This window comes from Leptidea sinapis, chromosome 40 (assembly GCF_905404315.1).
Source record: "Leptidea sinapis chromosome 40, ilLepSina1.1, whole genome shotgun sequence".
Classification (NCBI taxonomy): Eukaryota; Metazoa; Arthropoda; class Insecta; order Lepidoptera; family Pieridae; genus Leptidea; species Leptidea sinapis.
In genome coordinates this window covers 1,316,892-1,388,980 of record NC_066304.1, presented here as the reverse complement: position 1 = coordinate 1,388,980, position 72,089 = coordinate 1,316,892, and the positions used below count along the sequence as shown (strand labels likewise).

The 72,089-nt window shown below is 39.1% G+C and overlaps 1 protein-coding gene and 2 long non-coding RNA genes across 4 annotated transcripts; 2 read left to right on the top strand and 1 right to left on the bottom strand.

Annotated features, from left to right (window-relative positions):
* Positions 1 to 22,685: 22,685 nt before the first annotated feature.
* On the top strand, positions 22,686 to 38,636 carry LOC126976372 (uncharacterized). Of its 2 annotated transcripts, XR_007731899.1 has the most exons (4): positions 22,686 to 22,714; positions 23,615 to 24,600; positions 27,035 to 27,135; positions 35,055 to 35,616. It is a non-coding gene; the product is annotated as an uncharacterized LOC126976372 (long non-coding RNA). The 2 variants fall into 2 exon arrangements; XR_007731898.1 differs by lacking the exon at positions 22,686 to 22,714 and having other exon boundaries at positions 23,092 to 24,600; positions 35,055 to 38,636.
* A 10,533-nt stretch (positions 38,637 to 49,169) lies between these two features.
* LOC126976370 (gloverin-like) lies at positions 49,170 to 53,293 on the bottom strand. The gene is made up of 5 exons (XM_050824673.1): positions 53,166 to 53,293; positions 52,639 to 52,731; positions 51,819 to 51,960; positions 51,320 to 51,505; positions 49,170 to 49,901 (listed from the first exon to the last, which is right to left on the bottom strand). Exons 2-5 carry the CDS (start codon positions 52,713 to 52,715, stop codon positions 49,773 to 49,775), a joined length of 534 nt encoding a protein of 177 aa, XP_050680630.1. The 5' UTR covers positions 52,716 to 52,731; positions 53,166 to 53,293; the 3' UTR covers positions 49,170 to 49,772.
* An 8,694-nt stretch (positions 53,294 to 61,987) lies between these two features.
* LOC126976371 (uncharacterized) lies at positions 61,988 to 64,988 on the top strand. Its single transcript, XR_007731897.1, has 3 exons — positions 61,988 to 62,035; positions 62,955 to 63,047; positions 64,849 to 64,988. It is a non-coding gene; the product is annotated as an uncharacterized LOC126976371 (long non-coding RNA).
* Positions 64,989 to 72,089: the final 7,101 nt, after the last annotated feature.

The window sequence follows — 72,089 nt, the reverse complement described above, 5'->3', positions numbered from 1 at the left end:
TCCTCTCTCCAACTCTTTTCTCGCTCTTCACGAGCGACATTCCCAAGTTTCCGAGTGTCCAGCTCGCTCAGTACGCTGACGATACGGCACTCTACTTTGGCTCCGCTCTATTGAACCGCTCAACCTTGAGCAGGAACATTAAAGTGCTTCAAGCCGCCGTCGATGAACTAGGCAACTGGTTCAGAAAATGGCGGATTGAAGTGAACCCCACCAAGAGTGCAGCGGTACTCTTCGGTAACGAGAATAGCATCCGCGCTAAAAAACGACCGACCGACGTCATTAAATTGTATGAAACACCCATACCGTGGGTGAAGGATTACAAATACTTAGGAGTCACTCTCAACAGCAATATGAACTTCAAGAAACATATTGATACGGTATGCAATAGAGCCCGATTTATCCTCAGTCGCCTTATCCACTTGTGTGTGGGCAAAGCAAACTTCCGCTCAAACACAAAGTGACGCTGTACAAAACTATCGTACGGCCCATACTGTCATACGCAAGCGTCGTTTTCGCGCACACCCGACCGAGCTACTTACGTCGTTTGCAAGTAGTTCAAAATAAATTCACGCGCATGGCAACCGGAGCCCCGTGGTTCATCCGAAACGTTGACCTTCACCGCGACCTAGAGCTTCCGACGATAGCTCAACACTTTAAAGAGATCTCGCGACGCTTCTTTGACAAGGCGCCTAACCATCCCAACATCCTGGTTAGGAAGGCATGCGGGTACACCCCCCTTCCCCATAGTCTAAACCCAATAAGACGTCCCAGACACGTAACGGTAGGCCCGGATGACGACATCACCATCGCGAACGCGACACCCACCCAAACACCGACACAGACACGCACACACCGCCTTCGCAGAAGTAGGCGAGGTCAACCACCGCAAACTACTGGCACTCGTCACTCTGACGATGGCCAGCAGCCCGCACCCTAGATACACCACACATTGTTTTGATACCCGACGAGACGTTAGTCCTCGCCCTGTAATCGTTTCACTACACTCACTCACACACGGACTGACTGACGGACTGACATACACCACTTACACAATCACAAACACACTCCACAAACAGACACAAACACAAACATACATGCACACTAACATTTACACTACTTAAACACATACAAACATACATACATACAATCATAAACACATACACACACACTTACATACATTACACTAAACATCACCACACTCGCCGGCGAGTGTGTTCTTCTCATCTTTTCATCTTCATTTTCATTCTCTCTCCTTCCCACAAGCACACAGCCGGTCTGAGGTTCGAGTTTCCTTAGGAGACGCCCCGCGACTGTTGTTGCGTAGTATTTGCGGCCTCCACGGCCCAGGTCCTACTTCGCTGTGAAAGCCAGGGCTGCTAAGCACACAGAGGAGGTATGGGGCGTCCGCTTACGCGGACACTCGAGGCCGACATATTACGCCCCGTTCCGGGGCGTATATACGTAACAGTATTTCCTCCTCTCAAAAAAAAAAAAACTCAGCGGGATTTTTTTTTTTTTCATCAAAAATATGTTTTACAATTAAAGTAACATTGTACAATTAAACTTATTATTTAATAGCCTCAGGGCGGTCGCTCCATTCCCAATCTGTGGTATTATTAAGAAAGTCATTTATGTTATAGTAACCTTTACCACACAAACGTTTTTTAACAATTCTTTTGAATAACATAACACCTTTGTTTTGAACATTTTCTGGGATCTTGTTGTAAAAGCATATACATCGCCCCACAAAAGACTTACTAACTCGACTAAGCCGAGTAGTAGGCATCATCAGTTTATGTCTGTTCCTGGTGTTAACATTATGGTTATGACAGTTTCTGGCAAATTCACTTGTGTGCCTTTGAACATACATTACATTATCAAGAATATATTGAGAAGCAACAGTCAAGATGTTAATTTCTTTGAATTTTGCTCTCAATGATTCTCTAGGACCAAGGTTATAAATAGCGCGAATAGCCCTCTTCTGCAGCACAAATATTGTATTAATATCAGCAGCGTTGCCCCATATCAATATACCATAGGACATAATACTGTGGAAATAACTAAAGTATACTAGTCGCGCCGTATCTATGTCAGTTAATTGTCTAATTTTTTTAACCGCGTATGCTGCAGAACTAAGTCTGCTCGCCAATCCTTCAATATCCCCCATATTGAAGGATTGGCGATTGAATTTTGGAATCTAGAGTTATGCCAAGAAATATAGCAGATTCCACCGATTCTATCACCTCTCCGTTTAACAAAACATTTGCATTTACATTTTTGACATTTGGTACGGTAAATTTAATGAATTTAGTTTTCTTGCTATTTAACAATAGGTTATTAGCGCTAAACCAGTACACGATGTCAGATAAAATATCGTTCACTTCGTCGTACATAGCTTGGTTTCTTTTCACTTTGAAAATCAATGAAGTGTCGTCCGCAAACAATACTACCTTATGTTTTTTCTCTATAAGATTAGGAAGATCATTTATATAGATAAGGAAGAGGAACGGTCCAAGAATAGACCCTTGTGGTACCCCCATACTGAGAGGAGTCCCAGGAGATCTCCTGCCATTCACGTCGACCCTCTGAATTCTATTGTTTAGATATGAAGTCAGAAGATCGAGCGAAGTTCCTTTTATGCCATAATGGTATAGCTTCCTGACCAGCGTTGAATGTTGAACACAATCAAAAGCCTTAGATAAATCACAGAAGATGCCAAGTGCATTCTGCGATTCCTCCCAGGCATCAAAAATATTCTTGATCAGCTCATCACCTGCATCCGTTGTTGAACGTCCCCTAGTAAAGCCAAATTGTTTCAAATGAAGTAACTTATGAGAGTTAAAGTAAGTAAGCATTTGGCTTAAAATTATTTTTTCAAAAATTTTACTAAAGGGCGGCAAAACCGACACAGGACGATAGTTGTTCGGGTCAGAAGAGCATCCCGACTTAAATATTGGTGTAATTTTACTATGTTTCAGAAGGTCAGGAAACACGCCACAATTAATACAATTATTAAATACTATTGCAAGATATGGTGCTATGACATCAATTATTGAACTTATTATTTTAACAGAAATGCCCCATATATCAGCAGTTTTTTTCATGTCTAGAGATTTAAAAGTTTTAATTATTTCTCCAGGGCTAACAAAACTAAAATTGAAACTTTGTTGACATCCTATAACATTTTCCAGAAGAAGTGACTCAGCAACACTGGTGGAGGAGACAAGAGTGTTTGTGATAGAAACTGGAATCTCAGAAAAAAAATTGTATTGTTTATTGAGAAATTATATTCAATGTTGCGGTCTTTAAATCTTCCAGATTCCCAGTTAATAACATTCCAAGTCATCTTTATTTTATTTGGTGCATTTTTAATTATTTGTCTGATATGCATAGACTTTGCAATAGAACAAACACTTTTAAATAATTTAGAGTATTTTTTAACATACTCGAGAAAAGATGCATCATGATTATACAATGATCTCTCACTATACAGTTCATATAGCCTTTGTCTGCTCCTATGAATGCCAGCTGTTGCCCAATCATTAAATGACAGGAGACCACCTGATTTGACTGTCTTAGAAGTAAATATAGAAGCAAACTCTGTTTTAATTATTTTAAATAACATATCATACATTTCATTTGGATTAATATTATATTTGAATAAATCCAAATTTGAGAGTTTAAGAACGCGTTTTCGAATCCGACAAAAATAAGATATTTTTCGGTAGAGTTAGTGATGAAATTAAACTAAGTCTAACAAAACTAAAAATTGCCATTAATAGATTACTTCTTTATCTCCAATTAGCGGGAAATGATTGCTTTGAAAATTTGATATTTTATGTCGTAAAAACGATTATCCGTTACCTCTTCACACAAAATTGACGAAATGGGGCTTCATTCAGGATCAGTTTTCTGCTACCACTTACACAATTTTGGCTCTTAAAAATTATGTAAGGAAAGCAGATATAATATTTACAAAAACACGGGAAATGAATTAATGAATATCTAATAAATAATCTCAGAAAAAAATAAAAATGAATCGTCTCAAATTCATATATATTTCTGATAAGCATGAGCTTTAAAGTGTGGTATTAAGGGTTATTTTATTTTGTCACTCCGTACGCATTGCACAGAAAGATCTATCGAAATAACCTCAGTCCGCGCTCGACCGCCGTCGTGGGTAGACCCCGTGTCGGTTGTAAGCAGCAGCTCGTACTCGGAAAGATCGCTGTACGAACATGAATATTTTTTATAAGCTATACAATACTGTCTTTGATACTTTACATATTTTGTACGCAGTCAGATTTTCAATAAACTATGTTTCTGTATTTTTTTGAAGAATTAGTGATTTATAAGTTCATCTCTAATAATGGTCTATATTAAATCGAAATCCAAGATGGCGCCGATGAAATTTACCAACATCTCTTCATGGATGTCATTTTCATGGTTTTCGGGGTCAACAATAACGAATATCGGGTCAAAATCGAAATCCAAGACGGCGCCGATGAAATTTACCAACTTCTCTTCATGGGTGTCATTTTCATGGTTTTCGGGGTCAACAAAAACGAATATCGGGTCAAAATCGAAATCCAAGATGGCGCCGATGAAATTTACCAACTTCTCTTCATGGATGTCATTTCATGGTTTTCGGGGTCAACAATAACGAATATCGGGTCAAAATCGAAATCCAAGACGGCGCCGATGAAATTTACCAACTTCTCTTCATGGGTGTCATTTTCATGGTTTTCGGGGTCAACAAAAACGAATATCGGGTCAAAATCGAAATCCAAGATGGCGCCGATGAAATTTACCAACTTCTCTTCATGGATGTCATTTCATGGTTTTCGGGGTCAACAATAACGAATATCGGGTCAAAATCGAAATCCAAGATGGCGCCGATGAAATGTACCAACTTCTCTTCATGGGTGTCATTTTCATGGCTTTCGGGGTCAACAATAACGAATATCGGGTCAAAATCGAAATCCAAGATGGCGCCGATGAAATTTACCAACTTCTCTTCATGGGTTTCATTTTCATGGTTTTCGGGGTCAACAATAACGAATATCGGGTCAAAATCGAAATCCAAGATGGCGCCGATGAAAGTTACCAACTTCTCTTCATGGGTGTCATTTTCATGGTTTTCGGGGTCAACAATAACGAATATCGGGACAAAATCGAAATCCAAGATGGCGCCGATGAAATTTACCAACTTCTCTTCATGGGTGTCATTTTCATGGCTTTCGGGGTCAACAATAACGAATATCGGGTCAAAATCTAAATCCAAGATGGCGCCGATGAAATTTACCAACTTCTCTTCATGGATGTCATTTTCATGGTTTTCGGAGTCAACAATAACGAATATCGGGTCAAAATCGAAATCCAAGATGGCGCCGATGAAATTTACCAACTTCTCTTCATGGGTGTCATTTTCATGGTCTTCGGGGTCATTAATAACGAATATCGGGTCAAAATCGAAATCCAAATTGGCGCCTGTGAAATTTACCAACATCTCTTCATGGGTGTCATTTTCATGTTTTTTTAATAATATTAATTAATAATTAAATACTTTATTTGGTTCAAAATACAGAAATCTTATTACTAATAACAATATTATGGACATTACAGAACCAAAATGGTGTCTAGTCAGCATTATGTTGGGAATTTTACTTCTCAACGCTGGTATTCTCTAGACACCGAGACACAGACTTTGAGAATTAAATATTTATATATTTATAATCCCCCAAGTCTACTGCTGCCATAAACATTGACAATAAATTTATATAAGTATATATATATATATATTAATTTTATTTTTTGTATATATATACAAAAAATAAAATTAAATCTGTTAGTAACTAATACACTTCTCAATTTAAGGAAAATATTAATAACATAACATTAAATCATAATATCATAACATTGGTAAGTAATCGGAAAATTTTTTCTTATAAGTAAAATAACAATAGGTTTGAATAAATACTAGATAAGTCATAACTTTGACCTTTTAAACAAAATAAAATATATCCATAAGACATCAATAAATCAGCTATAAAACCCAATGATGTTCTATACACATATAAATAAATAAATTTAAATGTTTTATAAAAAAATGGCTGTGTCGTAAATCCTATTACTCCACTGATGAATATCTAAATGATCGGACAGCCTGAGACTAGATTGTGATTATTTTATAGCGATAGAAATGACTGTACAATATTCTATATTTTTATTGAAAAGAGCGCAAAAAAAGAATGCTGGGAGAGTTTCTTGCGCCGCTTCTTCTCTCTCAGAGCGCCATTTGTTTCCGAAGCGGTAGTAGTATCTAGTAGTTATTAGAAATTACACCAAAAAGAATTCTAAAGGAATCAATTTTGAGAAAATAATTAATGCCTTTTACATAAAATCCTATGAAACTTACCCACTCCTTTACATGGGTGTCATTTTCATGGATTTTGGGGTCAACAATAACGAATAGCGGGCCTAAATCGAAATCCATGATGGCGCCTATGAAATCTACAAAAATTCATTCATAACCTTAAATTATCTTATAAAAGGCCTGTCTAACAATAAATAAATAACATGCTAAATTAATTTTTCATTCCCTAAATATAGAAATATTTACGTTTCGACTTTTCACTCACAATATGTACAAAACACATTCCGTTACAAAATCTAATTAAAAAATCTAAAATTTTGATGTTGAAAGACCTATCTAATTGTTCTCTGCACCCTCGATAACTTCGGATACGATACCCATATTGTTGAAATCATAATTTTTCGCGGCGGCCATCTTGGATTTAAAAAAACTGCGTTTACTGCACACGACCTTATGCGACAGGATTGCCATCTAAAATTCTAATATTTAACTACAAAACGAATACATCAACCAATTATCAAAAATACATAGGTATTAAAAAAATAAAATTCAAACTTGCTAAAGTATCAAATTCGTTTGATTCCCGCAATTAACTTTAAGTACGTGTATGTGTTTGAGCGGTGTCAGTGTAGTAGTGCGATTCGATACCTCTGTTTTGAGAACGCGTCCTTAACTGACACATTGCCTCTATATTTCTCCATTCGCCTATTATTCACAGGAACAAACGTAAACTTTTTAATTTTAGTACATTTATTGACCTCAATATTAAAAGAGGCTAACTGACCAAAGTGGTCTGAACTCAGTTTGTTAATTATTGCCTGAGAAATGGGTTTATAATTGGTAAATATGTTATCAATACAGCTTTTGGAGGTGCCAGTTACTCTAGTAGGCTCTAAGAAAATATTGGTTAAATCATATGATTTGAATAAAGATCTGAATCTAATACTGGTTGAGGATTTTTCTAATAAATTAATATTAAAATCACCACATATCATCTAATTTTTCCACACTCAGATAATTTTAATAAAACCTCCTCCAATACACTTTCAAATAATTCATATACTGCATCTGGGGGTCTGTATATACTAACAACAATGGCGCGCTCAAGCTCTGCACAGGCTTTTTCAATTGTACGTTCAACAGAGAGGCCCACAATATCTTCTCGTTCTTTGAATTTAAATAATTTACTTACAAGAATAAGAGAGCCGCCACGTGTAGCTTTTTCTCTGCTAAACACACTTGCCACCTGATGACCACTGAAGTTACAGATGAGCTCATATTTTCTGAGCCAGTGCTCTGTTAAACTTAAAATATGTATATCTTTATGAGTTATAAATAACTCCAGTTCAAGTTTTTACCTAATAATCCTTGCATGTTTTGGTGCATCGGGTTTGCAATTTTACAATCATTACTTATTCTAGTACTTGTTATATTACATTGTGTTTTTACACTGCTAGAGGAGTCCCCTATTGTCTTATTGTTTAATGTTTTGGAAAATATTCCAAATCTTTGCTTAAATTAGTACACTGCTCAATAGAAGCAGTACACAGTTATAGTTAGTTATATATGAGTTATCGTTGAAACTATCTAGATTTGAACTATTATCAACAAGGTTTGATGATTTGCAATCTGAGATTGAGGTACTAAATTCTCAAAATATAGAATTGGAACTTGATGAGCGGGAACATATAGAGCATGAGTTTATACAGACTATAGCATTGTCTAAAGGCATTATTCATAGTTATGAAGGTCAAAACAGCATGGTTGAAGAAGCGCCGCTTATCCATGCTCAATGCGTACTGCTCTCAAGAAACAAGATTTAAACTGCCACAGATACAAGTTTCTGCCTTTGACGGATCTTATTTCCGTTGGCTTGAGTTTCGCGATACCTACATAAGTTTAGGTCACAAAAATGAACGTATTCCCGATATACATAAGTTTCATTATTTACTATCATATCTGCAGGGTGATGCAGCTTGTGTCATATCAAATCTAGAAGTTTCCTCGGCTAACTATGCAGACGCCTGGAACTTAATCTGTGAAAGGTTTGATAATAAAAGGATACTAATCAATCATCATCTCGATTCGCTATTTAATATTCAAAATATCAGTAAAGAATCAAAAAAAACATTGCGTTTAGTAGATCATGTCACAAAAAGTCAACGTGCTTTAACGAGCCTCGGTCAACCCACAGAGTATTGGGACATATTAATAATATTTTTAATGTCTTCAAAATTGGACAGCCGCACTTCTATCAAATGGGAGGAACACCGTAACACCTTAGGTGACACTCCTACCTTGGTGCAGTTCTTCAAATTTCTCACTGATCGAGCTGACGTTCTAGAATCATTAAATAGACCTAAAACACAAAACACATCATTTCAAAGTTTACCATTTGTGCCGCGTCCCTCGCATTTTTTAAGACAACCTTCGCCATTACAAAATAATTCAATTCATAAGAATGAAAGAATACAAAAAACGTTTGTATGTCGTAGTCAAACACAACAAAGGCCACATAGCACTAATACTTTAACAAGACAGAAACCACAGAGCACTATTACTCTAACGGGACAGAATCAAAGAAATTTTATTTGTATTGTTTGTAATGGAAACCATAGAATATACGACTGCACTACATTTAAACAAAAGAATATTAAAGAGAAGTTGTCCATTGTTTCTAAATATAAATTGTGCAAAAATTGCCTAAGACAAGGCCATCCCGATGAAGAGTGTCGCCTGGCTCCCTGTCGGCAATGCAGTGATCACCATAATACTTTGTTGCATGATCCCAATCCAACCGTCAGCTCCCATCCTGCTGAAATAAAAAATGAAGCCGTAGTAGCTGTCTCTCGAGAAATTTCAAATACCGTATTACTCTCTACTGCTATGATAGAAGTATGTAACCCTAAAACTAAGGAGGTGGCTATTGTTCGTGCCCTTCTGGATAGTGGCAGTCAGTGCACATTCATCAAGGAATCCCTAAAAAAAAGGTTAAATATTAGTTGCAATAATGTGGATTCACTAAGTATTATAGGAATTGGAAATAATTGCGTAAACCAAGTATCTAATTGCTGTACTGTTGAATTCAGTTCATTACATGATACTTACAATGTCACACTTACTTGTTATGTCTTACATGATCTTGCCGGAAATCTTCCAAAATCGATGTCCATGGTTTAATCCTACCTAAAAATCTAAAATTAGCAGACCCTAATTTCAACCACCCTGCTCCAGTAGAGATACTGATTGGTGCAGATCTCTTTTGGGATATTATTAAAAATGAACAGCATGACTTAGGTCCCAATCATTCAAAATTACAAAATACTAAGCTTCGTTGGATGAAAGTACATACTTTTTCAAAACATCCGCTCCAATGTAATCTAACAATGCTTAATGACAAACCCCAAATTAACGAACTAATCAAAAAATTCTGGGAGCTAGAAGAACTCCCAACAAAGGCTCTTCTTACTTCTAGCGAAATTGAATGCGAATCCCATTCCCTTAAAACAACAAGACGCTTGTCTTCCGGCAGGTTTTGTATACGGCTTCCCCTAAAGGAAACCCCTGACTGTCTAGACAACTCATACTATATAGCAAAAAAAAGATTTTTAGTTCTCAAAAGGCGTTTTAGAAAAAATCCGGACCTAAAGTTACAATATTCCGAATTTATCCATGAATATCAAAATTTGGGGCATCTTACAGTGTCACCAGTTGCAATACCAAATATATCATACTTTCTCCCTCATCACGCAGTTTTTAAGGAAAGTGAATCAACTAAAATTAGAGTTGTCTTTGACGGATCAGCTCCCACCACTTCAGGCTACTCCCTAAACGACATATTAATGGTAGGTCCTAAAATGCAAAGTTCTCTTTCCTCCATTCTAATTAGGGCACGACTGTATAAATTCATTCTCGTTGGCGATATTAACAAATTTTATCGACAAGTTGATCTTGATCAGCGTGATCGTGACCTCCAACTTATTTTATGGAGAGAAAACGAGCTACAGCCGATCAAAACTCTTCAACTTGGTACTGTCACTTACGGCACAGCAAGCGCCAGCTACCTAAGTACAAGATGTTTGTTTCAAGTGGGAGAAGAATGTAAAGATAAACTAATTAAAGACATTTTACAAAATAATATATATATTGTGATGATCTGATATCCGGTGCTAATGATGAAACTCAACTAAAGTACATACAAAAATCTGTATCTCAAGCACTGGGATCAGCTTGTTTTCATCTACGTAAATACAAAACAAATTATGCACCCTTGTTCAATGAACAAGACTTTAACTCTACCGAACAATTAACCATTAGCGAATCATCAAGCACACTCGGTATAGATTGGGATCCGATCTCTGACACCTTTAACTTTCCTGTTACCATGAACGATAATAATACGCCGGTAACGAAAAGGAGCATAATGTCTAGTTGTTTCAAAATATTCGACCCACTTGGCCTTCTCAGTCCTAGTATTATTCAACCAAAAATATTGATCCAAAAACTTTGGCTCAAGAACTACATACAACTGGGATCAACCAGTCTCAGAAGAAATTAAAAAAGAATGGCATGAAATTAAAAATAACTTTCCCTCCATTAAGGTTCACCAGGTTCCTCGAAGAGTTATCTGTGATTCTCATTTGGCAGTAGAGCTCCATTCCTTTAGTGACGCATCCGTAAATGCTTATGGTGCTTGCATCTATATGCGATCATTCAATGAGAATCATGAAGTGACTGTCAGACTGCTTTGCTCTAAATCTAAGGTTGCTCCTCTAAAACAAACAACCATACCCCGTCTTGAACTCTGTGCAGCTCTCCTGGCAGCGAAATTATCAAACTCTGTACTTAACTCATTGAGATCCAGTCCTTCCCGAGTGTACCATTGGTGTGACTCCAGTATTGTCCTGTGCTGGCTAAATAAGGATCCTAAAGCACTAAAAACCTTTGTTGCAAATAGAGTAGTCGAGTTGTTAGAACTTACTGATACAAACTCTTGGCGTTACGTACAGACTGACCTTAACCCCGCTGATTTAATATCTAGAGGCATCAATGGGCGTCTTCTGTGCAGCAATGTTTTGTGGTGGTCGGGTCCGTCGTTCCTGAAGGAAGATGAAACAAAATGGCCTAAGTTAAATAAAAATAAATTAACAAGAAATGACTTACCTGAATTGAAGGTTTTTACCGTAGCGTTAGAAGAACCAAAATATGACTTTAAAACATTTTCAAAATTTACCAAACTTCAAAGAACCTTTGCTTACGTTCTCAGATTCTTGCATAACACTAAATCCAATAACAGAGAGTCGCGGCGCCCGGCAAGCCCAAAGGCTTGTTGACTGCAAAGGAACTTACTCAATCATTTTATTTTATTTGTAAAATAGCACAAAAACAATCATTTCAATTAGAATATGAAATTTTTTTAAACAACAAAGAATTACATCACAAATCGAAAATATTAAGTTTATCTCCATTTTTTGATCACGAATCTAACCTTATACGTGTAGGTGGGAGACTAGACTCTTCTTCGTATCCCTATGACAAGCGACATCCCATCTTATTAGATTCCTCTCATCGGGTTGTCCGACTATACTTGGAAAGGGAGCACTTATTAAATCTACATGCTGGGCCCCAGCTACTACTAGCATCAGTCAGAAACATTATTTGGGCTCTAAATGGTAGAAAGGTAGCTAGGCGAGAATCACAACATGCAATCGCTTTCATGCTAAGGCTCTTTATCCGAAAATGGGTCAACTACCAAGGTCACGTGTCTCTGTAGATTTCCCGTTTAGATCTGTTGGAATTGATTACGCCGGTCCATTTTTAATTTTAAACAGAAAGGGACGCGGTGCAAAAACCTCTAAATGTTATTTATGCTTATTTATATGTTTACGGTATAAATGCGTTCATTTAGAAGCTGTTACCGATTTAACAATGGATGCCTTCATAATGACGATGCGCCGATTTATTGCACGGCGTGGTCGTCCAGCGGAGGTATGGTCCGACAATGGCCGAAACTTTATAGCAGCATCAAAGGAAATATCTTACTTTCTAAAACATAATAATGAGCCTCTATCTGAGTTTGGATCTCAAGAAGGTATTGATTTTAAATTCATTCCCGCATATGCTCCTCACTTCGGCGGATTGTGGGAAGGTGGCATTAAAAGCGCAAAATATCATGTTAAACGAGTTATGGGAAATTCCCATCTCAATCTAGAAGAATTAAGCACCCTCTTCGCACAAGTAGAGGCTGTCTTAAATAGCCGTCCTTTATTTCCAATGTCCTCCTCTCCTGATGATTTCCAAGCCTTAACACCCGGGCATTTCTTAATTGGACGACCACTAAATTCACTGCCGTCGAAGATCCTCACTGAACACACTGAATCCAGTCTCAATAGATACGCCAGGCTGGAGCAAATGCATCAACACTTTTGGAAACGGTGGCAAGCAGAGTACCTCGCCGAACAACAAAATCGTACGAAATGGCGTACTGACAACACAACGCTCAATATTGCAGATCTGGTGCTTCTTCCAGAAGACAACGTGTCTCCGCTAAACTGGAGACTTGGTCGTGTGATGACGCTGTTTCCTGGGAAGGATGGAATACACCGTGTAGCAGAAATTAAGACTCAACGAGGCACTGTTCGTCGTCCACTTGTCCGATTGTGTCCGTTGCCATCACCGTCTCAACTACATCTTGAAAGCCCTAGTCTTTCATAATCCTCCCGCCCTTGAAAGACTAGGGCTTTCAAGGGCGGGAGGATTATGTTCGCGCCTATATATTAATGATAGCAAAGTTGTAAATCTCATTTTTATTTTGCTTATGAGGGTAATTCCATATATTTTTTTCCTTTTTACAAAATACACGTGTCAAAAAATCAAGCTGCATTTTTATTGAAATAAAGCAAAAGTCAACCAAATATAATATAAAATATAAACATAAACATAAACCTACAACTTGTGCACCAAACAGCAGGCGTTGCTGCACTTGCTACACAGGCTTAATTTGATTGTTGCACTTAATGCAGAGACCCATTTTAATATTACCCCGTGCAGTAGGAAAAAATTTCTACGCTGGCAATATTTTACGCTTGTCAGAACCGAAAACAGAATGTCAGATGAATTTGACAAATTGTCAAAGTTGAAAGTTGAATTGTCAATTGAATTTGACAGTATATTTACTCGCCGGTTGAGGGTGATCGCTGAAAAATATTGACATTGAAGTCCGTTTTGAGGGTACATAAATCAAACTTATTTTACTTGATTTCTATTACAAATAATTGGAACTTATCTGAGAAAATGCCTAAGCAGCTTCTTCGTAGATGTTGCTTTCCACCTATTACACTTTCCACATGAAACTAGCAGTAATTTTATATAACAAGATAAAAATCTAGGAGAACTGTATTAATAGTAGCAGGGTTGCCAGATGAAAAAAAGATTGACCGAACAACCCCCGTGTATAGCCGCCTCGTAGCGACACTGGGTCCGCCCAAATTGGACAGAAGTCGCCCAAGGGCGGATGCAGCGTCAACCAGCCTTGGTGAAAGCTGGCGGAAGTGCTCGTCGAAGAGCCATCTACCGTCAAGGATCAGGCCAAGATATTTTATGTGGGCCTGAACCGGTAGGAGGACCGAGTTCACCTCTATTGAGGCCCCGGGTGGCGGACCACGACGAGGCCCGTGGAATAAAATGGCCTTAGTTTTATCCAAAGCCACCCGTAAGTCCAACGCCTCGATGCACCCGACCACCTGAGAGACGCCTCTGATAGCCAGGCACGCCGCCTCCTGAAAGTTTTTCCCACGAGCCGTGACCTAGGCGTCATCTGCATAGCAGATAACCCTCAGCCCCGGGGGAAAATCCCCTCGAAGGACTCAGTCGTACCCCATGTTCCACAGGAGTGGTCCTAGAACAGACCCCTGTGGCACACCGCACGACATGGGCCGACGTCTGAGCAATCCATCTCGGTCCTTGTACATGACGGTACGCTCCTCTAAATAGTATGCCACCAGCCGCCTCAGGTACTGCGGCACTCCGGGATAAAGGAGTGCTTCCCTAATGCAACAGCACGCCTCCGCAGCTCATTGCCTCTTCGGTCACAGCCCTCAGGCGCATTACAGCGTCGATCGTCGAACGCCCGGCTCGGAAGCCAAATTGGGCGTCCGACAAATCGCGTCCAACCTCGCCCAGATGTCGGACGATGCGGGTAAATATCACCCTCTCAAACAATTTACCCGCCTCGTCTAGCAATACTATGGGCCTGTAGGCTGCGACCGAGTCTGCAAGCCGCCCCGGCTTCGACAAGAGAACCAGCTTCCCACTCTTCCAGCAGTCAGGAAACCGTCTGAACACCAGGCTCGCGTCGAACAGTTCCCTGAGGCGGTCCGTCATGTGGTTGAGGGCTAAGGCCAGCACTCGGGCAGGAATACCGTCCGGCCCAGGGGCGGTGTTCTTCGAACGAATTCGTAGAATAGCCGCCCCTATCTCCGCCTCTGTAGCGGGCGGCACGACTTCTCTTTCGGCCTCCCCGTCATCTCTGGCGAAAGGGGCCATCATTAACATACTTTCAGAAGCATGGTCAGCTATGCCACTTGTGGAAGCAGCTAGTGATAAAATAGGGCGGACTTTCATTTTTGACAAAAAATACAGAATAGAGCTCGAGGAAAGAACGACAGTGTCCTTACACATTATGAGCTCGACCTCTACACAGATGGTTCGAAGACGTATTCAGGCACAGGTACGGGAGAACTAAATATCAGCATATCCGAGCCCTTGGGTAAGCTTAACACTGCATACCAGGCTGAATGCATGGGAATTGGCTAGCTGCCAACGGTATCTTGGCCAGAGAGGTTCAAGATCAGTCCATTAGAATACTCTCTTATAGCAAATCGGTATTACAATCCCTTCAAGGTAAGATAATCAATTCCAGCCTATTACTTGAATGCCACTCAGCATTAAATAAGGTGGCTGGTAAAAACAACAACCTAACACTTCAGTGGATCAAAGGTCACAGTGGGGTCAGGGGCAACGAGGCGGCAGACCAACTAGCTAGAAGGGGTTCTGAGACCCAACCGGTTGGACCAGAGCCTTTCCTGCCTCTGCCACATAGTTAGTTGTAGAACCACTTAAATCAAAAGCACTATATCAACAATACTGGGATAGCCTTGAGGAGTGCAGGCAAGCCAAAGCAGCTTTACCTTGCGCCGAATTGCGTTTTATCAGGGAAATCTTACAACTTAATCGGTGTCGACTAAGATTTATATTATGTGCGGCCACAGATCACGGCAATTTTAACAGGCATCTCTTTAATTTAGGTGTCACGTAAGTTAGGTGGCAGAGGAAACAGCCGCTCACGTTCTGCTGGAATGCAGTGAGGTGGCAAACTACAGGGCGAAGCACCTGGGGTCACCAGGCGCTCTTCGGGAAGTCTTCCGCGACGTTAAGAGGTTGGGTGACTTCTTGGAGGAGCTTGGCTGGTTGGAGTAGCCTCTACCACCCTCGCACGCAAAATAGGCGCATATGGACGTCGAGTTGCGCAAGAGTATGAAGAAGAAGAAGAAGGGACCATCAACGTGTTCCACCCGTTGTGGGAAAAGGCCCTCAACCACTTCCTGCAGGAAGCTGGGCTGGAGAGTCTCCGTAAGGCCCCCCCCCTTGTTGCGCCGCACGGTATGGGCGACCCCAGGGGTCACGATCGAGACCCTCCAGCATCTCCTTTCTTTTGTCTTCTTTGGCGCGGCATATGGGCAGCTTCAGAGATTTCCGTGCAGCTCGGTACTCCTCGTGAAGCTGGTCCTCCTCCTCCTCATCGCGGTGATGCTGCCGGCTGCGGGTGTAGGACCTCCGGGCACGAATGCAGGCCGCACGGAGATCCGACAGCTCTTGGGACCACCAGTAGACCTCCCTCCTTGGAGGCCGGCGACCTTGAATGCGGGGCATGGTGAAAGCAGCCTGCCCCTATGTCTACCTCCTCGTGAGGAAGCCGAGGAGACAGCCAAGAATAAAGTATGGCTGCCTCCTCCAGTAGGTCCCTATTTAACTTAGTAATAGCCCACCGCGGAAAGCGGGAAGAATGCCGCGCCATATGACCCCTTCTGGCGTCCTGAGTTCGGGAGAGCTCAAATCGGATATAAAGATGGTCCGAGAGCATCTCAACCTCTTCCAGGACCCGCCAGTTCCTTACTCGTTCGGCAACAGCAGGGGTAGCGAACGAAAGATCCACTATTGACGTAGGATCCCCAGGGATCTCTATTCAGATTCTCCAACCACTCTCCCCACAACTCGGACTTTGCCTCAGCTATGGCGATCTGCAATGAACTGCATCTCCCCCTGTACGCGGCGTAGAGGCGGCTTTCCTCGACATCAACCCGTTTTCGCCGCCTTCTGCAGTGGGCCGCCGGCTCCTCCGGCGCCAGCTGCCAAGCCTGGACGATGGACGCCTCGACGATGACGTCACCGTCCATGGTCTTGTGGGGGTCGGTTATGTGAAGCTCCAGATTTAGCGGCGACCTCAACCGGATGTACCGATGGTCCGACAGCGTCTCCGCCTTCCCGAGCACCCTCCACTTTCGGACACGGCGCGCAAGACACGGTATTGCAAACGTGAGGTCCACAATGGATCCCTGATTGTGCCGCACGCACGTGTCTACCGACCCCCGGTTTAGAAGAACTAAACCCGACATGGCAGCCCACTCCTCCTATAATCTCACCCCGCGCATCGGTAATCGGGGAACCCCAAGCCGTTGACTTGGCGTTACGGACGGAGCGGACGGGCGGGCTGGCCGGGGGTGGGCTATTGTGCGTTTCTTGGCGGGCTTTTTCTTCTTTTTGTTTTTTTTGCTGAATTCATCGTCGTTGGAGTGCCAGGTGTTGGCGCTGCCAGCCCTGAATTCGCCTTATTCCCTTTCTTATTCCGGCCGCCTCGCCCGGCCTCACCCCGACTTGCTGTCGGCGGGGGCGGAGTAGCAGCGGCGCAGACAGGGGCAGGAGCGGGAGACGCAGCCGCAGCCCTCGCCCTGTCGGCGGCCAAAGGTGGCCGGAGGCGTGGCTCGGGAGGGAGACGCATCTCGAGCGCCTCGAGCCTTGAGCTGATTATGCCCCACTTCCACCATGATCGCGCGCGTCAGCGAGGCGACGTCGAGGTTGGCTCCACTCGATTCCACAGGCTTGGCGAGCCTCGCCCGCAGGTCTGCGATCTCCTTACGGAGTTCAGCGACCTCACTTTGAAGGCGGGCATTGGCCCTTTGGAGCCGAGTCGTCTCCTCCGTAGCGGACCGCTCTGCCAGCTCCGCTACCACCTCCCGTAAGTTGGCAGAGGCCTCCTGCATCGTCCCATTAGGGTAATTTTTTAGAGAGGTTTTCTTCCTCGCGGCCCTCACCTATGACGCCCACGGGTCAGGGAGCGAGTCGGCCGACGGTGGCCTAAGCCATGCTGCCAGTCTCGCGACCGACAGCCCATCGCCCCCATCCTACATATCTAAATCAGAGGGACACGCAGAGAGACACAACCCCTGTGCCGCTTTTAGTCTGGCCCCTCTCTCCAAGCCTGTCCGTTATGGGGAGCCCACGGCATAGCCTTGGAGATCCTTGGGACACGCAAGCCCCCCCCACCACGACAAGGTGGCAGCACGATCGGGGGGGAATCTAACCTAACCTTTTTTTTTAACGCTAGTAAATCCTCATGGATACCCAAACAAGCGCGGGGGGGGGCGCTGTCGAGTTATGCCGGACTCTTACCGACTAATAACCAGCTGTGTACCTCCTCACCGTGTTCTGGTGGAGCTGCGGGAACGCTTTCGCACACTTCCGCTGCTCCGCCGACGGTTTTCCGGACTCGGACCCATCTTGTGGGGCGCCAACCTAACCTAACCGTACTGTTATACGTGATTTACAAGATTAATTATATTTATCAAACATAGCACGTATTTTATTGAACTTTATGGCCGCGAACTGACTTTATGATAGTCGCAAACTAAAAAAAGTGGTCGCAAACTAGCTTTTCCGCCTAATTAAGATTGTTCTTTAATTTTAAACTAAATCAGATAAAGTTTGAATAATCTATTATTTTTAATTAATTTGTGAACATATATTATGTTACGTCCACATAAAGTAAAATATGATGTTTAGGAAACATATGCTATTTATTTTATTTTACAAAGTCTGCTGTTCCGCTAATCGGTCGCAAACTATACTCGACCGACCCTATATCGACATTTTAAATTTACCGCCTTACACATTGTACATGATTTACTTTTGCTTATAGGTTATCAGGATGCTACAAGTCTTGAAATAATCATTCGTAAATGGTAGCTAAACAATTTCCCTGGAGCTGATGACTTTTACGCCAATGTTCTGTAATACATAATATATCTATATTACAGCAGCTCAAAAAGATTTCAATTTCTAATTCCTTACTTGAGATACCTTGTATATTCTGGTGAACAATATTTATGAGCTTTATATTATGATTATCCCTAGCAGTAACATTTATATTTGGTGAATGTTGCAATTTTGCCCAATAGAGGCATGTTTATGAAATAATACTACACAGGAAGTAGTTTGTTGACTAAAACTATAAGCTACTAAAGTAGCCAGCTGTCGCTTAACTCTAAATGGTAGGTATAGGTTACCATTGGTTATTTTCAGCTATGTTTACTTTACTTGAAAATTATCAAATTCAAATTCAATTTTTTTTATTCAAAATAGGATGTGACATTACTTATTGAAAGTCAAAAAACTACCACCCATTCCAAAATGAATGCCTCAGACCTGAGAAGAATGGGCGCAACAAACTCAGCGGGCTTTTATTTTTTTCCTCGAATAAATATGTTTACAAAGTAATATTGTACAATTAAACTTATTATTTAATACCCTGAGGGCGGTCACTCCATTCCCAATCTGTGGTATCATTAACAAAGTCATTTATGTTATAGTAACCTTTACCACACAAACGTTTTATAACAATTCTTTTGAATAACGTAATACTTTTGTTTTGAACATTTTCTGGGATCATGTTGTAAAAGCATATACATCGCCCCACAAAAAACTTACTAACTCGACTTAGCCGAGTAGTAGGCATCATAAATTTATGTCTGTTCCTGGTGTTCGTATCGTACAATATAGTTCAGCAGTTATTTTGTCCAAATATAGCATAGCTATATTTTATATCATACACAAGCAATCTGGCGCTTCAAGGTCAAGTCAATTTTTTAAATACCTTTTTGTTCTATGATGTAGGTATATGTATTATACATTATTGAGAAGCTTATTTCATTGCTATTTTGTTGTTTTTAACAGAAAACGTAGATAATCACGACATAATAAAAAGAATAACAATCTTCGGATTTATGTCGTGAAATTCCTACCGTACTCAATATTTTGGTTCATAATATGGTATTTGGATTTTATACATTCCCCAAAGTATTATTATTCAATAAGAACTAAAGTAAAAAAATAAAATAAAGCTACAAATCAAACAACTTTTTATAATTATTGATTGTTTCACTTGCTTTCAGATAAATTCACTGAAATCACCGTATGTATAAGCTACCTTTTGCTACACGTAAAAGAAACGCGCTCGCGTTTCGAGAGCCCGGAAATCAAATGGTTAAACTGACTCTGGCTAAATTGTGGTGACCTTTCCGCAAAAACTACAATAGATTAGTTTTTTTAAATTGATTTTTTTTTGGTTCTGTTCGGCAATCTGGACAGGCAAAGGGGTCAGAAGCCCATACAGCCAAGTCTTCATTTTTATTTTTCTATTCTTCACGTTACACAGCTTGTTCAAAGTCAAGCTAAGTCTTTATATCATCTTCATCTTCAAACATAAATATGTAGTACAATTTCACATAAAAGTAGTATTTCGTGTTCTTCATGTTTCATTTTCTTCATATACATATAGGTTCGCATGAAAGGCCGAAGCCAAGTCTTTTATTGATAATATTCTTGTTCCAATGAAGATCAAGCTTAGCCCCTTATATTTAATAATAAACTTTTATGATATAATACTAAAATATAAATCTCATAAACGTTATAAGAAATATATTATACTTGAATTATAAGTAATAATGATGAATATTAGTTGGATATAATTATAAGATAATATGAAACTAATTTAAGGTATAACTACAAATATAATATTTACATTTATACATTATAAATACAAGTCCAATAATAATTTATGGACGAATATGTTTTAAATCTCTGTAAGGGATTGTGTCAAAAGCCAAGTCGTATTTTCAAATTTCGCCTACCGTTGAAACTATAAATTTGTAAAGCGGCACGAAGCAGTCATAAGTTTTCAATAACTGCTGAAGTGAGCGCGGGATGTCTTCAGCATTCTTATAAATATCCAAGAGGCAGTCTATCAATGTAAATCTTTGAAGATTATATTGGGGACAGTCAAAGAAAATGTGATCAAGAGTTTGGATGGATAAATTACAGAATTGACAAGTTGGAGAATCTAAAACACCGATCCTAAATAATTGAGCACCACTAAGAGAATGTCCCAGACGTAACCGACAAATTGTGGTGTAAAATTTTCTGTGTAAGTATTTTTTCTTTTTAACAAACCAGGGAGGAGAGATTTCGTTTTTAATGTCGGCTAACCATTTGCCCTTTGTTTGAACAACTTGTTTCCAATAATTCTGAAAGTCTTGCAAGAATGTACCTTTAAAATGAGATGCATCTGTGTGTGGTATGGGAATGTTCAAAGCAGTATGTGTCTGATAACTATTCACAATAGATTTAGCAAGATAATCAGCTTGTTCATTTCCTTCCACGCCTATGTGTGAAGGAGTCCAGTATAAAACAATATCTTTTGTTAGGGATAAGCATTGATATTTGTCTCTAATATTGTAAATGATGAAATTAGTTGTAACATTACATTTAAGATATTGTAAAGCTTTTAAAACACTCATGCTATCTGTTATAACGATCCAATTATTATATGACTGTTCTCCAATATATTCTAGAGCAGCATATATGGCAGCACATTTTGCTGTGTATATACTAGCCAAGGTATTTAACCTATGACCAAACCCACTCCGCAGTTGTATGTCATAAACTGCCATAGAGACAGCAGTATTACTTTTAGATCCATCAGTATAAAGTTGGTTATAATTTTGCCACTCTGACAGCATACTATATACCTCCTCCTTATATTTTAATGATTCATTAATAATTATTTTAATAGGTGTATATTTTGAATTATAAGAATTTAAATAACATGGCCAAAGAATACTAGAAAATAGATTATGACCACAAGAAAATTGTAACAAATCAGAGATGCCTTCTACTTGATAGTAGGAATTATTGTCAGTTCGGTTAAAATAGTCCTTTATCTTTAATAGGAGTGGATGATTATTAATAGAAGTTAATTTGAGAAAGAATTTTGTTTGTAGATATTTGAATCTAAGAGCTAGTGGGGGAATATTACATTCTACTTGTAATGATATAATAGGAGTAGACCTAAAAGCGCCTGTTATGATCCTTATGCATTTATTTTGTATTTTTTATAATTTATTCACTAATGTAATTACTCCACCATAACAAAAGAAGGCATACTCAAAATGGCTACGGACTAATGACTTATATAGTGTTAGCAAGATGCGTGGGTCTGCACCCCAATATGTACCAGCTAATGATTTCAGAATATTGCAGGCCTTTAATGCTCAATTTTCTAATATTTCGACATATTTGTGCCATCTAAAATTACTTAAAAAGGTAACTCCTAAAAACTTTATTGAATTATCTATTGAAATTTCCTGAGTACCATAGTATATTTTTGCATCTCTTATTCTTATAGAATGCTTTGAAAATATTACTACTTTGCTTTTGTCAATACTAACCTCAAGACTAAGATATTGAAAATTAAGCTCCAATTTTTTGAGTGCTACATTAAGATCTAACACAACATTTGATAAATTAAGTCCTGAACTATACACTACTAGATCATCAGCAAATTGGAGGTTAGAAACTCGATTACCCAAGACAATACTAATTTGATTTATGTAGATTATAAAGAGCAATGGACTCAAAATTCCGCCCTGCGATACGCCTCTATATGAATATCGAGGACCTATTAATTGGTTATTGATTCTAACATAAAGTTTACGACCATGCAAGAAATTGAATATCCAACTAACTATTTTTTCAGGGACATTTAAGGATAGAAGAATGGATGATAATTGTTCTAAATCAACATTATTAAATGCTCCTACAACATCCAAAAAAACACCAGCCAATATCTTATTGTCAATCTGGGCACTATGGATGTCAAGACATAAATTCCGTAGACTCTCACAAGCAGCATTCTGCTTCCGCATCGAAATCCAAATTGATTATTAGGTAAGAGGTTGTTACTTTCAATATAAAATATTAATCTCTGTTTTATTAATTGTTCAAAAATTTTACCAACACACGAACTTAGTGTGATAGGACGATATGAATCAGCTGAACTAGAATCTTTCCCATGCTTTAAAATTGGAATAAGACAGTCTGTTTTCCATTCTTCTGGAATAGTGGAGTTGTTCCATAGGAGATTTAATATTTTTAGAAACTTATTTAAGTTAGAAGAGTTTAGGAGTTTAAACATTTTATAGGAGAGCCAATCCCAACTACATGCAGAGTCCTTTCTTGATGATAGACCAGCTTTTAATTCTTCAATAGTAAAAGGGGCAATCATAAAAGAGTTGGTGCTATTCAAAGGATGATTATTGTGAATATTTGTCAAATTTGGTACTGTATCTGGAGTATATTTGTGTAAAAAGTTGGATATCCAATTATTGCTAGAGAAACAATTATTATTAGAATATAAGTTCTTAAATTTCCTCATTTTTGTCCAAATCTGTTTCATTGGCGTTAACCTATTTATGGTGGAGCAAAAATCTGTCCAGGATTTACGACGTTCAAGTCTTAATATACATTTTTTCTTTGCTTGAGCTTGCTTAAAATGAATGTAGTTTTGGATATTGCAATTTGATTTGAATAACAGATAAGCCTGCTTGCAATCTTCTACCACTTTAGTACATTTTGCCCATTCCACCAGGGAAGTTGTCGCTTTCTTTTAGGTAGATGAATAATATTGTTACAGTGATAGTTGGTTTTAGGTACTGAATTTTCTACCGCTCTAAGAACTATGGAACAGAAGTTATTGTAAGACTTCTGTAGATTACAATTATTTATTTCAAATTGTTTTAACAAGTCATTTACTAAGTTCTCATATTGGTTCCAATTTACTATTTTCAGATTATTGTGTGGAGGAATGTTGGATGGAATTGAAGAAGATTCAGTTTCCGACACTACCATAGAAAATTTTGTGATTGTAGGCAAGTGATAGCTGCCCAAAGAGTCCTGATGAACTTGCCATTCACAGCACAGGAATAATGAAGATGGATGATACTATTGTTAGATCTAGTCCATTTGGTCTCCTAGAATTAGTACCCACTGTAGTTGGTTGATCATTATTTAAGAGCATTAAGTCATTATCGTCCATTACATCCATGATGTCTCTACCTTTAGAATTTGTTCTATTACAACCCCAAATGGTATGGTGAGCATTAAAATCACCAGCAATTATTAGTGGTTTTGGAATACTATGCAACAGTCTATTAAATTTAGATTTGTCAAAGTTAGGTACACTGTTGCCAGGACTATAAAAGCTAACAATTGAGATGTCTTTTTGTTTGTATTTAATTTTGATTGCTACATTTTGCAAGGAGTTATCAGAAAATGTTTCTAACTTTTGAAAATAAATGCCATTTCTAACAAAAATTGCTACACCATTGTGATCATTACCACAATCATTTCTTATTATTGTATAACCTCTGATAGAAAACTGTATATTTGGTTTAAGCCAAGTTTCTGATATAAGTGCTATGTGTATGTCCTGCTCATAAAGTAGGTTTTGAAGCTCAAGTCTGTTACTCAACAGACTTTGAGCATTCCACTGTACTATGTTAAGTTTGTGACAGTTGAATGTGACATTTTATTTTTAATTTGTATGGTATCTTTAATAGCTGAACTAATTGCATGTGAGCTAATGCTTTGATTCTGTGTTTTATTTAGTGAAATGACTTTGATTATTGATTCTGTGATTAGGTTCATTGCTGCTGGATTGGACAAAAGTAAGCGAAGAGAATAACGGCCCTGCACCTCCAATACTGTGGTGTGAAGTGCCCCAGGCTTTGTTTTTCTCTGAATATCAAATAGTTGGTACCTTGGAATTATTTCAGGTATAATATATTCTATTCTTCCTACTGTGGTTTCTGTGGAAGATATGCCATAATTTAGCCAGTGTCATGTTTAAGTAGAAAAACTTAGAGTATTTTATTTGATAGGCGTTAACTATTTTACAGTAACAAATGGTGACAATTGATCAAAGTTATATTTTCTTATTAACTGACCCAGCAAATGTTGTAATGCCTTATAAAGTAACAAAAAAGAATTACAATAATTAAAATTTTTGGGGTATAAAACATAGATGATGACCAATTCACAGACCTACAAAATATATTGTACAGAAAGTTTATTGTACTACAATTATTGTATTTGCTTGCCATCTTCCAACCCTATTGCGGATCTGTGTATGGAACAGAATAATGATATAAAAATCATGACACAAAAATAGTTTTAGATCGCAGAAGGGCAAAAATTTTAAGAAGTATGTATTTTTATTGATGAATCATAGTAAAATTTTATTTTATCATATAGAAAATTGTGTGAAAAAATAAATATTCAGTGGTCACCCTTATAATTAAGGGGTATGAAAAATAGATATTGGCCGATTCTCAGACCTACCTGATATGCACACAAAATTTTATACAAATTGGTTCAGCTGTTTCGGAGGAGTTTGCGAACAAACACCTCAAACATGAGAAATTTATAATATAAAAAATACGTGCTGTTAGATTACGGTGGAAAAACAAAGTTATTACATTACTGAAATAAAACAAATTGTGTTATTATGACTATTAATAATTATTGTGTAAAAGTAACACTTTTTTTTTCATATCTGCTATCAGCCCTAACAGCTTTAATCAGATTTATAAATAAATACAATATGTTATGGGAGTGCACATCCAGTGATGTGTGAACTTTTAATTAGGCACTTCATATTGTGCTTAGATTGAGGCTAGTCACATTCTTTTCAGCCAAAATGTGCAATCTTTTATATTCATATGATTTTTGTAGCCAGATGATTTTTATTTCCATCAAGTCTTTGTTTAAAGGCCACTGAAAACTTTTCTATTTCTTCTTTGATTGTTGGGATTTCCAGGTAATTATGAGACTGCAGTGCTCCTTATGAACCATGAATGAAGTAATTATTTTTGAGTGACTGGCTAATTACAATTTGTGTGGGAATATGATACCAGTTTTATTATACATTTGTATATTAGTAGTTTTTAACAAAAAGTCTGAGCTAGAGGCATTTCCTTTTGTATACTTAACAAAATAATTTTTGGAATGCTTTCCAAAGTCTTAAAACTAATAATATTTACTAAAAAAGGCAAATTTGGCAGAATTTTACATAGATGATAAACTAGAACTAGTATGTTGCCCAAAAGAGGCAGTCAGAGTAACTAAATGTTTTTTAGCTGATTTTGACTAATTAACTGTTGTGTGGTTGTAGCAATACAATTCAGTCTCCTTTTTCAAGTGTGAAATTTATATGGACTGACTTTGCTGGTCTTTCTCTAATACTAACACCAGGAACAGACATATTATACTACTTATAATGTCTACTACTCAGCTACGTCAAGTTAGTAAGTCTTTTGTGGGGTATGTGTATATGCTTTTACAACAAGATCCCAGAAAACATTCAAAACAAAAGTATTACATTATTCAGAAGAATTGTTAAAAAAGGTTTGTGTGCTGTAGGTTACTATAAGATAAATGACTTTCTTAATGATACCACACACTGGGAATAGAGTGACCACCCTCAGGCTATTAAATAATAAGTTTAATTGTACAATATCACTTTGTAAACAATACAAAACAATACAAATTTTTTTGATAAAAAAAAAAGACCACTGAGTTTATTGCACCCATTCTTCTCAGGTCTGAGGCGTTCGTTTTGGAATGGGTGGTAGTTTTTGACTTTCAATGAGTGATGTCACATCCTATTTTGAATAAAAATATTTGAATTTGAATCTCCGCTTCCTCAGCATATTCCAATTTTACCAGGCATTCTTGCAATTTTGTGGATGCCATGTTTGAACTTTATCACAGGAGAGTACTGCAGTGTCATCTGCATAGGTTGCAGTCATTACTTCTTCTGAGATGGATAGGTCAGATTACTTTCATGCCACTTCTTATGAAAAGCTCCACCCCTCCACAGTAAATCATAAAATTAATTACTGATATTCATAACACACGTTTTTTTACCTACATGATTAGCAATGATAGTGTTCATTAATTTTAAAGAAAATATAGAATAATTGAGCAAAAGAGACATTTTTAATTCTGGATATATGTATTTTTTTAAATATTACAACTGCCTACAAACTGAAAAAAAAAGGTTAAAACAATGTTGATATTTACCAATTTTGATTATCAAACTGAGAAAGTAAAATCAACATTATGCCAAATAATTTAATCAGGTGATTTTATCTTAGTATGTTGGCTATTTATATATTTTAATGGTAATAAATTATATTTGTTTTTCAGCTAATTTGTCCAAATCTCTGGTGACACCAAAAACTGCCAAATCACTCAAGATGAAACTGACCTAAAAGCAATGTCCATGCCTCACACTGGAAATTGATCTGGTTAGTATGATTTATTCTTAAGAGAACACTTGATCCAAAGCATTCCTTATTTTATTTTATTTAACTGTCTCAGTAAAACAATATATTAGTAGGTAGGTAACTTATTATTAACAAAATGTATTTATTAATATATCATGAATTGAGAATATTACTTAACTCAATTAATGTAGGTCAAGGAAATAACACTTATGACAGTCAAAAGTCTTTAATAATTTCTAATTTTATATCTACCGCCACTTTGTAGATGGTTGAGCTTTAAGAAGTGGAAGAAACTAATTGCCACCTTTTAAATCAACCTTTACAGCTATTTACAAATCATTTCACAGTACACCACCATGTCTACTGACAATGTGTTTGCCTATAGGCATATCAGTTTCCTGTCAATTCTGTAATTAATTTTGAGATTTCAGAGGTACCACGCTCCAGATATTCATACGGATCTGTGGCGTCTACGAGTCTACTCACGATTCCACAAGGCGTCTCAACGGTATCTCTGATGAATAGATCAAGCATATGTGGTTATCACAAATGTATGACGTTGTTAGCCTGAGCTACCACCACCAGAGGTACCACGTTTCAGGCACTTTTCTCGTAGGACTCCCTCGTGGATTTGTAAAAGATATTCGTCTGGTTGTTTGAATTGTTGAATAGAGGTACTTCCCTTTACTCTGATTATCCTCACACTGAGTCTTAGTGTGGCTGCAGTGACAGCCCTTCTCATATGATTGATGGAATGAGCTGGGTGTGTTGTGCAATAGGATCTCGGTGAGTGGGTAATTCGTTTTCCGCCGATATTGTCAACTGTTCACCAGTTTGAGGTGCCAGACGGATTAAAAATTAGTGCACCATACAGTCAGTTGCAACCACAACATAACTCCAACGCAACCGCACCATGAGACTAAAATTTCTTATGTCAGCTACGTTACCCATGCTGATTGACTGCCATCATTGCAATCGGCCAAGATTAATGCCAAGCTCGCAGATATCATGAGTGTTATGGACGCAACCGTGCCCTTATACAAAATTATCTAGTCTTCCTTCATCGTGTCATGTTCCGTTATCTTGTTTGGTCGAACCTGACCAAACGATCTATCCCTGTGAAGTTAGTATAAAGATCTCACTAATTTGTCACATCGACACACTTTCTCAGAGACATTGGTCTTCCAGCCCTTAAGCGTCGCTGTATCATGCGAATACTGCGCAAGGTATTATGTAACATCACACGTCGTTCTGCACTACGCATTGCAGCGCACTCGTTCCAGTCTAATTATGTAGACTTGAATCCTTTATCTTCGATAACGTAGAAAAAGCACATAAGTGCACCGAAATTTTCTGCATCGTCTCCATTTTCATCAAGAAATGACTTGGTATCCCTCCCATCTGATTTCCATAATATGGGTATGCTTGCAGTCCTTGTGACCCTGCTTCCAATGGCGTATTGTTATCTACCAAAGGTCCCTTCTGCTGGATGTTGGTTGGTCGCAGTTGATCAGGTCGTATCCCACTTCTGATGACGAGGAAAGAACCTCTGTATTGTTTTTAAAAGGTGTGACGTCATAACTGTTGACATCACAATTGCTATCTTGCTGAAGATCACTCATCGGTATTTTATTACTTTCGTTTATTCAACGGGCAGCGTTACGACGTCCCAGAGAGGTCCGTACCGTACGACAGCCCAAGCACGACTGACTCCAGTGTCTTTTTTTTTTTTTTTTTTGAGAGAAGGAAATACTGTGAAGTATTTACGCCCCGGAACGGGGCGTAATATGTCGGACTCGAGTGTCCGCGTAAGCGGACACCCCATACCGACTAAAACCTTCTCTGTGCTGTTAGCAGCCCTGGCTTTCACAGCGAAGTAGGACGTGGGCCGTGGAGGCCGCAAAGACTACGCAACAACAGTCGCGGGGCGTCTCCTAAGGAGACTCGAACCTCAGACCGGCTGTGTGCTTGTGGGAAGGAGAGAGAATGAAAATGAAGATGAAAGATGAAAAGGTGATAAGAACACACTCGCCGGCGAGTGTGGTGATGTTTTGTGTAATGTATGTAAGTGTGTATGTATGTGTTTATGATTGTATGTATGTGTGTTTGTATGTATGTACGTAGTGTAAATGTTTGAGTTTGTGTCTGTTTGTGGAGTGTGTAAGTGGTGTATGTCAGTCCGTCAGTCAGTCCGTGTGTGAGTGAGTGTAGTGAAGCGATTACAGGACGAGGACTAACGTCTCGTCGGGTATCAAAACAATGTGTGGTGTATCTAGGGTGCGGGCCGCTGGCCATCATCAGAGTGACGAGTGCCATTGGTTTGCGGTGGTTGACCGCGCCTACGCCTGCGAAGGCGGTGTGTGCGTGTGTCGGTGTTTGTGTGGGTGTCGCGTTCGCGATGGTGATGTCGTCATCCGGGTCTACCGTTACGTGTCTGGGACGTCTTATTGGGTTGAGACTATGGTGAAGGGGGGTGTACCCGCATGCCTTCCTAACCAGGATGTTGGGATGGTTAGGCGCCTTGTCAAAGAAGCGTCGCGAGATCTCTTTAAAGTGTTGAGCTATCGTCGGAAGCTCTAGGTCGCGGTGAAGGTCAACGTTTCGGATGAACCACGGGGCTCCGGTTGCCATGCGCGTGAATTTATTTTGAACTACTTGCAAACGACGTAAGTAGCTCGGTCGGGTATGCGCGAAAACGACGCTTGCGTATGACAGTATGGGCCGTACGATGGTTTTGTACAGCGTCACTTTGTGTTTGAGCGGAAGTTTGCTTCGCCCACACACAAGTGGATAAAGGCGACTGAGTACAAATCGGGCTCTATTGCATACCGTATCAATATGTTTCTTGAAGTTCATATTGCTGTTGAGAGTGGTTCCTAAGTATTTGTAATCCTTCACCCACGGTATGGGTGTTTCATACAATTTAATGACGTCGGTCGGTCGTTGTTTTTCTGTCTGGCACTCCCAGTTGATACAGCTTGAATAATAAGCCGTTGTGCCATACCTTGTCGAAGGCCTTCGCGACATCGAAAAACATGGCTGCCGTGGTAGCGTGAAATTGACGCCGTATGAGAATGTACTCGGTGAGTCGGTGAGCCTGCTGGGGACACGAGTGAGCGGTTCTGAATCCGAACTGTATGTCGGGTATCAGGTTAAGCTCCGCGATGTAATGATTAAGACGCGCGAGAATTAATCTTTCGTAAAGTTTCCCGATCGAGTTAATTAAGCTAATAGGCCTATAGCTACTCGGATTAGCTTTAGGTTTATTGGGTTTTGGGATACCGATAACAATGGAATCCTTCCATTGTTGGGGGAACGCGCTATTAGACAATAGAATATTAAAAATGGTAACCAATAAAGTAATAAGAGTCGAGGGTAGGATTTTAAGAACCCTATTGTTTATAGTGTCGGGCCCCGGGGCCTTCTTGGAGTGAAGCTCCTTAATGATTAGCTTCACCTCTTCGTAAGAGGTGGGTTTTATTACATCGCCTGAAGGGCTCAGAGCGGAGCGACGTTCAACTTCACGATCAACTTCGTCAACGTGTGTCGGGTCGGCTGCTGCATTTGGAGAGCACTGACTCTCGAGACTATCGGCGAGGCATTCAGCCTTCTCATCGTCATCGAGCGCCGGCTGCAGTCCCGGTCTGTCCAAAGGAGGCATGACAGTGGGCGGCTCCTGTTTGAACGCGCGAGGCAGCTTAAGGTTGCCGAGCAAGCGGTCCCAACGTTCGCCGCGGAGTTCCGCGATACGTTCCCGTACCACCCGCTGTAGGTAGCGGAGGTGGCGCCTATTCTCGACCGACGGATACCTGTCGTAAAGTCTAGTGGCTCTGTGCTTCTGTGTGAGTAAGTTCCTGACCTCTGGAGGCAGGTTTAGGCGATGCGGTTGCATCGTCGGAACCTGCGTGGAGCAGGCCTTGATCCTATTCTGTATATGTGACGTCACATGAGAGATAGCACTGTGAGCCGTGTCGACCGAGTCGATGACGTCCGGTATACGTTCAAGGTCGTCGGACTTGATAGACTCGAGATCCTTTTCCAGCCGTTGCCAGTCGATCACTGTTTTCATCGGTGGTTGATAGTTAACCGGTGGGGGTAGATTTAGGACGACGGGCCGGTGGTCTGACTCTAAGTCGTGAAAAACCTCGATTGAATTTACATTGAGCGTTACGTTTTTAAGTAACGCAACGTCTAGAATGTCTGGTCGGTGCGCGACGTTATCCGGATAACGTGTTGGTTCGTCGGGTGCTATTACTGAAAAGTTCAGCGTGTCTGTCAGCGAATCTAATAGGATTCCGTTTCTATTTGTGGCTCTACTGTTCCAGCTGGAGTGTTTGGCGTTAAGATCGCCGCCCACTATGGCTGCGGCCCCGTGGCCGAGTAATGCTTCTATATCTGTGTCTAATACTTGTTTGTTAGGCGGAAGATAAGCTGAAATAACAGTGATCGGCTGGTAATTCGCTATACTGATGTTAGTGAGGACCGGAGGATCTATAGGTATACAGTGTAGAGACCTTTTAAAATAAATGAGGGTACCGCCCATACGGGTGGTGCGATCATTTCTGACTAAGTTGTAATTAGCGATACGCGGATCGCGTATACGTGGTTTTAGAAATGTCTCTTGCACTAAGAATAGGTCTAATTGATGTTCGTGAGCGAACTCCTTCACCTAGTCTAGTTGAGGCTTAAGGCCTTGGGCGTTAAAATACGCTATACGGAGCGTATGTGGTTTAACCCGTCCGCTTACGTAATTAGGCATCGCGAATGTTTTTATACTTTCGCCCTATATCGGTGAGGGCACGGAATATTTTGCCGTTGTCTGACATAACTTGCAGGAGCGACGGCGGGTCGTCCCGGACAGCATCGAGCCTGCTGGCCAGGGCTGTGATTTCATCAATGTCGAACAGCTCTGACAGTTCGAACATGAAGGCAAAGGCGCTGCCGCCTTTGTTACCTGTTGCCGCGGACGCGGGCGCCGGTGGCCTCGGTCGCGGGACCGACGCCGCCGGGCGAGACGCTAGCGGTGGCCGGAGGGGCGCGGGGGCCGCGAGAGTGGCCTCTGTGCCAGCGTTGGCAGCCGGAGGAGATCTCGCCCAGGCGTTTACCTTCGGAGGCGGCGCAGGTTTGAAGGTCGGAGTGAACTCCACCTTCTCTGTTCTGCCTTGCGGCTGGCGGCGCCTTGGGTGACGCTTGTGTTTGGTTGCCTTGGGACACCCGCGATAGCTCGCGGGGTGCCCCTTCTCCCCGCACAAGACGCAGGCCGGGGGCTCCGCGCATTGCGCTGGTCGAGGGCACTCCGGCGTGCCGTGTTTGCCGAGGCACTTCACACACCTCGGGGTGTGTTCGCAGTTGCGTGCCGAGTGCCCGTATAACTGGCATCTGTGACACTGACCAGGCCCCCCGCGGTTGCGAGGAGCTTCGGCCCGGATGCACTGAAGGGAGCAAACCGATTTTATATTAAAAATGTCCTTTCCCTCTTGCGTGAGGTCGAGGAGGACGAGAACCATGTTAAATCGTTGTTTGTTGGTGGTTCCGCGCATACGGTGCACCTCGTGTGCAGGGTAACCCTGCTCTTTGAGGTCCGACAGAATGTCGGCCTCGTCTAACTCTCTGGGGACTCCAGTGTCGATCGTGCGGGCAGTATTTATAGGACCCGGCGCACGTGCTACTGCACGTGTTTTGGAATGCGGCCGTATTTATGGGGCTCGGTGCACGTGCACGTGTTTTCAATTCATGTTGTTTTTACAATAATTTCACATCACAATGTAATTAAAGGATAAATTATGAACTAATTTTAACTAAAATTCGTTAAACTGAATTATTCTCGTTTTTATAATAGGTGTGTTGTAGTATTTGCGCCGATATATATTTATTTTATTTATTTTTTTATGAAACAGGAGGACAAACGAGCGTACGGGTCATCTGGTGTTAAGTGATCACAGCCGCCCACATTCTCTTGAAACACCAGAGGAATCACAAGAGCGTTGCCGGCCTTTAAGGAAGGTGTACGCGCTTTTTTTGAAGGAACCCATGTCGTATCGTCCCGGAAACACCGCACAAGGAAGCTCATTCCACAGCTTTGTAGTACAAGGGAGAAAGCTCCTTGAAAACCGCACTGTGGAGGACCGCTACACATCCAGATGGTGGGGATGATATCCTAACTTGTGGCGTGTCGTGCGAAGGTGGAATTCGGTGGCAGGAATCAGGTAAAACAGCTCTTCGGAACACTCCCCGTGATAAATGCGGTAGAAGACACATAATGAAGCGACGTCTCTACGCAACGCCAAGTGATCTAGCCGTTCACAGAGCACTGCGTCCCCGACAATTCGAGCTGCTCTACGTTGCACGTGGTCAAATGGATCGAGCAGATACTGGGGTGCGCCAGACCAGAGATGACAGCAATACTCCATGTGTGGCCGGACCTGCGCTTTGTAGAGCGCTAGAATGTGGGCCGGCTTGAAGTATTGCCGTGCTCTATTGATGACACCCAGCTTCTTCGAAGCCATTTTGGCTTTGCCCTCCAGATGACCACGGAATTGGCAATCGCTCGAGATTTCAAGACCCAGTATTCCGATACTAGGCGAGGCTTTAAGAGAAGTGTTCTCGAAGAGCTGTGATACGATAAATGGGGTTTTTTATTGGTAAACGCGCAAACTTGAGTCTTCTGGGGGTTAAATTGGACAAGGTTCAATTTATCCCATTCCGTGACCTTCTCAAGAGAGGACTTTATAGAAGACAAGTTTCTCCCGGCACTGGTCGACGATTTCCCGAGAGAGACCTGCATGACCCGTGTATACGGCATCACCAGTGCTGTCATCTGCATAGCAATTTATGTTGGAGGTGTCCAACATATCGACGGTGGAAAGGCAAAATTTACTAAGCGATACTTTTTGCGATATTGAGTTATATACACCAAACGATTCAGAAAAAAAAACTGCATCGTTCAGTCTCACTCTCATGCTTCTATGATGACTTTTGATGTCGCTTAGGTATTCGAATCTTAGGTGATTTTTTATAGTTTTCGGCGACTAAACGACAACTTTCTAACCATTTTTAAAAAAATCCCACATAGACAATTTACCAATATAAGATATTGTACATAGTAAATTTTACCTGATTTTTATTTTTAGCACTTTGGCTTCTAGTTTTTTTTTACTCGGACCCAAAAAATTAAAAATACACAATAAGACATTTTTGCCTTCTTACTTAATTTTTATTTTTGTGACTTAGATATTTTTATCATACCGTAAGTTATTGTAATTTGGCGGTTTAGTAATTTTTTCTTGAATAAATTCAATTTGGTAGTATGTCGCTTGATGAAACATGACCTGCCTACTTTATAAATATTTTTGTCGCTTAGATATATGTCACGGGATTTGATTTTTATTTGAATACGGCGGTTGTCAGATTTGTAAGGGATACGTTGTCGTTTAGTATCATCGCGCAACACATTCAGGACGCGACGCACCGTCGCTTGGTTATCCTGTGTGTCTGCACTCACGCCGGTCAGACTGCTTTCTAAAGTAAATTTCATTAAAATAATTTTTTCGCCTTTCGATGTAACTAAGTTTATAGATGAATTATCTTCTTCTTAATATATATAAATCTCGTGTCACAATGTTTGTCCTCAATGGACTCCTAAACTAATGAACGGATTTTAATGGGGATTACTTCATGGAGTGCAGTTTTGTCCAACTTGAGAGATAGGATAGTTTTTATTTTGATTCGGGACCCATAATTATAATTTTTTCAATATTTGTTTTGTATGGACATATTTTCTATGAGAGATTTTAGTGACGCACGGTTTGACAGTTCTACAGAACAACGTCTGTCGGGGCAGCTAGTGTAATAATAAATTTTACACCTACTTACATGAGCTAGGTTATTAAAATTATTTACTATTTGATTTTAAAAGTCTTGTATTTTTTTTATATTTACAGCTATGAAGCGAAGATCTTGCATTAATGGAAGAGGTAAAGGAATTTGAAGGCCTAATTGCTAAATCTACTACGCACGTTTTTTTTTTATTTATTTCATGTAACACGTACATATATTTCATTTTAACCATTTTAGTCTAATTGATTAATAAATCTTCGGTTAAATCTAGATAGGTAGAAAAAGCCTATATATAGCTGGTTGAAAAAACGAAACTCAGTTCTGATTTTGGATTTTACTAGTTAAGGTTTTGTCTTTTTTTAATAATATAAACAGATTGTGATTGTGTTATTATTGAGAAAAGGATCCAATTTATTGCAATTAATAATGTGCCTAGTAGTACTGCCAACAAGCCGCTTAATACAATATGTACTATTATTATACCATAATAATATATAGGATGGTTTCCAATAATAGTAGTTAAAGAATAACATTAAAAATAAACTTACTTGACTAATACGCAAAATAAATTTAATATCTCATAAATGATGGGGTAATAATATAATTAGATTAGCGAGACGAGAAGCGGCTATTTTATATAGATCCAAAGGTTTCCAATAAACATATTTTAAGAATAACATTAAAAATAAACTTACTTGAAAACAGTTAATATTATCTGCTATGTGATGGGGTAATAATATAGTTACATTAGCGAGACTAGAAGGGGCTACACTACATACATCAGTTACAAGTTTTAACTTGTTTACATACAAAAAACCTTATTAATACAGTTTTCACTGCGAACGTTTATTACATTACTTCCATTTTCGCGTCTAGCTTATATTCGTCCTCCCCGGGTCCATATGAAACGCCAGTTTTTATTTCTTCCGAGCTTTTCCCGCGCTAAATAAAAAAGATTTAGATTCGTTGGCGACACTTGTTCATTAATGTAGAAACGCCGTGACTGCCCTCCCACTCCGGTACCACTGGTGTCCGCGGCACGTCGAACCCGAGCAGCATGCAATAGTTCGTCTCGTAGATGTCTACGAGTGAGACGCACTGCAATCGGCCGCGCTCGGGCATGCTCGCCGGTGGTCGACTCAGTCAAGTGCCGCGCTCCTCGACGATACACGTTCACAATATCGCGTTCGTCTATAGTAATTCCGACCTTCTGGGCGAGTGTTATCGTCACGTGTAACAAGTTTTCTGCACTGCTTTCGTTTACACCGGTGATCTTGACGTCATTTAAAAGATTTTCCTGATCGCATACATTTATTTGTTGTTGCAAAACCTCAATGCATTTTCTATTTTGCAAGACTTGCTCGTTAGCCACCTCTAATGAACACGAAGCGTCTTCGAGCTGTGATACTCGCTCCCCTACGCTATCCAACTGTGTGCTCAAAGTTGATACAAACGCTGACAGGCGGGACATCTCTGCCACTGCCCTTCAGCCAAATCCGCTCATGGATACGCTCTCTCACCAACAACCTACACAACACCCGATGGATGAATGTCTCTAGCTGTAGAGAGTCGAAAGAAGCGATACCTGCACTGTCGCCCAAACTGATACGTAGAGTTATCAGCCTCAACAGACGTGACATCCGTATGGTGGGCACCCTAACGGGTCACATATCACTAAACAAGCGCCTTTTCACAAACGGCGTATCGGACAGTCCTAAGTGCAGAGGCTGTCTAGCCGAGGACGAAACGGTCACTCACGTAATCCTGGAGTGGGCGGGGGTGGCCAACCAACGGGCTAAAACCTTAACCAATACGAGGTCGCTCCAGGAAGTCTGTGAACACCCCAGGAATTTTCTGAACTTCTGGAAGGAGCTGGGCTGGTTGGAGTAACTGGCCAATACTGCACGCAAAATGGACCTATACTATTGGTTTAATTGCGGAAACAGGAGCCCATATATACCATACCATACCATGCCATGCCATACCATACCAAGTGTCATGCAAATTTCAAATACAAGTTGTATGCAATGTTTTCAAAATACAAAAACATAAAACTTGTCGTAGACAAAATTTGAATGAAACTTGACTGATGAAATTTTTTGTCACCTACGAGGCGGCACTAAAAATTTCGGGAATCAAGGCAGTGGCACAACATTACTATTTAAAAATGTATTTATTGCTTTTAGAAGTATTCTCCGCGAAATTTGACACATTTTTCCATACGATGGAACCAATTATTGAAGCAACCATTCCATTCGGAAGTTGGGGTCTCCAAAATGGCCGCTTTGTAGGCGTCCACAGCTTCTTCAAGTGATGAAAATCTCTGACCACGCAATTTATTCTTTATTTTAGGGAAAGTATAGAAATCATTAGGGCTTAGGTCGGGGCTGTACGGCGGATGGTCTAATAATTCTATGTTTTCTTGATCTAAAAATTCTTTTGTTCTGTTTGCGGTGTGAGAACTCGCATTGTCGTGATGGAGGATGATGCGGCGGTTGCAGTTCTCTTTACGGAGTTCAGAAACGAACTGTGGCAAACAAATGCTAGCATACCATCCTGCATTAACCGTTCTTTGTCCTTCAACGAACAATTTTTGTTGGCTTTAATTAATTTTCGAACACCCAAACTCATGACTGGTTTTTTATTTTGGGTTCGTACGCGTATATCCAGGATTTGTCACATGATACTTTTTTTTTGAGAGGAGGAAATACTGTTACGTATTTACGCCCCGGTACGGGGCGTAATATGTCGGACTCGAGTGTCCGCGTAAGCGGACGCCCCATACCGACTAAAACCTCCTCTGTGCTGTTAGCAGCCCTGGATTTCACAGCGAAGTAGGACGTGGGCCGTGGAGGCCGCAAAGACTACGCAACAACAGTCGCGGGCCGTCTCCTAAGGAGACTCGAACCTCAGACCGGCTGTGTGCTTATGGGAAGGAGAGAGGATGAAAATGAAGATTAAATGAAGATGAAAAGATGAGAAGAACACACTCGCCGGCGAGTGTGGTGATGTTTAGTGTAATGTATGTAAGTGTGTGTGTATGTGTTTATGATTGTATGTATGTATGTTTGTATGTGTGTAAGTAGTGTAAATGTTAGTGTGCATGTATGTTTGTGTTTGTGTCACATGATACGATGTTGTATACAGCATTTGAGGATCCTGCGTGGAATTTTTCGAGAGTTCTGACGCACCAAGTAACGCGAGCCGCTTTTTGCTCTTCACAGAGCAAATGCGGTATCCATCGGGAAAACAACTTTTTTACACCTAATTGTTCATGCAAGATTATTTGCATTTGACTCATGCCAATGTCTAAAGTTGCCTGAATTTCGCGGTATGTCACATGTCGATCTTCCTCAATCAGTTTACGCACAGCATCAACGTTTTCTTTGGTGACTGCAGTTTTTGGATGACCTTGACGGGGATCATCACTGAGCTTGACACGTCCACTTGAAATTCAGCAAACTAGCGATAAATTGTGGTTTTGGATGGGGCTTCATCACCAAATGCAGAAATCATCCGTTCAACACACTGTTTTTGTGTTAAACCACTTCGAAAGTCATAATAAATCATCGCTCTAGAATTTATTCGAGTCTATTCCATTTTCTCAACAACTAAACAAGTTTGATAAGACCTTGTAACAAAACCGAGAATCTTTTAAAATAAATAAATGGTATTCGATTTTTAAAACCAACGAGTTTTCAATTAAAATTATTTTAATATGACACGAACAGTGGAAATATTCCATACCCGATACTTTTAGTGCAGCCTATGTATTAGTTGTCTAAATGTATATGATCTCATGTTTTATGCTTGTAGCTTAGCTTGTTTAAGACATTATGACAAGACTATTGGTACAAACAATAGAAAGTGAAGGTACTACGGAACTTTGCTTCATGAGTATACTTGTACATCATATACCAGACCAGTAAATTTTGAGAATTTGCTTCAAAAAGTTGCACCATGCTTTTATTAGCAGAATTCACAGTACCGAGATGCCATAACTCCAGCAGAGCAATTATTTTTTTTTTATGGAAAAGGAGGACAAACGAGCGTACGCACTGGTCACCTGGTGATACGTGATCATCGCCGCACACGTTTTCTTGCAACACCATGAGAATCACAGGAGCGTTGCCGGCCTGCAAGGAAGGAGTACGCGCATTTTTTTTTTAGCTGTTTAATTGAGATTTCTATCTACTCATACTTGTGAGACGTATATAAAAGTATCGAAAGAATATCGTAATATAAGCCGAGATAAAATTTGCTTATAAAGCTAATGTCTTTGACCACTGTGTACGGTGGTTTGGTTCCGTACAGAGTAAAACACAAGTTAGGCTCAAATGGTATATTGAAACCTTAACTTATGCTATATGGTAAAATGGTAAAATGTTGGTATGGTAATGAGCACGCGAATCGATCGGCGGCTTGTCGCGAACTGGTTACAATATTACTTAGGAAATAACGCGAGGCGACGTAAACGCTGATACGCGAAACGTGATGTACAGTCGACATGCTGTTGACCGTACATGCTGCCACCGCGAGAGAAGAAAGAGTGGTGGTGAAGATGGTACAAAAAAGAAATGGTTATGGTTAGCGAGTGACGTGAGACAAGGTGATAAACAAATTTGCATTATCTAATGGTAACCTTAATGTCTCTAGCCACAGTAATCACTAAAATTATGCCTATGCACTACAGGAGAAGTGGATTGGTCTTTCACTTCATCACTACACTTATCACTATTTTTACTAGCACTAGATTGCCCGTGGTTAACTACACTTACACACTGGTCACTAACACTATACACAAACGCTGCGTTCGTCAGACCCCGCGGCTCAGGGCGCGGCGGGTGCGACGCGGCTGGCCCTGCGCCAGCGGCTGCCGGCGCGGGCGGCGCGCTGGAGTCCTGGCGTCGGCTGCGGCGCGGGCACCACCGCCGCACGGCGTACGCGGCGGCCCCGGCCACCAGCACACCCGCCACCACGTATATCGCGACGTAGTGGTGAACGTCGTGATAAGATATACCACCCTTTAGACCACTCTCTGAATTCATTTGTTTTATTTTTGCGCCTATATCATCTAGCTCCTGATCGTAACCACCCATCACTGATGCTGGCTCCGAAATCAGCGACACGAACGTCTTATTCTGGTTAAAGATGTGGTTGATGGGGTGAATGTCTATAGCTGGTATATCCGTCTGTATGGTTAATGTATTGTTCTGAAGCCTCCGAGCATAAATGGTAATGTCTTGTCCTTTCAGAACACAATCTGGACCCAACCTAATAATGCCGCTATTATTAAGATGATTGGAAAACATTTGCTCTCCACAGATGATACGTACTGGATACGAGTCGCAGCAAAAGAAAAAGTATGTATTGACCTCGCTTAGCTGAGACCACCAATCTAGACATTTGGCAGTTTTGGTTCTGCACTGCTTCGTCTCCTGGTCTTTGGAGCACATGACGTCATCATGACTCATATGAGAAATTGGTTTTTCCAAAGGACAAAGTTGTGTCTCAGTATCTAAATGAAGACAATTATTTAATTCTAAGTGTGATATGGTCATAAATGAGTCTCTTCGTAAGTTGATCGCAATGTAATCCGAAACTGGAACTAGGGTGACCATGGTTTTGCCGTTCCGTCTTGGTACAGGATAAATTTTATATACTTGGTAATGGTCTCTACTCACTAATGGTATTCTAATTTCAAAAATAAAATAGTCATTTAGCATTTTCGCTCTGACCTTGAGTAAATGGTACATTTTGGTTAATTCTGTATGCGTGTTCTCTATTGGTAAACTTAAATCGTTGGACAATCTTCCGGAAATAATATTTAATTCTTCTAGAAGCTGGTCGGGTTTCAAAAGATGTATGTTGAACTTCCCAAAGTACACCTCCGAAACAGTATCTAAAAGAACATCCTGCACATTCTTCAAATTCGACTCCAAGCTGTTAGCTGCCATAGCGCATAATAAAAATTCATTATTGTTTTCCACGTCTTTCAATTGACTCTTGACATCATTGGTAGCGTTCTTTAACTGGTTAAGGTAATGAGTAAATATTTTATATTGTTTGTCAATTGAGCCTTGCATCCTCTTCAATACATTATATTCTGCTTCTATTACGGAAGTCTGGTTTTTCCATAGAGCAGCAAGATGGTTTTGGTTTTCCCTAATTAAATCGATGTCCTGAATATACTGCTTAGCGAATTGGTCATCGAGTACACCGAACAGCGCGTGTGCAACATTACCCACAGCGTTGATAAGGCCGCGCCTGCGCCGCGCGTGCCCGCGTGGGAACTGCTGCGTCGACAGAATGTTATTGTAATGCGATAACTCTGTATAACTGTGCTGTAATTGTATTAAAATAGATTCACAATGGTTTCTGACTGACGATTCCTTGCAAATATATTCCATATGATCAATATATTTGGATAACAATTTACTGCCTTGCCAATATGGTTTTAAATCGTAGTATACAACTAGTTTCCATTCGTCCTGAACTAGTCGCATGGTTGATGTTTTATCTAAATATAAACTTTGACTGTCGTTGAAGTTTATAGCGTTGTATGCACACGTGGCTGGTGAAAATAAAAAGGTAAACAACATAAGTGCCATGGTAAATAAATTAACAATTCCTCTTCTAGCTCGTCGCTTTGGTTTTGGTAAATCGTCGTTCGACTGGTGTTTCGGCTGGTTATGGTCAGTGGTTTCATGAATTTGGTTACTGTCTTCGTCGTTGGAGTGGTTAATAGGTAAAAGAGATAGTTTGACTACTGGTCGCTTCATAATGCCATTTTTGGTTTTAACAGAGACTACTCGAACTAGCCCATCTTGCCCCGGATGTAGCTGCACGATTCGACCGAGAGCCCATTTACCCGGTGGCAGGTTAGCATCGTGTATAATTACAATGCCGCCAACATTTAAATTTGGTTGTGAACGTCGCCACTTGGACCTAGCGTTCAACTGTGTGAGGTACTCCGCTCTCCATCTCTTCCACACATCTTGGTAAATCTTCTGCACTAACTGCCATCTGGTTCGTAAGTCGTGTTCTGACTCAACAATGGTCAATGTTGGTCCACTGGACAGAAAATGAGAAGGGGTCAAACAATCTAAGTCTTCGACGTCTTCACTCAGCGGGCACAGAGGTCTGGAGTTAAGGCATCCTTCTAGCTGAGCTAGAAGAGTAGAGAACTCCTCGTAGGTGAGTTTTTGTTCTCCTATTACTCGCTTCAGGTGGTATTTCAAGCTCTTCACTGCAGCCTCCCAGAGACCGCCTGCGCTTGGCCAAGATGGTGCGTTGAAGTGCCATTCTATCGACATTTCAGCTATTTCTGCATAAAACTGGGCATTCAATATGGTTTTCAAGTTAACAATCTCCTCTTGCAAAACTCTATTTGCTTTTATAAAGTTCGTCCCGTTGTCACTGTAAATGTGACCGGGCGATCCTCTCCTGGCCGCAAGTCTTCTGAGGGCTGCCAAAAATGCTGAGGCGGTGAGATCAGAGACCAACTCCAAATGTACAGCCTTGGTCGCCATACACACGAAGACGGCGACATATCCTTTGGTACATCTCACTGATCTACCCTTCGCAGACTTGACGTCAACAAAACCAGTAAAATCAACCCCCAAATGGTAAAAGGGGCGGGTCCTGTTGATTCTTGCAGGTGGTAAGTCTCCCATCAACTGGTCGTGTTTCAGGGGGTCGTGCCTTCTACATAGCACACATCTCCGTAGCCTCTTCTTTACAGCATTGTTTCCTCCCAGGATCCAATATTCTTGACGCAGCCAAGCAAGGGTTAACCGGGGACCCCCATGAAAGGTCATCTTATGCGCGTGGTCAATAATCATGTCAGTAAGCAAATGGTTATGTGGTAAAATACACGGATGTTTCATACTATCTTCTATTTTGGCGTTGGTCAATCGCCCCCCAACCCTCAAGAGCCCCTGGTTATCAATAAATGGTTTCAATTTTAATAATTTACTCTTAGGGTTAGGTTGGTTATGGTTTTTAATATATTGTATATCTTCTAAAAATTCTACTTGTTGTATATGCCTTATAATTAAGTTTTTAGCTTTTCTTATTTCTAATATAGTTAAGTAGTTTGTTTTATTAGTATTAAATGACTTAGGTGTAAAACGTAACACCCACGCAAGCACTCTTGAAGCTCGCGTAAAATCGCTGTATCTGCTAATTATACTATCTATAACCTTGTTTTGATATTTAATTGTGTTTACATTTATATTTAATAATGGTTTTTTAAGCTCTTCGCAGGTTGTATATAATTTATTGGTTAATTTGGACTCTTCAAACGATCTTAGCCAGTGGGGACCTATCCACCACATGGAATGGTTAATCAGCTGTTCTGTGGTAATGCCTCTACTTGCGCAGTCAGCTGGGTTGTCCTTTGTTGACACATAATGCCAGCTACTCGATGGTATAATGTCAATGACCTGCTTCACCCTATTCGCGACGAATGGTTTCCATTTACATGGGTCGCCGTTGAGCCAGCCTAACACAGCTGTCGAATCAGACCAACCGTAGATTTTGATGTTGTAATCTGATAGGCATTTACAGGTGATCTTCATGACCTTGGTAAGTAGAACCGCTGCACATAACTCTAATCTAGGTAACGATACATTTTTCTTTACAGGTACGAGACGAGACTTCGAAGCTACTAATACTACAGAAGACTGGTTGCTGGTAATATTGTTGACTCTGCAGTATACAACACAAGCGTAGGCATTTTGTGATGAATCACAAAACCCATGTAATTCAATGGTGTCGTTCTTAGAAGACTGCAACCACCTTGGTATGGTAATATGGCTAATTTTCGTGATGTCAGCCTCTATGGTTTTCCATTTTGTGTTGATGTCAGCTGGTAATTCGTCGTCCCACAGAAGATTTAAGAGCCATACTTCCTGGAAGAGTAGTTTCAACTTGGTGGTAACTGGTGAAAGCCATCCAAGCGGATCAAATATCTTCGATATATTCGAGAGTAAACTTCTTTTGGTGAGTTTACTGACTGGTTCGGAATTCAATTGAAAAGTGAAATAATCTTCGTCGGGATGCCACTTAAGTCCTAATGCCTTGGTTGATTCCTGGTATTTAAAAACATATGCTTGGTCTTCGCATGGTAACTGGTTATCTGGTAGTACATCTGGTTGATTTGACGACCACTTCCTTAGATTGAATCCACCTAACTTAAGGAGATTTATGAGGTCGGAAATCAGCTTCCTTGCAGACTGGAGGTCATGATGTCCATGGAGGAGGTCATCCATGTAGAGCCTGGTAGCCAGAACTTCTGCTGCTTCTGGGTAACGGTGACCTTCATCCTTAGCCAGACGTTTCAATGTCATCATGGCTAGGAATGGTGCGGCCTTGGTGCCGTATGTGACAGTGGTAAGTTGGTATTCTTCTAATGGTTGCTTTTCAGAGTCCCTCCACACGATCTTCTGGAGCGGCTGGTCATCATCATGGACATCTATAAATCTGAACATCTTCTCTATATCGGCTGTGAAGGCTATTTGGTACTGCCTCCACTTTAATATGAGAGTAAACAAATCCTCTTGTAAATTTGGTCCAGAGTACATAAGGTCATTCAACGAAAGTCCAGTCGAAGTTTTCGCTGAGGCATTAAAAACAACTCGCGTGGCAGTCGTCGTGGAATCCGTTCTGATTACACAATGGTGAGGTAAATAGCACTGAAGTATCGGATTACTATTACATTTCTTCATATGGTTTAAATTAATATATTCATGGATAAATTGTTTGTAGTTCTGTTCGATAATTTTATTTTTACAAAATCTGCGTTCTAATTGCCGAAATTGGGCTACGGCTTTGGTTTTAGACTCACCCAATTTTTCGGTAATCTCTGGTTTTAATGGTAACCGTACAACATAACGTCCGTCTGGTTTGCGCGTAGTATGCTGTTGATAATGATGAAGGCAATGGTTATCTTCATCCGTAATATTTACAGAGTTGTCTGAGATATCTTCAATCTCCCAGAACCGCTGTATATCCTGCAAGTCGACCATGACGACGTTGCAATATGTTTGGTTTGGTTTTATGGTACCACTAAGAATCCAACCGAGCTTGGTATTTTGCGCGATTGGTAGTGATGTGCCATTACGAATTAAACCTGGTAAAATAATTAATTCGTAAACTTCAACGCTTAAAATTAAATCTATTGGTCTACTTTTATAAAACTCTGGATCTGCGAGTGGTAACTTTTGTAAATACGGCCAAGCTGGTTTTTCTAATGTTTCGTGTGGTAAATTCCCGACGACATGCTTCATCACATAGGCTTCCGTTTTAAATGTGAAATTATTATGAAGAGATGACACTGAAAGCTGTGCGACTCCCTTACTATTGTTGGCTTTTGCGCCTACTCCGACCACCACACAGTGGCGCTTAATCCTGGGTAGGCCTAAAAGTTGAGCGGCATTCTCTGTAATGAGAGATGACTCCGCGCACGGGTCTATGAGGGCTCGCATGGTATGGTGACAGCCATCCATAGACATAATATTAACTTTAGCTGTTGCTAATAATTTGGGCATGGTTTCTTGTGGGGCATTGGTAACGCATATATTGGATCTTCTAGGAGAATTTTCGATCTCGGTATTTCTAGAAGTAGATGGTGCAAAAGTGACAAGAGCATTATGCAGAAGAGTATTATGCTGCTGGTTACAAAAACGGCAAGTTTTTTCCGAAGAACATTCCTTGTCATAATGGTTAATTAAACAGTTTTTACATAATTTGTTGGATTCAATGACCTTAAGTCGATTCAGCGGTGCGGATTCTAGAAATTGTTTGCATTTAAACAATTCATGGCAACACGTTTTACAGAGTATGCATTTCCGTTGTGGCGCAATATGTACTGGTTTCGTATTGACGTGGTTTATTACAGCTGGTCTTGGTTTAAAATTTCTGTTCATAAAATTATGTAAATGGTTATTGGTATGCTTTTCAGCCCATGGTTTTTGGTATTGGTTTTGGTGTACCTGGGATGAATTTGATTTGTTGAAGTCCTGCTTACGACGAGAGCTTTCTAACGAAGTAAATTTAATTTCTAAAAATTTCAAAAAATCTAACAAAGTAGGCAATTCTTTTGGATTCTTAAGCGACACAATGTAATCATTATGGGTTTCAGTATCTAACTTTTGGCACAAAATATAGACGATCAATGGGTCCCAGTTGGAAATGTCGATGCCCATTGCTTTTATAGAGTTAAGACACTCGTTGGTGGTGTCATGTAACCTTTTGATGACCGCTGCAGATTGATGTTGAATCGTAGGCATGGTTAGTAACAATTGTATGTGAGAATTAAATATTAACCTAGTATTATGGTAACGTTGGTTTAATATGTCCCAGCATACTTCGTAGTTTTCAGAATTGATGCGTAAATGGTGAACTAATTTTTCAGCCTCGCCACGGAGCTTACTTTTCAAGAATTGCATTTTCTGCGCATTTGGTAAAGATTTATTATGGTGAATTGTTTCGGAGAATAAATCTTTAAAACATATCCAATCTTGGTAGTTTCCGCTGAAGGTGGGAATGTCCATTTGTGGGGTTGAACGTTCCCTGTAAGATGACGACCACATCTGTCTGTTCACTGCCTTCTTCATGGTGTTGTATTTCTTCTCCATCTCAGCGAATGCTGTCTCATACTCTTCGTTGTCGAGCAGCCCTTCGCTGTCGATGTCCCAGTGAAGAGAATCGATGACCGACCATCTTGATTGGATAGTTCGTAAAATATCTTCGAACTCCCAGCGGTCGGAGCAGCTTTCAAGGTCGACAGCCTCTATGGTACGGGATAGCGCCTTGAAGTTGCTCTTCTGCTTTCGCAGCATTTCTTCGACCCTACTGGAGTTGCCCTGGTTCGATAGCTTTGGTGCAGGGAAGCTAAAAGAGGGACCCTCCTGAGCGGGAGAGAAAATATCGCGCCTATCTGAGCCCTGCGATAATGGTGTAGCAGGTCTCAGTAATGGTTTGCTGGGATCGCTGGTTACGTAATTAGAAATCATATTCCTAACTTCCTGGTAAAAATCTTTCGTCCGCTGGTAATGGTTTTCCGCGAAGTAGCGATGGTTAGGGTCTTCAAACTCAGCACAAAGCCTAGTATGGTTGGTCTGGAATTCACTCCAGTACGAGTCTAAAGCGTTGAGACGTTTTTCAATATAGGCGGGTGTCTTTCGTTCTGGCCCGTCCTTCTTGAAATTAACACACTGCGTGTTAATCGCGGACATAATCTGGTTTTGGGTGGTTAATAGAGCCTCCATGGTTACGGGTCAAAAGAGAGTGGTAAAGAGTGGTGAGTGATAAAAAGGAAAGATCTTACTTGAAGACTGGTACGTGGTGACCTGGTGTGTCCTCAGCAGTCTCCCCGTTGGTAGTCGCTGGTAGTATCGCCGATCTGGTGAACTGGTTACACTCCACACACAAGCACTTTGGTCAACACTAATTTGGTTCACTACACACGCGACGAATTTTGGTTAAAATGGTTAACTAATGGTACTGGTTAATAGAACGATGGATCACAATGTTTTTGTGTCCTCGAAATGGTTAAAAAAATTCTGGTCACTGGTTAACAAAAGGCCGAAGGACCACAATGTCCTTGGAATGGTTAAAAAAAAAAATTTGTCACTGGTTAACAAAAGGCCGAAGGACCACAATGTCCTTGGAATGGTTAAAAAAAAAAATTTGTCACTGGTTAACAAAAGGCCGAAGGACCACAATGTCCTTGGAATGGTTAAAAAAAAAAATTTGTCACTGGTTAACAAAAGGCCGAAGGACCACAATGTCCTTGGAATGGTTAAAAAAAAAAAAATTTGTCACTGGTTAACAAAAGGCCGAAGGACCACAATGTCCTTGGAATGGTTAAAAAAAAAAATTTGTCACTGGTTAACAAAAGGCCGAAGGACCACAATGTCCTTGGAATGGTTAAAAAAAAAAATTTGTCACTGGTTAACAAAAGGCCGAAGGACCACAATGTCCTTGGAATGGTTAAAAAAAAAAAATTTGTCACTGGTTAACAAAAGGCCGAAGGACCACAATGTCCTTGGAATGGTTAAAAAAAAAAAAATTTGTCACTGGTTAACAAAAGGCCGAAGGACCACAATGTACGGTGGTTTGGTTCCGTACAGAGTAAAACACAAGTTAGGCTCAAATGGTATATTGAAACCTTAACTTATGCTATATGGTAAAATGGTAAAATGTTGGTATGGTAATGAGCACGCGAATCGATCGGCGGCTTGTCGCGAACTGGTTACAATATTACTTAGGAAATAACGCGAGGCGACGTAAACGCTGATACGCGAAACGTGATGTACAGTCGACATGCTGTTGACCGTACACACTGCATTTATCTTCTTCTTTTCTTCCACTTTAAAAAATAGCGGTCTGTCCGGTAAATGTTTAAAACTTTATTCAAAAAGCATTTAACAGGTATAGCACATGTATATTTGATTTTCATACGGTGTGATCGCTGTCAATGTATGAGACTGTATCAAACATGTTTTAGAACTATATGTGACCGCAAATGTATTTTATACTTGTATAAAAACTTGATGGCAACACAGTGTGAACGAAAGAATGTTTCATACAATTGCAATACATGTTAAAAACCAATTATTATGTTTTGACAAGTATTTTACAAGTTTTTTATGAAACAAGTGTTTGACTTGTTTCTTGGTGTAAACGAGGGTTTATACGCCCTTTGTAACACCATGAATATTGCAAAACGCAGTGAGGCAAACTGGTATTTCGTCCACTCCAGGCGGAGTAAAAAGTTAAAGGCTGCGGTGATGCCAAAACAAAAAAACTGATAAAAATGTTCTATTCTATTTTATTCTTCCTACTGTAGCTTCTGTGGAAGGTATAACACAAGTTTGCCAATGTCGTGTAGAAGTAGACCACCAAGCTTAGAGTATAAGCTTGGTGGTCTACTAGTGATCGGTGCTTAAGATTGATGTAATAAAAGAGTAGATCAAGGATAAAAGTAAGGCAATATTTTATCTGTTAGCCGTCAAGGATAGCTGGCGTACTAACACCTGAAGAAATCAATCGTTAATTTTATTCCCACATATTTAAATGAAAATCACTTTAATTTCGTAAATATGAAATGTGATATGTTTTGTAGAAACATGTTTGTTTTCATAATTCACCGCGTCATCACAACTGTTGTTCGACTTTTTAAAATACTTTAAGAAGGAAAAAAACTGAAATAGAAGATACTAACTATTTATTACAAAAATTACATCATTTAGGTACAATAATAAATTGATTTGGCAATAATTGTATGTACAATTATGTTAATACCTACCTACTCGTATTTGACGAGCTGGTTGGCATTTCTTATTACAATTTATCAGCTGATAAGCTTCGATTAGGCTTGTAATTACTTAATTAAAAAAATACATGGTTGATGGCCATCAACCCAGTTTTAAAAGTAGTACAAAAAGGTGACGCCATTTATAATTATAATGCAAACAGCATTCAGTTAGGTTTGACAAAACACTGTCTTAATAAATGCAATGAAAAGTTACTTCAAGTTTGAAATTAGGTAGGTACTTCTCCCTCTCATGTAATTCTGTAGTGACACAGGTAAGATAAAGACAAAATTTTAAATTTGGAATAATTTTACTTCGCGATTATAACACAGCGTACGCTTCTCAACTTTAAAATATAAGTACAAACATATTTTAATCCGGGTTTAGTCCTTAAAAATGTACAGCTAATGGATATTCTAAACGTCATGTCATTAATTAATATCTAATTCACTTAAAAGCCATCACAGTAACAGAGCTCTAGAGTACATCACTCATCATTCACCACCTGTAGTTGTAGTTGGCCATCGCTCCATAGTCCCTCAAGCCTGGCATCTGGTTGTACGTTCCTTGCACTGAGAAGTCGCCGTTCTTGCCCACCGGCCATTTACCGCCGGCCGCCGCCGAGTACTGAAATGATATTTATCATTCTACTTCACGTCATACAATTTAACTGTGAACTTCGCTGGTATACCAGTGGGAGACTCCTTTGCACAAGATGCTGGCTAGATTTTGGTTAGCACAACGGTGCCCATTTCTGCCGTAAAGCAGTAATGTGTGTGATTTGCGTGTATGTGTAATGAAAGTTGAAACTGCAAACCGTACGTAAGGACGTGCGCGAGGGGGTGAAAGGGAAACGGGAGGGGGCATTACGTTCCAGGGAGGTCCAGATATAATTTGGCCGCGTAGTACGCTATAATATATAAGCAGTGATGTGTAAGCAATACTGTGTTTCGGTCTGAAGGGCTCCGTATCTAGTGAAATTACTGCGCAAATGAGACTCAATATTTTACGTCTCAAGGTGACGCGCATTGTAATGGGCAGGACGTATCAATTACCATCAGCTGAACGTCTTGCTCGTCTCGTCCCTTATTTTCATATAAAAAATACGAATCGTCCAACCACGTTTAGCGCTCCCTTACACAAGCTAAAATAACATCATCAGGTGTTTTTGTTGTGAACCAGACTGGAGTGAGCTTCCATGTGTGATTTTTTTGGTCTGCTACCGTTCGTGTACACCCATTTTAACGGCTATTGGTAGAAGTGTCTTACTGTGAAGAATAATAATTACTTAATTATTTGAATGTTGATATTTTTTGAACCTTGCAATGGTGACACGTGTATACCACACGTCTGGAAAGGCACGAGCACCTTCCACGATATTTATTGAATAAATTAAGTTGTAATGCAATTTGATTTGCAAAAGGGACTCGCTGAGATTTTTTTATTTTTCTCTGTTTCTCTAACCACCAGGTGAATGACTTGATGGTTAGTGACACAATGCAGTGAGGCTCAGGATTTTTTGATCACTGCTATTGCGCTGGTCACGTTGAGAAATAGGATATTAAGGAATAAATAGGCCTGTAATAACTAGTAACCACATTAAAGCTTCAAGACAGAATGACTACCGTACCTATTTAGCAGGAATCCTGTGCAAAGACTTACCGCCCTTGGTGGGCTTATTTATTATAATGTTATGAATTCCTTAACTAAAATAAATTTTAAAATTTATCATTCAGGATTATCCTGTCATAATTTATATTCTGTCTAGTTATACTGAACCCAAACATAATTGATCTTGGTAAGTAGTAAATTAAAGTAATAATTATACCACTAGTTACGGTGACCTTCTAACTGAAATACAAATAGTGCCTGCGCACAATACGCTTCAACAGAAAAGGGCAAAACAGCGAAGTGCTATCCATCTAACCTGAATCCTGTGCAAAGAAGTCTTCGACTGGTATAGTGCTGAGTTTCTTGCTGTTCTTTTCAGGTCCAACGAACAGTTTTTAATAATAGATTGAAAAAAATTAATTTGTATATGTTACCATAGTATGTCCGTGTATCTGCTTGGTGATGTCCAGAGAGGCCTGTGCGTTGGGGTTCTCGTAGCGCAGGCCTCCGCCCACCAGCGAGGCGTCTCCCATCGGACCCAAAACCCGCGAGCCCGACAACTGCCCGCTCAGCTTTCCACGAGCGTCGTCGAAGATCTGGTGCTCGTAACCGCCCTTACCCTAGGTCATTAACATAGTGCTCATGTTGATACAACATCCGAAGAGAATATACTATAGATGAAAAGAATATATATAGATGAAAAGAATGTAGATTTCGCGAATTATGAAGTATATTCGTAAATGAAAGGTCTGTTATGTGCAAATATAAATTCGGAGAGTGATAATTTTGATCGTCAAAAATATCTCTTATGACATATTATAGTGGATGAAGACCAATCAGAACACCTTGATCTTACTGTGTCATTATTGCAAGTCATATTTAAAAGCGATAGTGCTGTTGCTGTATTTTTGTTTACACTAACATGAAACTTACAAAGAGTCCATTATCGTTAGCGCCAAGAGTTCCGAACACCTTGCCGTTGTCGCCCACTTTACGATCCACCGTGACGTCACGGCGCCCCCGCTGTCTCACCGTGCCTCCGACTGCGCCCCCCACGTACCATACGGGGTATGTTCTGTGGACCGTACACTCATATAAGTAGCAGTTATATATATAAGTATTGTAAGTACTTATTCATATTTAAAATTCTCGCATAAGTCATTTAAAGACATTTGTCCTCATAAATATAAATCCTATGAATTATGAAATGAATACCAGCGGCTGTACACTGAATTTCCACTCTACCAGATGTGCAAAACTTTTTAAGTTAATTGTATACAGTTTCTATCAACCGATTCTGAGTGTTTCCAAAACGCTCGCTACGGCAATATTCAAACGAACACGAAAATTCTGGTCTGAAGGGCGCTGTAACTAGTGAAATTACTGGGCAAATGAGACTTAACATCTCATGTCTCAAGCGCAGTTGTAGTGCCCTTCAGAACTTTTGGGTTTTGCAAGAATCCTAAGCGGCACTGCATTGTAATGGGCAGGGCGTTACAACTTCCATCAGCTGAACGTCCTGCTCGTCTTGTCTTTTATTGTCATAAAAAAAATGAGCTGTTCACACACTCTTTGTCTTACGTACGTCAACTTTATTTTGCCTTCGTCCTCTATATGTGGACAAGTCATAAACTATTCTCATAACCAGTCCGCGACTGGATATAAGAAAATGTCACGTAAAGACCACTTGCATTTACGTTTTTAGCGTGCTGTTACTTAAATGTACTATTCAGATAACATCATCAACACTTACGGGTCACGTAAAACTGGCACAAACTCCTGAGCGGCGATGGTACACACCATTGTGATTAAAACACAGACCTGCTTCATCTTGGATTGCTGTTTCCTGTAATATAAGTTGTGCTACATTATATTGCCTTTGAAGAAAAGCCGTTCAATAAGTTTAATTAAATTATGTTATCAAAAATATATTAATACCATTAATACCTGTGCTTATTATAAAAAATAATTAGCTACGTTTCCTCACGAAGTGCCCTCGAACGTGATATAGAGACACAGTAATTTTTATTTAACTTTTAATTTTATCCAATCTGGGATAAATATTGGTTATCTTATTTGAAAAAAATGTTATATCAAAAAAAACTGATACACGATCGTGACGACAGCGCCGCCTACCAGATTCAAATTATAACAAACAGCTACATGCTGACACCACAGAGTAGGGACACTTTAGTAGCTGAAACCAATTAGCAGGAGGAGAAACACGAGTACCGAACTTTTACATAAAAAGATTAATATTTAAATTTATTTTTTACATACCTTTTAACACACTGAAACTACAACGGTCAAATCACCGAGAACGAATGATAGTCGACATTTAGAGAATGAAGTATTTATACAAAACAACCGCCTCGGGAGCGAAGAGTAACTTCCCTTAGGAATTCCCCGAGACTCCGCGTTTGCTCATTACTCAATTAAGCTTACTAGCGTCATTATATTTATCAACAGCTAGATATTCATGTACAATCGAATCAGTCGAATCAAGTTGAACCAGTCGAACTTCAGGGGAGAGTCCAAAAATTGATGTTATAGAGATTTCGACTACTGAAGAGTTTTCATTTAAGACATGTTAACATGCTTTGTATGCATGCATGTTTTAAAACTACCTATTATTCGACTATGCAGAGATTACACAAATTTAATTTGAAAACAAAATCTATGAACGATGTGGGACTCGAACCCACGACCTCTCGCGTTCCGTGCGAGCGCATTTCGACTGAGCCAACTGTTGATAAATCTTCTATGTCTTGTTCAACTCTCAGGTTGTGGCTTCATCTACAAGATTTTTTTTCCAAATTATATTTGTATAGTTAATCCCAGAAGTGAAGGTTACTTTAAAAAATAACAAATTGTTTTATGCTGTGATTGATTTTACTTATTTAAGTAAGAGAAGTGAAAAAAAACTATAATGAAGTCAACTTATATTCATTCATTCATTCAAATTCATATATTGTTTTAATCAAATTATGGTATTAAAAAACTTATTGAACTGAGGCCTGGGAAGAACGAGCGCAAGAAACTCGCGACTTTTTTTTATACATTGCGTTACAATAAAATCTATTCATGAAATATCCTGAGGGCAATCGCTCCATTACCAAGCTGTAGTATCTTAGGACGTGAGAATTACTCTCTTCAAGTCTTTCTGCCAGTCGTTTTACACGTGTCAGCTTTGGACTAATTATTCTAATAAGTCGCATGATGGCATACGAGTCGCCTACAATAACATTTTTAGATTCCTCGTGGGCCTGAAACGTTGCTGTAGCGCTAGAGAAATGTACGCGGAGGCTAGGGTTGATTCGTTTAATTCTATTCAGCGTAAAAGAATTGCATCGTTCCTGTCCAGGGTTGAGAGTGTAATAACGGCATTATTAGGAGTATCTGACAGGCTGATGCTATCAGCAATGTATCGACGCTGGCTGGATATTGCAACCTAGTTCCTATTTGTAATTTATGTTGTTGACTTTATTTTAATTATATATTTTATAGTGTGTCTGTACTATGGATCAAGGGTCTGAAATAAAGTATTATATTATTATTATTATTATCATATTAAAAAATCATTTTTGTAATAGTTACCTTTATTACATAAACGTTTTTTAAATTATTCTATTGAATTTCGTAACACATTCGCCACACTACAATATCATACGTTGGAGAAAGTTTCTTCGCATTTTATATGAAAACTCAAAACCTATTTTTTTTATATAAGATGGGGTAAACGGGCAAGAGGCTCACGTTTATATAAGAGGGGGCAAACTGGCAAGAGGCTCACGGGATGGGGTGAAGTCAACACACATCCTCAGCAACAGGTATCAAGAGATGCGTTGCCGACCTTTCAGGTGGGAGTATGCTCATTTCTTGAAGATCCCTAAGTCGTATCGGTTTGAGAAAACAGCAGCCAGTAATTGATTCCACAGTGGCTATGCGAGGTAGGAAATTTCTTGCAAAAACGCGCGGTTGTGGAATGCCAGACGTCAACTTGTTACGTGTGGTATTTTGCATTTTGACGTAATGCCCCGTGGTGGAATACGGCCACTGGAATCAACCCGAACAGCCCCTCTGACCACTCCCCGTGATAAATGCGGTAGAAGATGCAGAGAGAAGCCATGTCAAAGAATCAAGCCGATCAGAGATGACTTGATCGTCGATGATTTGAGCCGCTCTTCGTTGTATGCGGGAATGATGAAAAAAATTCAAATTAAAGAAGCTGGTACTAGGAAGCGCCCGCCCAGAGGTGAGAACAGTACTCCATGTGAGGCTAAATTTTGTGGTGGGTTATAGTGAAGTCTCACGCCTCACTGATTACACCAAGCTTTTCAGAGGCCAGTTTGGCTTTTTTTGCCAAGTGACCACGGAACTGATCGTCGCTCGATATATCGACGCCAAGTATGCTTACATAGGCTGTGGCAGTTAGAGGAGTGATCTAGAATCGAGGTGATACGACAAAGGGAGACTTTTTTCAGTTAATTTACATTGAATTACAGAATATAATAGTTATCTTGTTGGTGGTGACGCGATTACTTTGCTGTTTTTATTTTGGGACTTCTGATAAAAAAAACTCGACAAGTTTGGCAGTCCTCTCTTGATGCTGACACTGCCTCAGAAATTCTGAAGGCACGAAAACCGGAGGAAAGAAGCTACGAGGTGCACCGTATGGCGAATACATTGACAACCCAAATATTTTGATCACAAAATGTTACTCTGCGACCACATTAACAACATAGCAAAAAAAAGCATAAGAAATCTGGGCTTTGTCTTGCGCACGTGCAAACCATTTTCTGATATAGAACCTATTAAAGTTATCTACTATGCATATGTCAGGAGTATTCTGGAATATGCTTGTCCAATATGGTCTCCACAATATATAATTTACAATGAACGCTTGGAACGTATACAGAAAAAATTCTTAAACCACCTAAACTACCGTAAAAAATTACACACCGGCTCTTATTATGACAGTTGTAAGGCGCACAAACTATTAACGTTGGAGCAGAGACGCATTTTACTTGATATGAGCCTACTATTTGATATTGTGAACAGCTTTGTTGACTGCGATAAATTGACCTCTAAAATATCATACTGTACACCGTCAACCCGCACGAGGCACACGAATCTACTATATGAACCACTACACTATACAAACTATTCCAAAAACACTTTCATATCACGGGCAATACATACTTACAACACAACCTTCAGTCACGTAGATCTTTTCAGCATAAATAAATCTAAATTCAAATCAGAACTCATAGCTACTTTCAATGATACATCTAAGTAACTGATGCACTAACATAATATAATAATATGTTTATTTATTTTACCACATATAGTATACATATTTATGTATTACCTTTTATGTATATATTTAGTAACAGTTTTTTTTTATGTAATGAAACGACCTATATAATCTCAAGATAAATCTCATTTTTGTTTAGTAGGTATCGCACCATGTTGAAATTTTTCGGAAACCGTAATTTAATATAAGGGAAACCTGTTATTGGCATTATTATTGTAAAATATTATTAGTTATTTATCTAATCTGTAATATGCTGTTGGTTTTCTTAATAAAATAAAATAAAATAAAATAATAAAAATAAAATAACCCCCAGCCAGTCTCTTAATTTTTGCTGAGCGGCTAAAGATTTGTGTGGTCCGACTATATTGTGATAAAAGATCTCAATCTTTGTTTTGATGTGAAACAATTAAAGACGCTCCACTCCAAATCTGTGGTACATTAAGAAAGTTATTTATGTTATGGTAACCCTTACCAAATTTAAAAGTTTATTAACAATACTATTGAATTTCGTAACACATTATTTTGTATAAAATACATGGGATTGTGTTCTAAAAGCATCTATATAGCCCAACAAAAAACTAACTCGACTTAACCATGTGTAGGCATAAAAAATGTTTGTTTTTTCCTCGTTAAATTACTATTATCAAAGTTTCTAGAAAATTAAAATAACATACGAGTATCATTATCAAGAATTTATTGAGAAGCAACTGTTAAAATGTTTATTCCTTTGAATTTTTCTCATAATTATTTTTAAGGACCTAGGTACATTATAAAGAGCGCTAGTAACCTACTTTTCCAGCATAAATATGGTATTAATATCACCTGCAATGCCAATGCCAGAATCAACAAATAAGTCAGTAAATAACCTATATATTGATAAGAGTGAAATACCACAAAGGTCATAGTGTATGACCACAGAGCGGTTATCTCTTTTAACTGTTCTGTGTCTCATATCTATCTCTGTGACTCATGAGACAATTGCATTATTATTTGGAAACGGGGAATCACCGAAAACATTAAAACGTGCGTTATATTATGTATATTAGAAATATTATGACTATTAGCGGTTCATCATCATCATGATCAGCCGGAAGACGTCCACTGCTGGACAAAGGCTTCCCCCAAAGATTTCCACGATGACCGGTCCTGCGCTGCCCTCGTCGAACGGATTCCGGCGATCTTGACTAGATCGTCGGTCCATATTGTGGGGGGCCTACCAACACTGCGTCTTCCGGTACGTGGTCGCCATTCGAGGACATTTCTGCTCCACCGTCCATCTGTCCATTGAACGATGTGCCTTGGCCACTGCTACTTCAGTCTCGCAATCAATTGTGCTATGTCGGGGCCTTTGGTTCTCCTGTGGATCTCCTCATTTCTGATTAAATCTCGCAGGGAAACTCCGAGCATAGCCCTCTCCATTTCTCTCTGAGCGACAATGAGCTTCCTCATAAGGCCCATAGTTAGCGACGACGCGGACATCTGCGTACCGGAAGTCATCAAGTCATCACTGGCAACACACATTTGTTCAAAACCCTCGTCTTCAGACACTGCGGTATTTGGGACGAGAAGATTTTACGGATATTAGCGGTAGATACGAATACAGCTGCACGAAGAATATAAATTCCTCTGACGTTGTCAAAATGTCCCGTGATTATTTACACGTAATGGATGTTAAAGGTTAAAACCTTATTTTGGGTTAAGGGCATTAAGTAAAAAAAGCTAAAATAATTCACATGCAACCAGAATTTCACCCCACTTACATATTTACACTTTAAATTTCCATTTGTCTAGGGTAGTTATCTGGCAGCGGTCAGACATGTAAATAGAGCCATAATATGTATTTCGTACATATCTACTTACATATATACATAATAATAATAAGCCATTTATTCCATAACCCATAATATACAATCAAATGTTAGTAATTTAAAGTTCTTAAAATCTAGTGTTAATTTTATTTAAAGTGACTAGTTTAATTATTTATTCAATATAATTTTGGTTATGGACCCCATTTTTTATTTTGTATAGGCCTCCCCCAACTTTTTCCATTTTTCCCTGTCCTTGCCTTGATCGATCCAGTTTCTCCCCACCGCGCCGCCTGCACGATGTCATCTACCCATCTCTGCTTTGGTCTACCAGTGCATCTTTTACCTGGTGGTTTTTCCATTGTCCACCTTCTGTCTGTGTGGCCAGCCCATTGCCATTTCAATGTGCGCGTGTCTTAGTGCATCGGTAAGCTAGTTTTTCTTTCTAATGTCTTCACTACGTACTTTTTGTAGTTTTCTGATCCGCAATATGCTTCTCTCCATTGATTTTTGTGTCTTTTCTATTTTTTGTTTTATTTCTTTTGTGAATGCCCAGGTTTGACAGCCATAGAGCAGGCATGGCATAACACAACTGTCCATCACGATTTTTTCATATGCAGTCTATAGTTGCCTTTTAATATATCTTTAAGCGACCAGAATTTTTTCCACGATAATGTTATTCTCTTCTTTACTTCTTCTAAGTTGCTGTTTATATAATGAGACTTATTTCCCCAAATAGATGTGACTGTCAACATATTCTATTGTGTGTCCGTTTACTTGTATTGGCCTTCTGTAATGGTAAGTCATTATTTTTGTCCTGTTTGTGTTCATTGCAAGACCAACTTTTTTACTTTCTTGATCGAGTGTCGTTACCGATTCCTCTAAGTCTTTAGGTGATTCGGCCAGTATCGCAATGTCATCTGCAAATCGCAGATGATTGAGGTATTTACCATTTAACAGAATTCCTTTGTGTGTCCAATATATTTTACTGAAAATGTCTTGAAGAACCGCTATAAAAAGTTTAGGTGACAGTGGGACACCTTGTAATACACCTCGTTCAATTTTGAAGGGTTCTCCGCTGGTCTCCAATCTAACTTTGCTTGTACTATTTTCATACACGTTTTTTATAATGTTGATATATTTCTGGTCGATATTTAAAGAGTAAAGCGCGTTCCAGATGGAGAAGCTATCGAAGGCTTTTCTAAAATCTATAAACGCCACATAGAGTGGTCTGTTAAATTCTCTGTGTTTTTCTATTACTTGTTCAATTGTCTGTATGTGATCAATAGTGCTGAAACCTGAGCGGAAGCCTGCTTGCTCTGTAGGTTGTGCGTTGTCGATTTCCTGAGTGATTCGTTTCAGTATTATTGAAGCAAAGAGTTTATATGTGCTTGATAGAAGACTAATTGGCCTATAGTTGTCTGTATCTTGCAGATTGCCTTTTTTAAAAATAAGAGTTATTTATTTATTTATTGGTTCCCATACAACATACATGTATTAATAATTACAAAATAACGCTAGTATAAGTAAATCATTATTAACATATACGTCAATTAAATGGAAACACTTATGATAGTAACACGTGATATTTAACTTAAATAAATGAAGAGTTATATAAAACAATAAATAATTTTATGTTACTATCATGACGTAGGAAAATGCATGTAACTTGTTAACTGAGATAAAATAAACATAAATTTAAAACACACAAACTAAAATTATATCCTACATACTATAAGTATAACATACAATAAAGCGAAACTGATACATATTTCAAAAAACATAAATATGAAGCACATAAAGATAAGCTAAGGCTCTAACAGGCGCAGAGTGTCTAAAACTAGGCGTCGAAAACTGCACAGACTATTAGAAAAAATATCAATACAGTTATTGATATTTGCTAAGTCATTATATGAACGAGATAATCTATTAACTGGTGCATTATGTGATGTCCACAAGCGAGAAGTTGGAACAAAGAAAGTCCTTACATTTCTAGTCCTACAAGGATTACAGTATAGTGAAAACCTGGACAACAGTTTAGTATGAATATGATGATTTACAACTTTATACATGTATATTAGATCAATTAATTTACGGCGCATTTCAAGTGAGTCTAGATTAAAATATTTTAATCTAGCTTCATAACTATGCAGTGATTTTCTAAGTTTGAAACGGTTACACAAAATTCTCAAAAAACGTTTCTGAACATTTTCCACGGTATCAATGTGGTTTTTATAAAAAGGTGACCATGCTACTGAACCATATTCTAAAATACTACGAACCAGAGATTTATATAATATTACAACACTATGTTGGCATTTGAAAGGTTTTGAAATGCGTAAGATAAAACCTAGCATCCGATTTGCTCTTTCAGCAGTAGTATCAATGTGTTCAATGAATGATAGTTTTTTATCAACAATAACACCTAAATCTCTAGTAAATTCTTTATGACTTAAAAGTGAATTCGAAATGTGATAGGAAAAATTTACGCTATTTATCTTATTAGTGAATGTGGCAACATGACATTTGTCAACATTTAGTTTCATTAAATTATTATGGCACCAAGTACTGAGAGCAGAAAGGTCACGCTGTAGATTGAAACAGTCATCAATGTTTTCAATTTTTCTGTATAGTTTAAGATCATCTGCATAAAACAGATATCTACTATTGCAAGTAAAACATGATGAGACATCATTAATGAACAAAGCAAACAATAAAGGACCGAGATGAGACCCTTGAGGTACTCCAGATGGAACCAAAATGGCGTCAGAAAAAAATCCGTTGATAGCTACAATTTGTGTGCGATTTTTAATATATGACGTGATCCAACGCATTAAATCACCATGTATACCACATTCCATTAGCTTTATAAGTAAGAGCTCGTGGTTGACCTTATCAAACGCTTTTTGAAAGTCTGTTATGTCTGACGAACACCAACTTTCATACGATAATATACACAATATTTTTCTTGAAATTGGATTCTTGAAACCAAAAATTCTGAGCGGCACTGCAATTGCGCTCGTCACCTTGAGACATAAGATGTTAAGTCTCATTTGCCCAGTAATTTCAATAGATACGGCGCCCTTCAGACCGAAACACACTAATGTTTATACATTACTACTTCACGGCAGAAATAGGCGCCGTTGTGGTACCCATAATCTAGCCGACTTCCTGTGCAAAGGAGCCTCCCACTGGTAAACACAATAGTTCAACAACATAATTGTTGACAGTCTGTATCGATACGTGTAGTGCTATTATAACAACAATTAAAAAAACTAATATTGGGAATTTCAATATGGCTGTGCAAGCAAGGCAAATTAAATAAACCAAAATATTTTATTAGAATATTACTTTAACATGTAAGAGGATTATCCTCATTAGCTCAACCCTTTACGAAGTGACAGTAAATTCAATAAGAAAAGTAATTTTCTGACTTATATAGGTGTCATTTCCGTGAATGAATAAAGTGATTTTGATTTGATTAAGAACCAGGGGAGTTTGAATCCGATACGCACTTGGCCGATTTACAGGGTTTTGGTTAGGTGCCCGGGATAGATCGATTGTGGTGATTAAAACTATTTTTTTTACTGTTTGGAGGGACTTATAAACTGAGTTATTAATATACGATATCAATTTAAACTAAATTAAACTTAAATTTGGTCTGAAGGGCGCAGCTATAGCTACTGGGCAAATGAAATTTGACATCTTATGTCTCAAGGTGACGAGCGCTGTTGTAGTGCCACTCAGAATTTTTGGGTATTTCAAGAATCCTGAGAGGCACTGCATTCTAATGGGCAGGGCGTATCAATTACCATCAGCTGAACGTCCTGCTTGTTACTTGTTAGTCAGAATGACGCTAGCAAGCTTTATCTAGTTATGTAGTTATTAACGCGGGGTCTCGGGGAATTACTAAGGGAAGTTACTCTTCGGTCCCGAGGCGGTTGTTTTGTATAAATACTTCATTCACTAAATGTCGACTATCATTCGTTCTTTGAGGCTTGACCGTTGTAACTTCAGTGTATTAAAAGGTATGTAAATAATAATTATAAATAATTATCTTTTTATGTTAAACTTTGGTATTCGTGATTCTAGCTTCTAAGTATCCCTACCTACTCTGTAGTGTCAGCTTATAGCTGTTTGTTATACTTTGAATCTGGTAGGTGGCGTTGTCGTCGCGATCGCGTATCACTTGTTTTTTTTTGGATACAACACTTTTTTCAAATAGAATAATAATATGCCAGTAATATGATGAAAACTAGGAGCAAGAACCGACCTATCCTAGATTTGATAAATGTAAACTCTTGGGATTACTTAATAAAGAATAAAGTTTCAAGCCTACCGGAGAATATTAGCAAATAGTTCTAGCTCTCTCTATATCATGTTCGCAGGCATTTGTATTAATCTTAATATATTTATTTGTGCGTCTGTTGTAATTGAACTACCTCCTAAACGACTGTACCGATTATGACGATTTTTTGTGTATTCCAGTGAATTTGAGATTGGTTTAGATTCTCAATTCCGTCCATATAATATTATTCTCCCGCTCATGTGAATGTTAGTGAACTCCTCCTAACAACTGGACCGATTTTTCAAATTTAAGACGTGTGTACAGTCTAACAACTAGTGTTCTTATAAAAATATTGATACTTTTTACATCTAAAAGAAGAAGATACCAAATGCTAGATGCATCTTATATGTTCGCCACAATAGGTATTTCATAAAAGATAAATACGCGTGGGTGAAACCGTGGGGCACAGCTCAATAGTATTTTATATTATTAATTAAAAAAGGCCTTTTATTTCACTTCAAAAATTATCTGCTATTATCTGCTATATCTATAGCAAACTAATAATTTAATATAAAATAAGCACATATTAATGGTATAAATAATATATTATATGGTATAAATATATTTGGCAATATAATGTAGCGCAACTTATATTACAGGAAACAGCAATCCAAGATGAAGCAGGTCTGTGTTCTGATAACAATGGTGTGTGCCATCGCAGCTCAGGAGTTTGTGCCAGTTTTACATGACCCGTAAGTTTTTATGATATCTGAATATTACGTGGAAATAGCAGCACGCCAGAAAAGTAAATGCAAGGTGTCTTTAAATGGCATGTTCTATTATCCAGTTTGCTACTAAGAACAGAGTAAAACTTGTCCATATATAGCAAACGTAGACGGAAGAAAGCTACCGAACGTAATACAAAAGAGTGACATATCTTTGGGAAGATTTATTCTTTAACCACTTGAGATATGTTAGCTCAATGCAAAGTATAATAAGAAACATGAACAGAATCAAGAATAAATCTAAGCTGTGAGCTATAGTTAATAGTGGCTATCACAAAAGATCACATTAGTTGCAGACCAGTTTACCAGAGGGAGGATCCTTTGCCCAGGATGCTGGCTAGATTATGGGTAAAATCGATTCAATGTTTATTTATTAATTGGTGAAAACTATGGTCTGTGGTCTGGTATTTAAGTTCGCGTCGTGTAGATGCAAATAATCGATTCTTTTGAACTCTGCGGGCCTACTCCTAAATTCGATATTCGATATATCGTGGCATTAGTCGTGTCGAATCCTACTCTTAGTTACATCGTATTTAATGTCGAAACGATGATTGAACGAACGAAACATTTATCGATATTATCGGTCTATCCCTACTCTTAGTTCAAAATGTCAGAGACGAATATTCAAATTCGACAAACAATCAAACGTCACTTTTACGATAATCGCAACGAAGTCGAGATGGTGCAGAGTCAGGCATGGTTCTAAGTGCATAAGCTATGTTTTGACTTTTGACACTTAACAGCGACATAGCACAGATTATACATAGTTTGCGCATAATTCATTTACTCTAACATCGTAAAAAAATCAAAGTATTAGTCTATGGTTACGATGTTGTTACGATAAACGATATGGAATACGAACATTTGTTAGAGTAGGGTAGGTGCGATATATTCGTGTTATTATCGTATCGTTCGGTTTTGTAATATTCTTACTGATATACATCTAACACAATACCAGTGGAAGGCTCCTTTGTACAGGATGTCGGCGAGATTATGGGTACCACAACGGCGCCTATTTCTGCCGTGAAGCAGTATTATGTAAGCATTACTGTCTTTCGGTCTGAAGGGCGCCGTAGCTAGTGAAATTGCTGGGCAAATGAGACTTAACATCTTATGTCTCAAAGTGACGATCGCAATTATATTGCTGCTAAGAATTTTTATGTTTTTCAAGAATATTGAGCGGCACTGCATTGTAATGGGTATGGCTTACCAATTGCCAACTGAAGCTCCTGCTCGTCTCGTCCCTAATTTTCGGTAAAAAAGAAGAGAAACAGGGCTGTACTGAACTCTACTAAACAAAAACGTTTTACCAACCATAACCTTAAGACAAAGGGTGAGTGAACAGTTCATTAAAGACGAAGAAATCGTTTCCGTTGTTCTTTGTGTGTGGACAAGTCCTTAGCAGAATAATCAGCCAATTCTCTATTATATTTTCTTTGGCCAAACAGATTTCGTGTAATATTTTAGTATGCCTTAGCGCGCGATTTCAAACCACTCCGTATCAGTTGATAGAAACTTTGTCGATCAGGTACATTGAAAGTTTGGTTGGGCTTACAGACCACAGACTTGGATCCAAAGTCTGTGTTACAGACATTTATTCTCATAAGATTTATGTTCAATCTTACAAGAGAATTTTAAATATAAATACAATATAACATTAGGTTATTAGGATAAAGCATGCACAAAAATACAAATAAAGAATGAATTTTGGGGGAATTACATTTGTCGTTTTTTGCGACTTCTACTAATATGAGTGTACGGTCCACAGAACATACCCCGTGTGGTACGTTGGGGACGCAATCAGAGGCACGGTGAGACAGAGGGGGCGCCGTGACGTCACGGTGGATCGTAAAGTGGGCGACAACGGCAAGGTGTTCGGAACTCTTGGCGCTAACGATAATGGACTCTTTGTAAGTTTCATCTTAATGTATACAACTTTATTCAATAATAGAAATAAATACAGCACCAGCATTATCGCTTCCAAATGTCTTGCAATAATGAGACAGTAAGATCAAGGTATTCTGGTCAGTCTTCATCCATCATATAATATGTCATAAGACATATTTTTTGACGATCGAAATTATCTTTCACCGAATCTATAATTGCACATAAAAGACCTTTCATTTACGAATATACTTCATACTGTGCGAAAGTAGTTATATCCACATTTCTCTGTGATCAAAGACATACTAGTATGAGCACTATGTTATTGACCTAGGGTAAGGGCGGGTACGAGCACCAGATCTTTGACGACGCTCGTGGAAAGCTGAGCGGGCAGGTGTCGGGCTCGAGGGTGCTGGGTCCGATGGGAGACGCCTCTCTGGTGGGCGGAGGCCTGCGCTACGAGAACCCCAATGCACAGGCTTCCTTGGACGTCACTAAGCAGATTCACGGACACACCATGGTAAGTTATTCTAACTCTGACGAAGTTGATGAGTGTAACAAGCTAGACATTTATGACCATGGTCTATAGCAGTCCGTTATTTGTGATTTATAATTATTGTTATTTAAAATTTCCAAGCAGAAGGAAGAATTGAAAAAAAAATGCATTATTTAGGTGAATCCGAGTCAATTCATTTTTCACCCACAACTGCATCGAGTTGTGTGCGAAATAAAATAGGCTACAATGAAAGTGTCTGGACAATGCCGCTCGTGTCATGACATACCTCTAGCAGTAGATGTTAGTAAAAATAGTTTTGAGTATTATTTTCTGCAAATATATATTTACAAATTTATTCTGACTTAGTGCTGAGATAATGATATTAAAAAAATACGAGGTGAGGGATCTTCGAACTCGTGTTAAAAATGCACAGTTTCCTATTGTTAAAATAAATATCTATCATCATTATCATTTCAATCAGAACACGATCACTGCTGGGAATAGGCGACCGCCAAAGGTCTCCACACTACTACTACGCTGCCCTCATCTAACCTTTTCCGGCGATGTCGACCAGATCATTGGTGTATCTTGTGGAGGGCCTACCAATAGGTAGGGTAATACTACGTCTACCTATTACATGGTCGCCATTTAAGGTCTTCGCTGTCTGTCCTTCGAGCCTTATGCCCTGCCCACTGCCACTTCACTGTGCAATCATATAAATATCTGAACTTGAAAGTACTTAATTTCGGTTACATGACTACTATAAATTAATACCTTAACTTTTCATTCCCCGACTCATATGTCAGAACTGTTTTGCTCTAAGACAAATTATTTGTGCTTTTTGATTTATTTTTTGGAGACAATAACAATGATATTATCGGACGCATGAGGCGGAAAGAGGGCGCCTCTTGGGGTATGCATTCGTATTGAAAATCAGTGCTGTGGCATAGCCACGGCCGTATAACAGATAATCCTGAGTCGGTGACAGATTTCCTGCACTGCACAGGAACTCACCAATATTAAATCAATAACTATTTAAATACGTTATTTTTTGGTTTGTTACCTGTGAGTCTTTTGTTAAATAAATGTTTTTCTTTCTTTTTTTTTTCTATTACGGTCGAGTGCACAGTATGACGTGAAGTAGAATCATATTAAATGTTATTTCAGTACTCAGCGGCGGCTGGTGGTAAATGGCCGGTGGGCAAGAACGGCGACTTCTCAGTGCAAGGAACGTACAACCAGATGCCAGGCTTGAGGGACTATGGAGCGATGGCCAACTACAACTATAGGTGGTGAATGATGAGTGATGTACTCTAGAGCTCTGTTACTGTGATGGCTTTTAAGTGAATTAATTAATAATTCATTTGAAATTTAGAATATCCATTCAAAGTTCAACACACCTGTTAAGTTAATCCGCTTTATTGACCAAATGGCGGTAAAAACTCATTCGTGTTCTTTTTCTCATGAGTTTCATTGTTTAACGAAATAGCGTCACTCAGTTATAAGTACCTAACTAATTTAGGTTATTATTGATAACAAGTTCACATGAGCCGTCACAGGGAATATAATTAGTCATAATATAGTCAATATAAACTGCCAGTTAACTTGCCAAATATGTACAAGTCATGAATTTATTACTAAATTTTAAATGTAAATATTACTTGTAATAGTTTATTTCATATAAATACAATTTACATTATTGATCTTGTTATTTCAGTTTTTAACACTATTCCTTTTTCATTTGCGATTTCTAATATGCAAATTTACTCGTCGTATTTAAATAAGGCGTACCACCTTTGAGAAAATTACAAACTATTTAACTCTAGTTTATCCATAGATAAATTATATTGTATCCATAAAACTTACAATTCTTAATTACATATATTTAATTACCTACCTATAAAAAAAACCTTTCTTGTGCTAACATAAAAAAAAAGCTCGTACTTTTTTCTAAAATACCGGCAACGCTCCTGTGATTCCTCTGGTGTTGCAACAGAATGTGGGTGGCATGTTTGTCCTCGTCCATAAAAAAAAGAAAAGTGCAAAATATTTCAACACAGGTGCGACCAGTAAGTATGTCATTTCTTGATGAGTCCCGGTTTATTCGGGAGTCCCAGGACGAAGAATTGGGTCAATAATTATAAGACCGAGTGGAAAATTAATATTCCGCACGAGCATGGAACGACGTTTATCCATCTCCTTGATCCTCCTATCCTAAATCTCTAATGGAGATATAACAAGATAGAAAAGGAAAGCAAACCGATTTTGGTGAAAGGTCGTAAACAGTCGGCCTCGCTAGGAGTTAGCTTCTTAGTATTTTGAATATAAATAAACTAGCTACCGCACACATTGACAAATCAAAATTGCTGTTTATAGCTATTTAGTATATTCTATATCTCCGACATTATATCACAATATTATTCCTGTAAAATATTCGCCTTGCTTATATCGACTTAATTATCACTTCGCTTACAATGGATCATTATGTGATATGTCTTATAATATATTCTACGCGTCTATGGTTTGAACAGTTGCTAAGGAAAACACCAGTTTAATTTATTACTATTTATAACTCTTAGCACGCTTAACATAGGTATAATATGGAATATACGTTTTGTATTAAAAAGTTATGTATCATTCGTTCGTTCATAAATATACTTTTATAGTGTGTTCAAAATAGTAAGTGAAAGATTTACTCTAAAAAACTCTCCTGTATTTTTGTGTTTATATCTCTATGAGTACCTAAGACACATAATTCAAATTCAAATATTTTTATTCAAAATAGGATATAAAATCACTTATTGAGTCAAAAAGTACCACACATTATAAAAGAATGCCTCAGACCTGAGAAGAACGGGCGCAACAAACTTAGCGGGCTTATTTTTTTCATAAAAATGGTTAAATGGTTACAAAGTAATATCGTACAATTAAACTTATTATTTAATAGCCTGAGCGGTCGCACCATTCCCAATCTTAGTTATCATTAAGAAAGTCATTTATGTTATAGTAACCTTTACCACACAAACGTTTTTAACAATTCTTTTCAATATCGTCATACTTTTGTTTTGAACATTTTTTTGGGATAAAAATTAGGGATAGATTCATAAAACTTTAATTTAAAGTGAAGAAACCAATACGGTATACTAAAATTATATTTTAACATTGTAAGGGTAACCACTATACGGGTAGATCCCAACTTGTATAGTCTAACCATTATACTTAGAGGAGTTACACAAGTTAGGTATTTAGCAGGGGCTGTTAAGTGGACTGCTGTTGAAATTGCCTCCGTCTTAAACCACGAACCATTAGGAAGAGGTTGAATTAAATTGATGAAATAAGGCTTTGTTCATGTTACATAAGAGTTCGGTGAGAAGATTGTAAGAAATACTAAAAACAAAAACATCTTTTACGTATCTTCTATAATGATGAAATTAAGATTTTTGATCCTAAGAATCAATAAAATATAACACAATTTCATCATAAATTGCAAATTGTAGTCTTGTATTTTGCTATAAAGCTGCTTGTCCTCGAGAGATGTGCGAATATGAGTTTGTTAAGAACGAATAGAATAACTTAATTTACTTAACAGCTAAACAAGGTCGAGGTTTTTGTACATTCATCCTCACAGCACTAACCTGCACAGGTTTCATTATGCAACTTCAAATCGGTCATATTTATCGCACACCTCTGGTGAGAACGCACCCTAATCCCAACTACAATAATTTCCATTTAAAGTATCAATATGTAGTTGCTGCGTTATTTCCGACACAGTTTGCAGTGTGGGTTTCTTATGCCGGGTCCATATAGACCGAATGTCGCGTCGACGAAAGAAAGCCAACAAACAAAAGAGAAAGAGTATGTACGCTTCAAGAAGGCAAGTGAAAATGAAGGGAGACCTTTCGATAGCTTTCAAATTAAATCATTTATTTTAGATACAAGAGCACGACGCAGAGTTGAACAGTTAACATTATTAAGAAGTCTATTGCTACTCGCTCGCGTTCTTCTTAACAGTGAGGCAAACTTTCTTCGCATGACAGCCGCAAGACCATCATTGCGCCCAGCCGCGTGCATGGATGATGCGCTGCAAAACCGCGGGAACCAGATCAGTATCCTGAAAGTGAAAGCCAAGCCTTCGTTCGGTGTTGTTCTATCTATGTGGAGAAGTAGTCTTATTAAGCTAAGCCCGATAATTTTGTGAAATGTCTCTTCATGTAAAAAATTAAATCTTTATAAACACAATATCTACCTATAAACGCTATTTTCATTTCTATGACAGCTTCATATCAGTCCACAGAAAGTTCAAACGAATTTAGACTTTATATCTAGAAGTTTAGGTTGCATTTAGTAAATCAACTTAGGAACGTGCAAACAGCTTGTAGCAATTAAGATTGCATGTCACAACTAACTTTGGCCTCAATTTATCGCTCCGTCTGTCTCTAAGTCGCTTACGGGAACTGTAATCACGTTTTCGATGGGTCTATTAATGTAATAATACTTATTTACGGAATATGAGTAGGAAATAGTTGGTATAATTCTAACGAGTGAACTAAAGACAAACAAAATATTGCGTGTTCATAATTAGCAGACCTCCATGCCAGCTTGGGCAGTATCAAATTTATTTCTTTAATAACTACACTGGCCTTCAAAAGTAAGTATCACACTTTTAAAATCGGGATAACGTTTTAAGTTCACAAGATATACTTTCGAAATAAAAAGGACTCCAAAGAGAATTTCATTTTGTACATAAAAACTTTATAGTAATACCGACTATTTCTTTCTTACCTTCTTTTAAGAATTGGCTGGAAAAAAACTTCAAAAACAAAACCATTCCTTTTTCAAAGTGGACGTTTCCGAATTACAATTTTAACATTCACATTTTTCTTTCTGTTTTAAATTTTTATCAAGATCGATGGGTCTTGTTTTTAAAATTTATGCTAAAAAGCACATAACATCTATTTATCGTGCCTCTTTCAGTTGAAGAATGTGCTAGGATCATGGCTTTTCTGGAACTGGGCATGAGTATGCGTCGCACTGCAAGAATGGTGGGTGTGACGGAACGAACGGTCCAGAAGGTACGAAGAGACTGGACACCATCTGAGGAGACCTTGTAATGGCAGACCCAGGTGTACCAGTGTCCGAGAAGCTCGTTATATTATTTCCACTGTGTTAAGAAATCGCCACCAAAATGCAGTTGAAGTCCAGCAACAGCTACTTCAGACCCGGAGGGATTACATTAGTGACAGTACAGTGAGAAGAAGACTTGCTGAAGCAAATTTGAAACCCCGAATACCAGCGAGTGGCCCAAAACTCGAAAGACAGCATCGAGTAGCGAGACTGCGATACGCCAGTGAACACATGCTGTGGGATGAAGAAGAATGGTCAAGAATTTTATTTGCAGATGAGTCTCGATTCTCCCTTTACACTTCTGATGGAAGGCGAAGTGTTTACAGGCGACCTGGTGAGCGATACCTTCAAGCCTGCATCTCAGAAAGAGTCCAATACGGTGGAGGCAGTGTACATGTATGGGCTGGTATATCTTCAGAAGGTCGCACAGAGCTAGTAGCAATAGAAAATGGCACCCTCACTGGGCAAAGATATGCTCAAGAGATTCTGAATGAGTATGCAGGGCCGTATTTAGCAAATATGCGTGATGGATCGATGCTGACGCATGATAATGCCCGGCCACATACGGCTCATATCGTACAAGAGTATATTCAGGAGGTCGGTATCAGCGTGATGGCTTGGCCATCAAGAAGTCCTGATCTCAACCCGATAGAACACGCCTGGGATGAGCTTGGGAGGCTAGTCAGAAATCGCAGACCACCACCTATTACCCTCAGGGCAGTAAAGCAGGCCCTGGTAGAAGAATGGTAGAATATTCCCCAACATCGGCTCCGAAACCTAGTGTTCAGTATGCCAAACCGGCTCGAAGCTGTAATCAGAGCTCGAGGAGGCAATACCAATTATTAAAAATTAAATAACATGTAATACATTTTAGTTGAATTTTTTTTACAGTAAACTAAAAATGTCTATTTTCATTGTTTTATCTTTTTTAAGTTAAATATGTTACTAATGTATAATTTTAGTTTCTAAGAATTTAAGCCTATTAAATTTGCAACAACACGTTTTTAATCTTAAATCTCTACCTTCTACAGTTAAGAAAAAAAATTAATTTGAAAAGTGTGATACTTACTTTTGCAGGCCAGTGTAGCTTAGTAATATTAATGAATACTTTATAAATTGTATTGAATACAATTTTACCTGTGAATATGAATCCTTATAATTGAATTTGTTTGAAAAATAAATTACTTATATCTCAGACATTTTGGCTGAATTGGCTAACTTGTGTTTTACTGTTCACATAATAAAAAACAAATAAATTTAAAGAGACAGTGAACTGAGGCAAATAGATAGTTATTGAGAAAGTAAAACATGAGGTTTTGACCAAAGTCCAATGAAATGCTTACATTGACAAGGAACTACAACTACAAGCCACTAGATCAATAATTTTAGTCTTCTGCTAATAACCAACATATTTTTGCTACAATGAATAAGGGAATAATCCCTTATAGAGTATTGTTGGATGGAATCAAACCCTTATACGATAGTATATTATGCAACTGGGGACG

What these genes read in the sequence shown, in the direction of transcription:
- LOC126976370 (XM_050824673.1), bottom strand. Translation starts at nt 52,715, where the DNA reads ATGAAGCAGGTCTGTGTTTTAATCACAATGGTGTGTACCATCGCCGCT. An exon ending in GTGCCAGTTTTACGTGACCC is followed by an intron (nt 51,961 to 52,638) that starts GTAAGTGTTGAT and finishes TACGGTCCACAG; the next exon opens with AACATACCCCGTATGGTACG. An exon ending in CTAACGATAATGGACTCTTT is followed by an intron (nt 51,506 to 51,818) that starts GTAAGTTTCATG and finishes TTAATGACCTAG; the next exon opens with GGTAAGGGCGGTTACGAGCA.